We start from the raw sequence: 71,054 nt of genomic DNA, 5'->3' as shown, positions 1-71,054 counted from the left end.
AACAGATAATCATAGCCTATGATTCATCCGAGCACGGCTATGCATTTTACAGTTTCTAGCTCTCCGAGTGGCCTTGTACAACTTTTAAGCATCTCATCCCGATTTATGGGAGGACAATCCCAATCTTGTGATCTTGAGATTAGACTTCGTTTGATAGGTGATTACCTGAGCGTTGCCTTTATAGCCTCCTTTTACTTTGTGACGGTTGGTCAACGTCAAAACAACCAGTTCTCAAACAAGTAATCTCAAATCACTCAGGTATTGAGGATTTAGTGTCTAATAATTTTAATGAAATTTACTTATGACAGATTTTCATCTCTTACAGTAAAGTTTCATAGGTCTGTCCGATACTAGTCTTCCCAAAGTAAGTATCTATGCAAATGATTACGACATTGCCATGTCCACATAGTTCAAGAAACAGAACTATTAGTCATCTTGCATTCCAGTCGTCTAACGTTTTCTATGCGTCCAATTTTATAGAAGATTCCGACCAGGGACCATTTTCAACCTTTGACATTCAAGTTCACTTGATAGACATTTCTTAGTCACAGGACTGGTCCTGACAGTCTATCTTGAATATATCGTCAAATTGAAGGGACTCATCATTTAATAAACCACAAATTAAATGGAAAAATGAATTCTATTCATTTATTGTAAATGATTAACCAATAATGTTTTACAAAGAATTAAACTCTAAAACTTTAAAACATTAAATAAGGACATCAAAGCCATTCTCCAATATGCTTGATTCCCATAGCTGCAGTGTGCGAGTTGTGCTTCGCCTGCGGCAGAGGTTTAGTCAATGGATCTGATATGTTGTCATCAGTTCCAATCTTGCTTATCTCGACTTCTTTTCTTTCAACGAACTCTCCTAGAAGGTGAAATCTACGAAGTACATGCTTGACTCTTTGGTGGTGTCCAGGCTCCTTTGCCTGTGCAATAGTTCCGTTATTATCACAATAAAGGGCTATTGGTCCTTTAATGGAGGGGACTACACCAAGTTCACCTATGAACTTCCTTAGCCATATAGATTCCTTTGCTGCTTCATGTGCAGCAATGTATTCCGCTTCAGTTGTAGAATCCGCAATGGTGCTTTGCTTAGCACTTTTCCAGCTTACTGCACCCCCGTTGAGGCAGAAGACAAACCCAGACTGTGATCTGATATCATCTTTGTCGGTTTGGAAACTTGCGTCCGTATAGCCTTTAACAATTAATTCATCATCTCCACCATAGACCAGGAAGTCATCTTTGTGCCTTTTCAGGTACTTCAGAATATTCTTGGCAGCAGTCCAATGTGCCTCTCCTGGGTCTGACTGGTATCTGCTCGTAGCACTGAGTGCGTACGCAACATCCGAGCGTGTACATATCATAGCATACATTATTGAACCAATCAATGATGCATATGGAATCCCATTAATTCGTCTACGCTCATCAAGTGTTTTTGGGCACTGAGTCTTGCTTAGAGTCATTCCATGAGACATGGGTAGGTAGCCTCTCTTGGAGTCTGCCATCTTGAACCTATCAAGCACCTTATTGATGTAAGTGCTTTGACTAAGTCCAATCATCGTTTTAGATCTATCTCTGTAAATCTTGATGCCCAATATGTACTGTGCTTCTCCTAGATCCTTCATCGAAAAACATTTCCCAAGCCAAGTCTTGACAGAGTTCAACATAGGAATGTCATTTCCGATAAGTAATATGTCGTCGACATATAATACTAGGAAAGCAATTTTGCTCCCACTGACCTTCTTGTATACACAAGATTTGCGTTCTTGATGAAACCAAAGTCACTGACTGCTTCATCAAAACGTATATTCCAGCTCCTGGATGCTTGCTTCAATCCGTAGATTGATTTCTTTAGCTTGCATACCTTTTTAGCATTCTTTGGATCCTCAAAACCTTCAGGCTGTGTCATAAACACAGTTTCTGTTAAAACTCCGTTTAAGAAAGCGGTTTTGACATCCATCTGCCATATTTCGTAATCGTAATATGCAGCGATTGCTAACATTATCCGAATAGACTTCAGCATTGCAACTAGTGAAAAGGTTTCATCGTAATCCACACCGTGGACTTGCCTGTAACCTTTTGCAACCAATCTAGCTTTGAAAGCTTCAAGTTTCCCATCCTTGTCCTTTTTCAGTTTGAAAACCCATTTGCTTCCAATGGCTTGGTAGCCATCCGGCAAATCGAACAAATCCCATACTTGGTTTTCTGACATGGAGTCTAATTCAGATTGCATGGCTTCTTGCCATTGCTTGGAGCTAGGGCTCATCATATCTTGTTTGTAAGTCGCAGGTTCATTACTTTCAAGTAATAGAACGTCATAGCTCTCGTTCATCAAAATACCTAAGTACCTTTCCGGTTGAGATCTATATCTCTGCGATCTACGCGGGGTTACATCTCTAGATTGGCCATGATTCTCACCAGATACTTCTAAAGATCTCTAAGTTTCATCCTGAATGTCATCTTGAGCATTCTCTAGAGTTTGTTGTTCGACTCGAATTTCTTCGAGGTCTATTTTTCTCCCACTTGTCATTTTGGAAATGTGATTCTTTTCCAAAAAGATACCATCTCGAGCAACAAATACCTTGTTCTCAGATGTATTGTAGAAGTAATACCCCTTTGTTTCCTTTGGGTAGCCCACAAGGATACATTTGTATGATTTTGGATGAAGTTTGTCTGAAATTAATCGCTTGACGTATACTTCACATCCCCAAATCTTAAGAAAAGACACATTTGGAGGCTTTCCAAACCATAACTCATATGGAGTCTTTTCAACAGCTTTAGACGGAGCTCTATTTATAGTGAGTGCAGCTGTATTTAGTGCATGTCCCCAAAATTCTATTGGAAGTTCGGCCTGACCCATCATTGACCTAACCATGTCTAGCAAGGTTCTGTTCCTCCGTTCCGACACACCGTTCCATTGTGGTGTTCCAGGAGGAGTCAATTCTGATAGAATTCCACATTCTTTCAGATGGTCATCAAATTCATAGCTCAGATATTCACCGCCTCTATCAGACCGCGGTTCTTTAATCTTCTTGCCTAATTGATTCTCTACTTCACTATGAAATTCCTTGAATTTGTCAAAGGATTCAGACTTATGCTTCATTAGGTAGACATAACCATATCTACTGAAGTCATCAGTGAAAGTGATAAAGTAGCTGAAACCACCCCTAGCATTTGTACTCATTGGTCCACATACATCTGTATGGATTAACCCCAATAGTTTAGTTGCTCTTTCTCCAACTTTAGAGAAAGGTTGCTTTGTCATTTTGCCAAGTAAACATGATTCGCACTTACCATAATCCTCTAAGTCAAATGGTTCTAGAATTCCTTCCTTTTGAAGTCTTTCCATGCGTTTCAAGTTAATATGGCCTAATCGACAATGCCACAGATAGGTGAGATCTGAATCATCCTTTTTGGCCTTTTTGGTATTTATGTTATAAACTTGTTTGTCGTGATCTAATAAATAAAGTCCATTGACTAATCTACCAGATCCATAAAACATCTCCTTAAAATAAAACGAACAACTATTGTCTTTTATTAAAAAGGAAAATCCCTTAGCATCTAAGCAAGAAACAGAAATGATGTTTTTAGTAAGACTTGGAACATGGAAACACTCTTCCAGTTCCAAAACTAGCCCAGAGGGCAACGACAAATAATAAGTTCCTACAGCTAATGCAGCAATCCGTGCTCCATTTCCCACTCGTAGGTCGACTTCACCCTTGCTTAACTTTCTACTTCTTCTTAGTCCCTGTGGATTGGAACATAAGTGTGAGCCAAAACCTGTATCTAATACCCAAGAAGTTGAATTAGCAAGTATACAGTCTATAACGAAAATACTTGAAGATGGAACGACTGTTCCGTTCTTCTGATCTTCCTTTAGCTTCAAGTAATCTCTCTTCCAATGCCCCTTCTTCTTGCAGTAGAAGGATTCAGATTCAGAAGTGGGTTGACTGACCTTCCTCTTTTTAGATTTGGCACCAACTGGTTGCTTAGTTTGGCTGGCCTTGTTGCCACCTTTCTTAGCATTCCTCTTCTTTCCAGATTTCTTGAACTTGCCCCCACGCACCATAAGCACATCTTGCTTATCACTTTTGAGCGTCTTTTCAGCGGTCTTCAGCATACCGTGAAGCTCAGTGAGCGTTTTGTCCAGACTATTCATACTGTAGTTCAGCTTGAACTGATCATACCCGCTATGAAGAGAATGGAGGATGGTGTCTACAGCCATTTCCTGAGAGAATTGTTGATCCAACCGACTCATATTCTCAATGAGTCCAATCATTTTGAGAACATGTGGACTTACGGGCTCGCCTTTCTTAAGCTTGGTCTCAAGAATTTGCCTATGAGTCTCGAATCTTTCGACTCGAGCAAGATCTTGGAACATGTTCTTTAACTCACTGATGATCGTGAAAGCATCTGAGTTGATGAACGTTTTCTGCAGATCTGCACTCATGGTGGCGAGCATTAGACATTTCACATCCTTGTTGGCATCAATCCAACGATTGAGAGCTGCCTGAGTGACCCCTTCGCCTGCGGCTTCGGGCATCGCCTCTTCCAGGACATACTCCTTTTCTTCCTGCATAAGAACTATTTGCAAGTTCCTTTGCCAGTCAAGGAAGTTTTTCCCGCTCAACTTCTCCTTTTCGAGAATTGATCGAATGTTGAATGAATTGTTGTTTGCCATAATTAAAACTACAATTGAAAAGAATAAACAAATAAATAACCATTCACAGTTTCTCTTAATAAACTTAAATTCTAGCATACATGCATAATTCAATGTTTATTAAGCATTTTATTCAAGTTATGTGTTCCGGCAGGTGTGAATAAAATGATTCCAAGACCCTAAAATCCATTGAAGAATTAAGCACATTATGTATTTAGACTCAATTCTAAAATCTTTTAGGTAAGCAAAAGCCTTTTGCTAATAGTATAGAAACTACTCTTGGTTGATAGGTACGTCTAAGAACTTATTAGGTAAACCTATCGATTTTGCCACGACATAAAAGGACTCCTTACTTATATCGTTGAGTTTCACCAAAACTAACATGTACTCACAATTATTTGTGTACCTTACCCCTTAGGACCAATAAGTAACACCTCGCTGAGCGAAAACTATACATTACTAGATTGATGTAAATGATATCCAAGCAAGTGTTTATTTTAGCATGGCACCTTTTAACTCAATTTTTAAGTTTGGAACTTAAGGCTCTTACTATGTTGGTTAGATTTTAAGTGAACTAAAATTCTTAATCATGCAACATAATCAAGCCACAATCTCATGCATAATTAAGACATATTTAAAGCAATAAATAACTTAAAGCATGCATAAGATAAATGTGATCTAGTATGGCCCGACTTCATCTTGAAGCTTCAACTTCAAAGTCCGTCTCGAAAATGGTAACTTCGTCTTGAATTTCACCGTGGGATGCGCCATTTTCTTCAAATAGGATAAGCTATATAATTAAACTAATTACAACTATTTGATGATACGCAGACCATATTTAAATTGAAAAACAAATTTGGTGCATTAGACCAATTACATTCAAATTAATGGTACGTAGACCATATTTTCTAACCTATTTGGGCCATACTAGTCACTCCATAACCTGCAAAACAGTACATATACAATATATACCATTCACCCATTCATTATCATGAATGAACCACATAGCTGGTTAGTAAAACACGTTATGCATCACATAAATATTTGCACCAATTAATTAAGGGCACCTAATCACAAATTATTCAGTCCTTATTAATTCTAATCAAGTTGTTTAACCTTAAAGGATTTGTAGACCTAATCAAGAGTTTATGACTAAAAATGCTCCCACTTAAACCAATAAATTCATATTCTTTACTAATTTTAAACATAAATTTGTATTTCTAGTCTAACCGGAAACATACAAATTTAATTAAAATTTAAAGCTCATATAAATTTATAATCGAATCCATTAATTTAATTTATTTCAGTTGAATTAAACGAATTAAATTTAATTCAAGATTTAATTTTAGTAAAATAATTAGTATAAATAAAATTTATAATAATTATAATATTCAAAATTAAAATCCTAGAAAACAATTTAAATTTCGAATTTTAAAATTAATTAAAATCGTTTCTGAACCGAAAATTAAAAAATTAAATTCAAAACGCATCAATCGGGTCAAGACGAGGCCATGGGCTTGCGCCCATGCCCCATCGAGTCCTCGAGGCAGCATCGCCCCTCACGAGTGATCGCAGAGCAAGGCACGAGCAGCTGCCACGCGCAAACGCAGCAAGACGAGCCACGCTTGCGCGCAGCATCACTCGCTGCTTCGTAGTGCAGCAGTTGCTTGGCGAGGCTGGGCGAGGCAGCGCTCGTGCTGCGAGGCACCCCTCGCTGTCCGCGCGCGCGCGCCTGCCTTTACTCGCTCGCCTTGCTTCTTCGCCCCTCCGCCCATGCATCATCGCAGCACTCGACGCAAGGCAGGGCTGCTGCCTTGTGCTCGCGTGCTACTCGCCTTGCTCGCTGCATTCGTACCGCATGGGCGACGAGCTCCCTTGCTCGTCGTCGCATGCCCGCACTATACAACACCCCTTAAGGGTAACACGTAGCTTCCATTGCTTTGTGCGTGCAAGTTTTATGAGCGAATTGCATAAAATTTAAAGCTTTTATTTCCAAAATTAATGACAAATTAATAAATCATATTAATTTCATAATTTTAGGGTGAAAAATCGAAAATTTATTAATTTATTAATTAATTAATTTCCGATTAACATGGATTCAAATCTCACTACTACAAAAAGTGGCAAAGAGATCTCTCAAATAAGACCTCTTGTTTAAATAGCGGGTCTCTTTGATGGAGGAGACCTCCTATCCCAAACAACGGGTCTCTCATATCACGTGGCCCCATTTATAGAAAAAGAGGAGACCTGCTATGATAAAACACGGGTCTCTTATATCTCGTGGGCCCATTTAAAAGAAAAGAGAAGACCTTCTCACACAAAACACGGGTCTCTTTTTCACACCCCTCATCCTTACTCCGTATTTCAATCTCCCTCCCTCTACACGCAATCGAGCAATCCCTCTCAGCAAAACCTAAGGTTAATTTCTCTCTCCTCCACAACCTTCGATAAAAAAAAATTTAAAAAAAATATGGAGCTTCAACAAATAAACCCTAAAAACGGTAACGATTGAGAACATATTGGTGCAGATCTGCGATTGATAGAAGCAAATTATCGAGAAATTCCTCGCCATTCTCAAATTTCAACTTCAGATATCACAGGTATTTCTGTTTCTCCTCCTTTTTTGATGATTTCTTCTAGTTATGTCATAATTTTAAGGTTTTATGGTTAAAATTGGATGGTATTATATATTTGTTGAAGGCGTAGGTTTGTTAATTAGGGCAACAATTTGTTCATTTTTTCAGCATTTCTGTTAATTTGTGATTGTTGCAGATATTTTTAGTTCTAATGTTATATTTCTTGCTAATAGATTTAGGTTAATGTGTTTTCAATTGAACTGCGTGATTTATGTGTTGTTTGCTATGGTTTTTTTTTTGTCAATTTTTGTTCTTTAAAGGAATAAACAACAGAAAATATGTAATTTACTAATTTTCCAATTTGCTTAAATTAGATACGGTTCTTGGTTTTTCGGATAATTATTGTTTGTTTAACTTGTTGATTGCTTGGTTTCAAACTCCAATTAATGTTAAAGGTTCTCTATGTGGCTTTATTGAGCTTTAGCAGGTTTGGTTTGGAGAGTGTCTTCTTAGTTATTGTAGGAACTTAGAAATAACCTTGTGTTTGTTCTTCAGCCATTTATCCCATAGGAAATGTGAAGTTTGGAATTTGTAACTTGCAAGTAGTTTGGAATATGAAGCTTGGTCTATGGTAACAAATTCTGGGTTTTTTGGGCAAAGGGTGTATGCATGCGCCTTTTAGTCAGTTGCAGTAAATTTTTCTATTGTACCTTTTTTCTTGCATTCTTCCACTTACTCTAATTGTTTATGTTTGATTACAACATAGATGACAAAATGAGGAACATACTCTTTCTGGGTTTAACATAAATGATTATTTTGGACTTGGATATCCAAATTATGTATTTCCTCTCTCGAATCAGATTTTCAATTCGTTTTTGCAATTTTTTTATTTTAAAAAGTCACATCGATTGGTTATTGAACTTACTGTTCAATTGCAGGATTTCTAATTCTACATCACTATGGAAAATACAAGGAAAGTGGTTATGGCTTTCATCAAAAATGATTATTGTGTGTTATTTTGGAGACAGTTATTTTGATAGAGATTTAAGACATATATCTGAAAAATTAAATCAGGTAAACGTATTCATGCTGAATCGTTCTTCTTTTCTTTCTATTCACTAATTTTAAAGGATTAATTGGTTAAATTTATGATTAGGAATTAGGTTTTGGGATAAACGTTTATTGAAATATGTGACTCACGAAGACCCTAATTTGAGAAAGATATCTTTTCTTATTTTTGTGTCTTTGTGGGCTCTAGATTCTATCAGGCTTTAAGTTTTTTTCTTGGTGTGTATTTGTTAATGGAAATGGTGCAAATAATGTAGGATTAATTTGGGTTTAAGGTGTTGTTTGCACTCTGCAATCCCCTTTGCAATATGGGTCAATGCATTATTGTTTGTGTTCTTGATGTGATTGGAATATTGGATGTTGGTGTAGTAGACTAGCTAGTAGTACTCACATTAATTTGGTTTGGATGATTAATTCTAACTGCACTATTTTTTACGAGTGTTGTAAATAGTTATTTTGTTGTTCTTGAGATCCTTGATTAGAAATGTGATTACTCCCAAGTAAGATCTAAACCTTATATTTTGTACGAAGTATTACTTGATGATTCAGATATGTTGTCCATTTCTTTAAGAATTGATCAAGAAATTGTGTAGGTATTCAAATCATAGGTTAACTCTAGATTTGAAGGTACGTCATGGCTTCATGAGTAATGATATCATGTAGTTATTTACCAAAAAAATTGATATCATGTAGTTTGAAATTATACTAAAAGTAATACTATGGCCTTAGTGATGGCCTGGTTGTGGAAAATGGATGCTTCTAGAATGGTTTATTAAATTAGATTTATCTTTTTGCTTCATTATTGTTTTTCCGATGATTGTTGTTAATTTTTTCGTTCAATTAAATTCAATTATAATTGTAAATTGCATTGCCCCAATTCAATCGGAACCCTGATCAAACTAATTATTCTTTTTGGAATTTAATTGGATTTTGTTCAATTGAGCTTTTTAAGTGCCCTAACTAATGGAGAAGTACTTAGATCATTGTATATTTCGCTTACTTAGTTAGTTTATTGTTAAGCTTCCTGCAGTTGAAAATAATGGGAACTCTTTAGAAGACTGTATAGAAGGCAATTACAGAAGCTGCCAAGAGAAATGACATGGGTTCTGCAAAGGTATAATCAATGTCATTGTATTTCGCATGATCAAACAAGTTTGTTTTAAATTATAGTTTCTTTCTTTGTGAATTTTTTGGTTTGGTTTTTGTTCGACGGCAATTGAAATTTATAAATTTAGTACGATATCTTTGAATTTCTTCCTATCTTCTGTATAACATGTCCAGGCACTTGCGAAGGAAATTATAATGTCAAGAAAAACCGTCAACCGTCTTTATGAGAATAAAGCTCAACTAAATACAGTATCGATGCACCTCGGCGAAATTGTTGGTATGATGACGCCTCGTACATGTTTATAATTCTCTCTAGCATTCTCTTTGGCTATATAATTGAATTTATGTATCTCCCTTCCTTAACATCTCGGGTTCCGGTGAAAGTAAATGATTAGACTTTCCCAACTCGAACATATTATCTATTGTTCTAAAAGGTTGTTTGGGTGGTTAGATGTCCATTAATTACTGAGCAATGCATTTCTGCGGGGTTCTGTGTGTTTTATGTTGTTCTATTTGTGTTGTTTTCCTAGACTCTGACAGGTTTTGATTATATTGGGTTGAGAAACTTTTCCCATTACCTTCGTGAAGTTTAATCAATCAGTTTTATGGTCTTTAGCATTAATTGAAAATAGTACTCTTCCCATATTGACATTGTTATTGTACTTTATCTTTATTCTCTAACATATCGAGAAAATTATTTGGAGTTATCTCTTTCCTGATAATACAAATATTGTTAGATTTGCATAAGTTGATAAATCACTTACATAAGGAAGCTAACTCAACAATAACCCAATGAGCATAGCTAGCTAGACTTCTAACATGTTGTGTTGCATTTATGTCTACGCCTCGCGATTGTTCTTTGCTGGTTTTTGTATTTGAAATCCTGTAGTTTTTAATCTTGGATATAATTGTGAGTGTTTTCGTTGATGAGATGTTTTTCTTTCCCAATAATTAAAATAAGCCTTTCGTTTTTTGGCAGGCATATGGTGTTTACGCGTCTTCCTTACAGCAGACATTCAAAGGCATTATCTCACTTTCTCATAAGATTAGTAATCCAATTTGACCTAATCATTTATTGTGTAATTTTACTTTTCAAGTCAGGGGAAAATAGATCTCAAGTTACAAATGATGTGTGGGAGTATTCCCAATAATGGTTTCCCAAATATGTAAAGGAGAATTATGTTTCTTTCATCTTTTCTCTGATTTTGGTCATTTGATGAAGATGAAATAAAAAATAAATCATTTTTAAAACAAAATATAAACCGTGCGTTGCACGGGTTTAAAACTAGTTATGTATTATATCAGGTGTGGTTTTGTGGTTTTGTGCATTTGATGCCTGCTGGTGTAAACGCAGGTGTAATATATGTATATTAATTCTGAATTGGCGCAACTACTTGTATTCTGCTATTATCGATATTTTTTTTTTAAAAAAAAAGGTTGCAAAGAGACCCGTCAGGTGTAATAAAGGCTCTCTAGTTATAATAATAAAAAATTCAAAGAGACCCCATATCTAAGATATGAGGTCTTTACTTTGTAAAAAAAAATAACAAAGAGACCCCTTATCTTATATATGAGGTCTTAACTGCTTTAATAAACAAAAATAAAAATATTCAAAGAGACCTCCTATCTTACTTAATGGGTCTGAACATTTTAACAAACAAATCTCACATCTCTAATAAGAGGTCTCTTTCCCTTCTAAAATATTTTAACCAACGTTCACATAAGAGACCCTCTTTCTTACGTGGAAGGTCTCTAACTTTTAACAAACAGACCCCCTCTCGATGAGGAGGTCTCTTTATCAAAGAGACCTGTGAGATAGAGACCCCTTGAAAGGAGATCTCTTAAGCCATTTTGGAAGGGTCTCTTTGCCCTTTTTTGTAGTAGTGTCTAGGTCATAAAAATTTAAAATTTAACACAAATTAACAATTTTTATGGTGGTTTTTAATCATTGGTACCTAATTAAATTATTAATTAATTATGAAAATCAAATTAATTCTAAATTATTCGAATTTCAACAAATTAATCATAATTACAAATTAGGTTGTATAATTAACAAGGCTAGGCATTCAAACTTGTTAAACATATACTGTAGGTCAATCAAAAACTCAAGATTTATCAACAAGAATCGCAAATACTTAATTTAACATCTTAAATTTACAAACTTTTGCGTTCGAAAAACTAAAACCTCCGAAAAGTCATAGTAAGGCTTCGAATTTGGGAATTCTGGGTTCGGCCGAAATTTTTTATTTTTGTCAAAATTTTAGAATGCCTTTTACATGCAGAATTGACACAAAAATCACTCGATTTGGATGAGTAACGAAGAAACTGAAAAACTGCGTACATATAATTAAATAAACGCAATTTGCAATTAATTAACAATTACGAAAATTAATCACCCCTTTTTAATTCCTTGCAAATTTGTAATATTTAACCATGTTTATGCAATTTAGATTATGAAAATAATAAGAGGCTCGTGATACCACTGTTAGGTTATGATACATATGACAAAACATAAATCATGCGGAAAACCATAAAGCCAGGAAACATATTATTTACACATAATCATTTAGCATAGTTTAGATGCATACACTTTGTAGCGTGCCCTCCCTAGCTGCGCCCGAACCGAACAAGAACAAGTCTTTAGGACTCCAAGTGTCGTCCCTCCGTAGATAGTCCACAGCACGTCCGGATCCGCCTTAAGCTTGACCAACTAGAATCGCCCTTAAGGTTGCTTAGGAATTTCGGCTATTTAGGTGCAAGTGTATGGCTGATTTTTCTTCAAAATCTTACCTTTAGAATACTTCAATTGTGTCTATAAATTATGACCCTATGCTCCTATTTATAGAGGTATGGAAAAGGAATTATAATCCTACTAGGATTTGGATTTATTAATTAGAATCCAACTTGAACTCTAAATAATAAACTTTAATCTATTAGGATTAGGATTTAATCAATACACGAATTCCGATAGGATTAGGATTCGTTACGAACATGAGCATCGTATGGCCACGAGCATCGCACCACCCGCGCAGGCCTTGCGGCCAACACGAGCAGCCGCTGCTCGCAGCCCAGCAGTACACCTAGAGTGCCCGCGCCAAGGCCTTGTTGGGCCTGGCCTTGCGCTGGGCCTAGCGAGGCTGTGGCAGCTCCATGTTGGGCGCTCGGCTTGCTGGGCGCGGGCCTGGCTTCGTGCTGGGCTTTCGTTTAGCAAGCCTCGTCCGATGCTAATTCGTACGATGCGCTTCCTATTAAATTCCCGGTTCCGGAATTCATTTCCGATACGAACAATATTTAATATTTCCGAGTCCGGAACTAATTTCCGTTTCGAACAAATATTTAATATTTCCGTTTCCGGAATTATTTTCCGATTCCAATACTATTTCCAATTCTGACAATATTTCCGTTTCCGGCAATATTTCCGATTCCGGCAATATTTCCATTTCCGATAATATTTTCCGATACGTACCATGTTTCCGTTTCTGGCAACATCTACGACTTGGATAATATTTATATTTCCGATACGATCCATATTTCCGTTTCCGGCAATATCATCGTTTCCGGAGTATTCATTTCTTGCTTGTGACGATCTCAGCTCCCACTGAAACCAAGATCCGTCGATTCCGAATATCCATAGATAGAGTATTTAATGCCATTAAATACTAATTGATCCGTTTACGTACTATTTGTGTGACCCTACGGGTTCAGTCAAGAGTAAGCTGTGGATTAATATCATTAATTCCACTTGAACTGAAGCGGCCTCTAGCTAGGCATTCAGCTCACTTGATCTCACTGAATTATTAACTTGTTAATTAATACTGAACCGCATTTATTAGACTTAATATTATATGCATACTTGGACCAAGGGCCTTATTTCCTTCATTTTCGACCTCACAAAATATAATACCTTCTCTTTTACGTTCTATTTCATTTAGAATTCCCCTAGTGCTCCTAAAACAGCTAAACAACAATGTTTGTATCATATGGGAGTAGTCTTCCATCAAAACCTCCTTCAGAATTATCGGCCTATTCATCAAGCACAAACACTTCTGAAGCCGCATCAGGCGCATCACTATCAATATGTTCCTATCCAGTGACTAACAGTGACACAAATGGAACGTCCTCGGCCGACGAAGACTCAAAGTCGAGTGCTTCGTCAACATCGTCTTTCCGTGCCATGTATGGAGTGCGTGACCCAGATTTCTAGGTTCCCTATCCCCAATTGGGTTGAAGGTCACCACCTATGGGTCCACAATCAAACCCTATTCCACAAGGTGAGTTTGAAGGGTCCACTTCAATTCGGGTCAAGAGTGAGTCATGATGAGCGACATTTATGTCGCTCTTAGCTTAGGATTTTATGTTAGTTTTTATACTTTTTTATAGTTTTTAATAGCTTTTTGTGTGAATTTTATAAGTTTCGTTCCATCTTGTGCTTTATAGGTGATTATGATGAAAAGTGATGGAAAACAAGTAGAATCAAGCCAAAACAGGGCTTGTGCGATAGAGTGATGGTTTGTGCGCCCGAACAGAGGAGTGCAAATGAGTACAAGGAACATCCAGTTCTGTGTGATCGAACGTGCTCTGTTGTTCGGTCGCACATGATTGATTTTTGGAATCAGGTCTCTAATTTGGGATGCGATCGCAGAGCCCTCTATTCGACAGCACAGGTGTTGTGCGACCGAACGTGCTCTGTTGTTCGGTCGCACAAGTTTGATTTTGGAATCAGAATATCCCTAATTTGGGATGCGACCGCACAAGACTCTCTACTCGACCGCACAAGACTCTCTTCTCGATCGCACAAGAGTTGTGCGACCACACAAGGCTTTTCGTTCGAGCGAATCGTGCTGCAGAGGAATAATGAGCCAAAGAAACCCCATTCGACAAAACAGGGTTCTTCGTTCGGTCGCACATGACGAAGGAAATGTTCTTCGCTGCCTTCGCTCGCACAAGACCCAGTATTTGCTCGAATGACTCATTTACGTTCGGTCGCACAAAAGGTCTATGCGACCGAATGGTTGCGCGGGCTGCTCTTATTCGAATTTTGGCTTCTATTTGGGGAAACTTATAAATAAATTTTTCGATTATTTTGTTAAGTGTAGAATTTTAGTTGATAATTTTAGATTCTCAAAGTTAGTTTTTCAGCATTTCTAAAGAGAGAAACTCTCCTCCATTGAAGCATCAATTTGTAATTCTCTAAACTCTTCTTCTAATTTTGTGCAATTCAATTCAATTTCTTAATTCTTGCTTTTGTTTTGATTGTTGATTGTTCTATAATTCCTTCAATTCTTGAATTCTTCTTGATTTTACTTAGTTACTTTGATTCTTAATTCTCTTGTTGATTGTTCAATTGATTGTTCTAGTCTTTGATTCTCTCTTCTTAATCCTTGAATTTCATGCTTGCTAGTGTAGAATTAATGGATTTCTTGATTCCTAGAATGGCTAGTGAGTAGATTTAGGTTAGGAAAAGGGGAGAATCTAGGGGCCTAATTAGAGGAATGTGATGATTTAATTGATTAATGATTGATGTGATTAAATTGATTTAGTGCTAGGATTTTCCATGATCAATTGAGTAGTAGTTGCAAATGCTAGTTGATTGAGTTAGATTGGAATGTATGATTTAGGTTTGGCAAGACATTGTGAGCCTAGTTCATGCAAGTGAATGATAGCACCTATTATATGCTTGATAATCTAGCTTAGGACTATGCGAAAGCTTTCCATAGGCTAGGTTGCTTCGCGTGCTCTATCCGAGAGGTGGCGAGTACGTCATTAGTTTTCATTCCCCTATGTGCTATTTCATTGCATAATTCATGATTACTATATGGTAGTTCATTTCCCCCGATTTCCCTAGACTATCCCTAACTCCCTAACGTTTAGCTTCCTTGATTCAATCTAGTTTAATTCATAGTTTAGCATCTTAGTGATAATTGAAATCAAACCTCTTGTTTGAATTAGCTTGACATTTAAACTCAACAACCATCGTTTCTTTGGGACGATCCCTTTACTTGCCACTATAATTCATATAGTTGGTTGGTCTAGTGGTTTATAAATTTTGTTTGATTGTGGCGTTGATCTTTCAACGACGGAAAAACGTCCTATCAAGTCATCGGAAGATCCGGGTGTGCTACACCATATGAACTCTCAAGATACATTTTTCCGTATATACCATGGATATGCAACGCTTATTGGGTGCCATGCCAACCAAATAGCATTAGTCCGAGATGGTGGGACGGTTGTTCCTATGAACAAGACTTGCCAAGAACTCAGCCTTGTCAATGGGGATTTGCTGTCTGTGAAGGGACTGGTTAGTTGTGCCTTAGTTAGTTAAGAATGATTTGATGTTAATTTTTCTTTTTAGTTTTTCTGAATTATGAGTGATTTGCTACCTTGATATCGCCCGAAAAACCAATTTTGTTTTACATCTTTGATGTAGGTAGACGGGATGAACCTAAACACATATGTTAGATGATTCGTGGTCCGACCTGTTACTAATGATCCAGCTGATTTTCCGGTAGACATGAGGGCCGATGAGTCAATGTCGAACTTGTACGTAAAGTGGGCTCAAGTGATGGACGTCCACCTTTCTAAGTTGGTATTTGTTCCGGGTGTGGAATGAGAACAGCTGACTGCGGGATACTGGATTCCTGTCGAGGTTGCCGGTTGATATCTGCACAACAGAATGGATCAACTAGCCTCGGGGGTGGTTCGAGGATCCCCCCTCCGATGCCTAAGTAAGATTACTGAGAGATTAAGAGATGATTAAGAGATGATTAAGAGAGTAAGAAAGAAGTGTGTTTAAGTGTTTGTGTACCTCATAGCAATAAATGAGGTGCTCCTTATATAGACCAATCCAAGGGTACGATCTGGTAGGTCCCTTGTGGTTAGATAGCGACCTGTTGATAGTGACCCTTGGTTGGTTGTCTTCATGATAATGCCGGTAGGCTGTCTTGCAAAAATGCCGGTAGAGGATATTTACCTAAGATGACCAGGTTACCTGCAGGTTAAGTTTACATACGGGGAGTTCTGCCGGTACCAGGTGGTGCCGGTAGGACACCCCGTACAACTAGCCCCCTCAGAGTAAGCGCATATATGACCATTGTTGCGCTTGCTCTGAGTTTAATGGGAAAAAATAAGTATTATTTTGATACCTGGTGGTACAACTAGCCCCCTCAGAGTGAAGCGCAGGTGCTGACTGTGTTGCGAGTATTTATGAGAAAAGACCGCGAACAGTTTGACGACTGCCTTCGCTCAGAATGAAGAATTTTGTTGCTAGGTCCTTTTGGAAAAAATATTTTGACGACTGGCCCCCTTGGAAAAAGATTTTGACGACTAGCCCCCTTGAAAAAGGTTTGGACGACTAGCCCCCTTGTAAAAGGTTTGGACGACTAGCCCCCTTGTAAAAGGTTTGGACGACTAGCCCCCTTGAAATTGCCGTTTGGACGACTAGCCCCCTTGTAGAAGGTTCTGACGACTAGCCCCCTTGAAATTGTCGTTTGGACGACTAGCCCCCTTGTAGAAGGTTCTGACGACTAGCCCCCTTGAAATTGCCGTTTGGACGACTAGCCCCCTTGTAAAAGGTTCTGACGACTAGCCCCCTTGAAAAAGATTTGGACGACTAGCCCCCTTGAAATTGCCGTTTGGACGACTAGCCCCCTTGTAAAAGGTTCTGACGACTAGCCCCCTTGGGAATACTTCAGATGACTACCGCTTTTCGAATTTTTTTTCTACAAGTGGCGGGAGATTGCTAGCCACGTTCCTCCACGTGGCCTTCATCCTGTGCCTTATTTTTTTTGTGCTTATTTTGGGCCGTTGATTTCGATCGTAACTGTCTCTTCAACTGCTCGACTTAAGGGGCATGACCTTTCACATCCCCCCTCTTTGACCTATAAGACCCCAAAACTTCTTCGAGACTTTACTTTTTTAACCACTTTTACTTCGTTTGAATTTTCGATTTCTCTTTCTTCCCTTGCGGTTTTGCGTTGAACTCCGTTGCTGTTTTACCCAGTCTTTGCTGTTGTGGTGATTTGTACTTGCTAAGGTTCTTAGCCTCTTTTCCTTTCGTTGCTGAATTCTGGGTTTTCCTTCCCCTCTCTTATCCTTGTGGTTGATTTTTCTTTGTTTCTGTGTTTTTTGTAGGTTTTTTCTGTGTTTCTCTTTGACGTGGTTCATTGTATTTCAAACTTCAGAAAACTCGTAGGTATCCCCCCCCTCTTTTCTGCTCCTCTTTGATTACTTAGCTTTTGCTTTTCTTTGTTGTGTTTTACTTTTTACTACCCGCCGCCTCGAAAATGACCAAAACTTTGGGCGGGGACAATCCTTCTTCTCAACCTTCTGGGTTTTCTGGTTGGAGTGTTCCTCGAGAGAGTAATTGTAGTTGGGCCCGGGAGGAGCCGTACTTTCAATCTAATTTAAGACGAACCGCCATTCGTGAGGTGTATGACGAGGGTTTGAGTCAGGCTGAGAGAGAGCGTTGCTTTGCCCTACATCAACTGCGGTCTCGAATGATAAGGGAAACGCGATCTAATGAACGCCCTACTCCGGCTACCGAGGCCGCTTTAGATGTCTCCCCTATTTCAGTGCGGTATCACATTCGCTCTTATCGCGAATTTTTGGATTCCGCCGGTAGTGGCCATGGACAGTATGGAACTAATACTGGCAACCTCGGTGTTTCTTTTGGTCAGGCTGATAGGATGGCACCAGAACAACCGGCTAGCACTAGCGGTCGCCGCCCTGGTAAAGAGCCTGCTACTGACGACGTTGGTATTGCTATTGGGGAATATTCTGATGGTGATTCCATTTTTGAGGATTCCGCCGGTAAGGGTGTTGACGAACACAGAAGTGGTGGTGGCGATGAAGCCGGCGTGTCTGGTGGAGACGGTATGGAAATCAACGATGAGGGTGTGGAAGCCAACGATGAGGGTATTGGCTCAGATGATGATGACCCTGCCGATATTATAGTGGCCGAAGTACTTGCGGATGAGGCTAAGGAGCAGCCTTATTTTACCGACGACTCCGCGGACGTTCACAGGAAAGAAGAGCTTCCCCCTTTAGAGACTCTTCCTCGCACGACAAAGATTTTGACGACATGGCGCGATTTGATTATTAAGAAGAATCATGTAGTACATGGGGGGGTTTTTCTTGGCTTACCGGCTGAATATAAATTGGTAGTGCCGGCTGAAGGTGCTACAATTTTTGATTGCCCTCCCGGCCATATTGCTGTTTATGCGAAGCATTTTGATTTTGGGCTTCGCTTTCCTTTGCATCCTTTCGTTGAGAAGATATTTCGCGCCTGGAATGTTTGTTTGGCCCAGGTTACACCTACTACTATCAGAACCGTTATTTCTTTCGTCTGGCTGTGTCTGTTTAAGCAATGGCCGCTGACATTAAATTTATTCAGGCGATTGTTGTGGCTAAAGAAGGACGGTGAGACGGGGTGGATGTCGGCCTATAGTGCAACAAAAAGGAAGACTGTGCATCCTCCGCTGTCGAGTTGTAAAGACTGGCAGGATCGTTTTTATTTTGTTCAAGTTCCCGACACTTTTCTTCTTCGGCGGACTTTTACCAAACCTAGGCCTCGAATGGAGCAGTATAACCAGCGTGGTTTGGGCCGCCGGGAGAGAAAAGCATTTGATTATTTAGAGTGCGACATTCTTGATGTCGGCCTCAGCAAGAAGCAGGCTGTAAATAGAAATTGGCTTCCTAATGCCTATTATATTTTGGGTAGCCAACCGTTGTCTGCTGTCGGCTTATGCAATACTCATTGCTTTGGTAAACACATCATTAGTTGATTTGCCCGCCTGAAAATAATCAATTTTTTTTATTTTGTACAAGTGTCTTTCCGGTATTAATTCCTTTGTCGTCTTTTTCAGGTACGAAAACCTTGGATAGGGACCTTCTTGGTTTTGACGAGAATTGGAGACCTGTGTGCACGCAGCCTCCTCAACCTAAAGCTAAATACGACACAATAGCAACGTATTCGACCCGAGCTTCCTCTCGTCGCTCCACTACCACTGTTGTAAAGAATCGTGTGAGTGCCGCCTGCAAATCCAAATCCTCCTCTATCGTTGTTTCTCAAGCTCCGCCTTCATCCACAATGCAGTCCAATCCAACAGGCCGAGGTGGAACCCGCCGGAAAAGGTCGTCTCTTCATTCCAGTCGGTCTAATCCGACTAAGAGGGCAAGGGGCACTGGTGAGGATGATGCTTACGCCGATCACGAGGCAAATGAGCCGGTCTTGGAGTCTGCCGCCAAGAAAACTACTGAAACCGCCCTTCAGGCGCAGCCGTCTCCACCAGCTTCTATTGAGATTTTGGACGAGGGTCATGTCTGCGGTTTTATTGAGGACTTCCACCGGCAAGCTACTTCTGCTGCTGTTACCGGTGGTAATTCTAGTATGCCTCCCGTCAGTCGCAGCGAGAACAAGTCTGGGGATTCTAGGCTGAATTATCACCTACCCCTCCGCACCGGTGGTTGGATCGAGGATACTCCTTTCAAGATTCCACCGCAAATGAAGCCATGGTTCGAGACTCCTGGCGGCGAACCTACCGACCAGTTTTATCCCACCATTGACCTGTTGTGTGGGGAGTCGGTGGCTACTGATTCAGCTAAGGACGGTGGCGACTTAGGCTACCGTGCCTTTAAAGATTTGATTACGCCTGCTGACAGGCCACAAGGTCAGATTGATGCCCCTGCTGCTCAACACTTTAATGACCTCTACAAGGTATGTTATCTTGTGTATACATTTATTATACGCATATACTTTTTATTTGCAATATGTTTTTCCGGTTGAGGGCTATTTTGATTCCCTTCCTTGTTTTATTTTCAGGCCGTTCAGTCCAGCATGGATCTATACTACGTTTACAGCTGGAACCAGCTGCAGCTGACTCAGAATAACATTGATATGGCCGATTTGAGGAAGCGGGCTGAGGATGCTGAGTCTTTGCTGGAAGACAGCAAGAAGAAGTTAGATGCTGCGGCTTCTAATTTGGAGGCGGCTAATAAACGGCTCAGTGATATTGAGCCAAAGCTGCAGGCTGAGGCTAAGAGAGCAGACGGTTTGGATCAACAGCTGGCAAGTATTAATGCAAGCTTGCCGGGCGTAAAGAAATCTGCCGCCAAGAAAGCCGTTGATAAACTTCTTCAGTCTGACTGGTTTAACGACATTCTGACTTTGCGCCATAACGGCGGTTGGTGTGCTGCACATCGAGTCGTTTGCCATGTGAAGAAGCTGGACGAGGATGGCTGGCAAGAGTTTGAAGATGGCTATGAGGAGAAAAAGTTGTATAAGGTTGCAACCGGCTTTGAGCCTCAGGAGCTACCCGAGGCGGTGATTTGCAATGCTAATCAGAGGACCCTGCCTCCTTTGGATGTTCCGGAAGCAGCTTATTGGTCTGATGATGAGCCTGCCGTTTGACGGTTTCGGCAGTCATCACCTCCCTCCTCTTGCGGATCTTCTTCTTTTCCCAGCCGGCCTCATACTTGTTAGGATTTTTATTTTTATTTTGGCGGTTGGCTTTAGATTTTTTGGCAAATGCTGTTAGGGCACTTCAATGTTGATGTAATTTTAATTTATAACATCGTATTATTGTGGCGGTGTTGGTTTTATTCGGCATCCCTTTGTGCCTTGTTATCAGCTAATCACTTCGCAAGTTTTTTGGGTGATGGCTGTCGGTTTTTCGTGTACTCCCTTTTGTGGCCATGTATTTATGACAAGTAATTTTTCGATTTCATATTTCCTTCTTTTTGCGTATGATACTTCCAATTATGCCGGTATTACTATCTTGCCAGCTTGTTTGAATGTTATATTTCGAAATGAATGTTCCTTCTACTGATATATCACTTTGTTGAATGCTACGCTTCACAGTGGAGTGCCTCTTAACGGCAATTATTTTTTCCAAAGTTACTAATCACAACAACTTTATTATGGACTGCTACGCTTCACAGTAAAGTGCCCAAACGGCATTTATTTTCTTTACTGCTACTGATCACATCCATACACTTCGTTGAATGCTACGCTTCACAATGGAGTGCCCCTTAACGGCATTTATTTTCTCCAAAGCTACTAATCACAACAACTTTATTATGGACTGCTACGCTTCACAGTAAAGTGCCCAGACGGCATTTATTTTCTTTACTGCTACTGATCACATCCATACACTTCGTTGAATGCTACGCTTCACAATGGAGTGCCCCTTAACGGCATTTATTTTCTCCAAAGCTACTAATCACAACAACTTTATTATGGACTGCTACGCTTCACAGCAAAGTGCCCAGACGGCATTTATTTTCTTTACTGCTACTGATCACATCCATACACTTCGTTGAATGCTACGCTTCACAATGGAGTGCCCCTTAACGGCATTTATTTTCTCCAAAGCTACTAATCACAACAACTTTATTATGGACTGCTACGCTTCACAGTAAAGTGCCCAGACGGCATTTATTTTCTTTACTGCTACTGATCACATCCATACACTTCGTTGAATGCTACGCTTCACAATGGAGTGCCCCTTAACGGCATTTATTTTCTCCAAAGCTACTAATCACAACAACTTTATTATGGACTGCTACGCTTCGCAGTAAAGTGCCCAAACGGCATTTATTTTCTTTACTGTTACTGATCACATCCATACATTACCTTTGCGTGTTGATTTATGCAGCGTTTGTTTTTTGCTTTTTTCTTCCTTCATTTATGGACTGGTCGTATTTGAGGACCGCCCTAATTATACATAACAGCAAAATGCAGACTGCTATTGCAGTCAGTCTGCTCATACATAATCATTATAGTTTTTCAAACATAGTACTTTCTCAGAGTACTGGCGTTCCAGGAGTTTTTGAGTGCGGTACCATCCATTTGCATTAACCGGTATGATCCAGGAACTATTTCCTCCCATATCTGGTATGGTCCTTCCCAATTGGCTGTCAGCTTTCCTTGAGCATTTCCTTTTCCTGTTGCCGCCGTTCTCCGCAGTACCAGGTCTCCTACTCCTAGAGGCCGATGCTTCACTTTCTTGTTGTATGCTCTGCTCATTCTGCTTTTGTATGCTGCCGAACTTACTTCTGCTTTCATGCGGATTTCTGGCATGAAATCCAACTGATGTCGCAGCAGCTGATCGTTTCTCTCCTCATCGTAATACTGGATTCGCATGGTTGGCAGAGCCATTTCTGCCGGTATGACAGCCTCAGACCCGAAGCTCAATTTGAACGGACTTTCGCCGGTAGCCTCCTTGATAGCAGTTCTGTTGCACCACAGAATTTCCGGCATAAGATCTGCCCATTTGCCTTTACAGTCTTCTAGCTTCTTTTTCAGTGCAGCCAGGATTTGCTTATTCGCCGCCTCTGCTTGCCCATTGCTCTGTGGGTGACATACTGATGAGTGAGCTAACTTTACTCTATATAATCCCAGGAAGCATTGTATGGGTGCACAATCAAACTGTGATCCATGATAAAAAAACTATTGCCTGCGGCAGCCCGAATCTTGTTATTATATTTTTCCATATGAATTTTTTCACCTGGCTTGCCGTTATTTTTGCTACCGGCTCTGCTTCTATCCACTTGGTGAAGTAGTCCACTGCTACTATTAAGAACTTGCGCCCTCCAGCCGCCATTGGGAATGGTCCAACAATATCCATTCCCCATTGTGCGAATGGGATTGGGTTCAGAATGGGCATCAAATCATTGGCCGGCAAGTTTATCACAGCTGAAAACTTTTGACATTTCTCGCACTTTTTTACATAAGCTCGACAATCTTCTAACATTGTTGGCCAGTAATAGCCTTGCCTTTGACAGATGATGGCAAGGGGTTTTCCACCGGCATGGTTCCCACATGTTCCTTCGTGCATCTCTTCGATCAGCCTTGCTGACTCGAATGCTGTCAGGCACCTTAAGAATGGCAGGCTAAATGACTTTTTGTACAACCGTCCCCACAGGATGATGTACCAAACCGAGTCCCTTCTTGTCTTTTTGGCCTCTGCAAAATCTGCTGGTAGGGCTCCAGTCTGTATGTATGTTTGGATATTATCGTACCATTCTGAGGTGGTTGTGATGGCCATGACCCGTATTATCTCCGACTCCGTACTTCGCTTATTCATGACTTCCATCATGACTGTTCTTTTCAAGTCGGCGACATTTGAACTTGCTAACTTTGATAGGGCGTCTGCCAGTGTGTTCTCTGTTCGGGGTACCAGATTAATGCTGAATTTCTCTAGCTGAGCTGACACCGACCTCAACTTCTCCAGGTATTTGACCATCGAAGGTTCTTTGGCCTCATATTCTCCGCTGAATTGACTTGCTACCAGCTGGGAGTCTGTTGTCAGTATTACTCTTTTGGCATCTGCTGCGAGGCACATTTGGATGCCAGCAATTGCTGCCTCGTATTCTGCCTCGTTATTTGACGCGTTGAACGTAAACTTTATAGCATACTCAAAAATGTCTCCTGCTGGCGATTTCATGATTATTCCAGCCCCACTGCCTGTCTGTGCAGCTGAACCATCCACTGACACATCCCATACTTCAGCTTGTACTTCATCTTCTTGGTATGACGCTTCAACTATGAAGTCCGCCAATGCCTGGGCTTTGATTGCAGTTCTTGGCCGGAATTCCAAGTCAAACTCGGACAACTCTATTGCCCATTTTAGCAACTGGCCTGATGTATCTAGCTTGCTGATGGCTTTTTCGAGAGGAAAGTTTGTTAGCACTTCGATTGTATGCGCATCAAAGTATGGTCTTAACTTTCTAGCCGCGATGAGGACTGCATATGCCATTTTTTCCACCAACGTGTACCTTGTTTCTGGGCCGTTTAGCACATGGCTCACAAAATATACCGGCTACTGCCCTTTGTTCTCTGTTTCGGCTACCAGTACTGCTGCAACAGTTTTTGGCGACGCCGATATGTACAGTTGTAATTTGCCGCCCTCTTTTGCCCTTGCTATTGTTGGCAGGTTCTTTAAGTGACTTTTTAGAGCTTCAAAGGCCTCTTGCTCTGCCGGCCCCCATTTGAACTTCTTGTTTTGCCTCAGGGTTGTGAAGAAGGGCATTTGCTTATCTGCCGATTTGCTCACAAATCTGTTTAAGGCGGCCATTTTTCCTGTCAGCCGCTGTATGTCTTTTACGCTCTTGGGTTGCGGCAGACTGATGATTGCTTCTACTTTTTCAGGGTTAGCGTCTATGCCACGCTCGCTGACCAAGAAACCCAGGAATTTTCCCGACCTTACTCCGAAGACGCATTTTTTTGGGTTTAATTTCATCCTGTATTTTCTCAAAGTTTCAAAAGTTTCTCGGAGGTCGCTAACATGATCCTCCTCCTTCCGGCTTTTTACGATAGAGTCATCTACATAGACCTCCACGTTTCTGCCTTTTTGGTCGGCAAACACCTTGTCAACCAGCCTTTGATATGTTGCCCCTGCATTTTTCAACCCGAACGGCATCGCCTTATAACAGAAAACTCCTGCATCTGTGATAAAGGCCGCCTTCTTCCTGTCTGATTTATGCAAGCTGACCTGATGATACCCTGAGAAAGCATCTAGGAAACTGAGCATTGCATGACCGCTAGTGGAGTCTACCAGCCTATCAATCCGTGGCAGTGGGTAGAAATCTTTCGGACATGCTCTGTTAAGGTTGGTGAAATCTACGCACATTCTCCATGACCCACTTGACTTTTTTACCATTACCACGTTTGCCAGCCATTCGGGGTAGTCACATGGCTCAATGAAATCTGCCGCCAGAAGTTTATCCACCTCTTCTTGTATTGCTGTCATTTTTTCCGTGGAGAAATTACGTTTTTTCTGCCGTACAGGCCTAACATTTCTGTCGGCGTTTAATCGGTGAACCATTATCTCTGGATCGATACCAGGCATCTCATCCGCCGAGAATGCGAAGATGTCCGCGTGCTCTCTCAGCAAGCTTATGAGGTTAACCTTCATGTCACTCCCCATTTCCGTACCGATCACGACTGTTCTATCCATGTTTCCAGCCTCCAGCTCGATATTTTCTGTCAGACCATCTGGCATTGGTCTTGGTGCTGATACCGGCCTTTCATCAAAGTGTTCCATGTTTAGGTCGGTTCGACCCCTTTTTGTGCAGCTCTTCCTTTTTGACAGTTGTTCTTGTCTTGCCGGCATAGTAGTCAAGTGTATCTCTTGCCTTGCCGGCTCAGTAGTCAGGTTCACTTCTGGGACCATTCTTCCCGGTGTTCTCAAAGCACTCAAGTAACAGGACCTTGCCGCCAACTGACTTCCCCTTATCTTTGCCGGCCTTTCCAGGTTCGACATATATATCATTGTCAAGTGATAGGTGGAGACTACGGCCTGCACGTCATGTATGAATGGGCGACCGATGATCACATTGTAGGCCGCTGGCACTTTAATGATTAGGAAATCCACCATGAGATCTCGCATTTCGGATCCTTCTCCGATTTTCACCGGCAGCCTTATACTACCTTCTGGGTACACTGTAGATCCTGAGAAACCGATTACTGGGTAGTTTACCCTTTGAAGTTCGTCCTCTGGTATGTGCAATTGCTTGAAAGCTTCCCAGAAGATGATGTTTGCTGAGCTGCCGCCGTCTACCAGCACTCTGTTCACATCGGCATTTGCTATATCAATTGTAAGAACTAGTGGGTCATCATGCGGGAAAATGATGCCTCTGCAATCCGATTCCGAGAACGTCATCACTGGTATGCTGGGTGGGTTAGGCCATACTCTTGTGTTATGAAAGTTTACCATGTGCCTGTGTTCCTCCAAGCTTCTACTGGCGCCGCTTATTGTCCCTCCGTGGACTGGGCCGCCAGAAATTACATACACGGGTGGTTTTTTCCCGCCATCCCTCTGTTCTGCTCTGGCACTGGTTTCCGGCTGTTTTTGCTCGATTCTAGGCGGCTGATATGGTTGCTCGATTCTAGGGTATTGTTGTTGATTTTGCTGTTGTGGCCGGTATGAATTGGTAGGGTTTCCTCCCACCGAGTTGTTGTTACCATTTCCCTGCCTTGCCCTATACTGTGAGAAATACCCCTTTCTGACCATATCCTCAATGTTGTCTTTGAGGTCTCTGCAGTCCTTTGTTAGGTGGCCGTGCTCATTACGGAAGTCACAGAATTTCTTGACATTCCTTTCCCTACTCTGCATTGGTGGCGGCCTTCTCCAGCCATCCATCTTGTTGTTTATGTTATAAATTGCCGTCCGCGGTGTGTTCAGCGGAGTGTAGTTATCAAAGAGTCCTCTGGACTCCCTTTTGTCTTGCCGGCTTCTCTGCCCTTGTGGATTGGCATTTCTGTTATTCTGGTTTCTCTGGCCTGCCCCTTGCTGATTATTGCTCTGATGAAAATTGTTTCCTCCTTTTCCCGTCTGTGGGTTATAGCCTGGATTGTACCCGACATTTCCGCCGGTTGCCACTGCCACATTGGAGATCTTCATCATTTCATCCCCCCTGATGTACTCGTTGGCCTTGTGCAGGACGTCACCCAGATTGGTGTATGACTTCCGGCTGAGATATTTCTTGAATTCGCACTCTTGCATTCCCCTCATAAGAGCCAGAACGGCAACCTCCTGCTGCAAATTGGGAATAGTGATTGACTCGTTGTTAAAGCGGGTGAGATAATCCCTTAACGGCTCTCTATCTCTTTGAGCGAACGACATCAACTCTCCCGATGATTTCTTTCTCTTCTGTTTGCTCACAAATCGTGACAAAAACGACGCCTGCAGCTGTCGGAAACTGTATATGGAGTGTGCCTCTATGCCCTTATACCAGCTCGCTGCAACTCCTAGGAGTGTGGATGGGAATACTTTGCACCACATGGCATCAGAATCAGTGTACAGCATCATGTGCTGTTCGAATGTGGTGCAGTGATCCTCCGGATCTGTCGTCCCATCGTATCTCCCTGTCGGGATTTTTATCCTTTCCATCCTTTCTTCTAGGATTTCTCGGCACAGGGGAGAATCCTTTGGCTGGATTGTCTGCCGTCTAGCTATCTGTAGAACCGGCGCTCTTCGTTCGTATTCCGCGATGGGGACTTGCTCTGTTTCAGGCCATTCTGTTTCCGCCGGATCCGAGCGCTTTCTTTTTTCTGGGGTGTTTTCTTGATTCAGGGCGGTTAGGAGATCCCTAACAGGTAACTGGGGAACCGCCGACCTGGTCTTTCTTAGACTGCCGACTGACCCTGGCTGCTGCGAGGCTGGTAGCTCTGACAAAGCGGCCATCACCGCTGACAGTGTTTTCAATTGTTCTCCCGTGAATACTTCCGACAGGGGAGACAGGCGCTCCTGCAGCGTCTGTTCCAGCGGAGTTTTCGGTTGCTCTCTGGCAGGGCTTTCTATTTCTAACTCATCATCGTCCTCCACTGTAAATTCCCTTTGTGCCGGTATCGAGGTGTTTTTTGTTGTTGGGCTGATAACTGATTGTGCTTGTGACGGATGGACGGGGTTTAGAAGTGAGGGTTGGAACTTGGAGGTTGTCGCCGGTTGTGGGGTTGTTGCTTTTTCTTGACTTTTCTTTGATTTTTTACCGTCTTTCTGTGAGAAATTCATGCTGACTGTTCTTCCGTTTCAAGGGATAAGGTCCCCTCCTTCTAGCGCCAATTGTTCCGGGTGTGGAATGAGAACAGCTGACTGCGGGATACTGGATTCCTGTCGAGGTTGCCGGTTGATATCTGCACAACAGAATGGATCAACTAGCCTCGGGGGTGGTTCGAGGATCCCCCCTCCGATGCCTAAGTAAGATTACTGAGAGATTAAGAGATGATTAAGAGAGTAAGAAAGAAGTGTGTTTAAGTGTTTGTGTACCTCATAGCAATAAATGAGGTGCTCCTTATATAGACCAATCCAAGGGTACGATCTGGTAGGTCCCTTGTGGTTAGATAGCGACCTGTTGATAGTGACCCTTGGTTGGTTGTCTTCATGATAATGCCGGTAGGCTGTCTTGTAAAAATGCCGATAGAGGATATTTACCTAAGATGACCAGGTTACCTGCAGGTTAAGTTTACATACGGGGAGTTCTGCCGATACCAGGTGGTGCCGATAGGACACCCCGTACAGTATTTATACACGACATGGTGCTATTGACCCGTTATCATTCCATACAGTCAGCCGGAATAGGAAACAAGTCAGTCGTTTACGACATTATTTTGTAGTGGATATCAAATTCAAAATGTAGTATATCGACGGACCTTATTACATGTTTATTTAACTAATTTGGAATACATGGTGTTATGAATATATGATGTTTATTTAACTAATTTGGAATACATAGTGTTATGAATATATGATGTTATTTATAATAATAATTTATTAACGTCATACCTATCCAAATTAAGAAGACACACTAGATGATGGGTTCCATTAATAGCAATAAATTGATAACTTACATCATAAACTGATGGCACTATAGGCCCATAAATGAAAGCACAATATCGAGCGATCAATATGAAACCATGTCATCACTTGAGCAAAAGCGCATCATCTGTTATCTGAACCCTAAGACTCACACCCTCTTGAGTCTTTCCTTTTAGATCTTCATTTCTCAAACCTAAACATCTCTCCATTTATCAAATCCTAAGTAAAGTAAACAGTAACCTTTGTTCATTATGGACATGGTGTCACCTCTTTGGCCGGAATCACCGTCTAGTAGCCCTTCAATGCAGCCATATTTGTCTTCATCGCCTAGCCATAATCCATCGCCTTCCTCTTCAGCGTCATCTGGTAATCTTACTCGGGTCATTTTAACCAACATCAACATGGATGTGTTTCCTATACAAGTCCTTCCTCCATATGCGAAGGATGTACTTTGAAGGGAGATCACGAACTAAATTAGTGTCGAGCACGCGAATGCAATGCCTGCATAGAATACCGCTTGTTTCAAACATCTTACAAACACAGGATATCCCCAATGGCTGTGTGCAAAACTGTACTACGTAGTGTCTCAATCTTGAAGTCAACACCTCCTCACTATTACCTTTTAAAATTATCCACACCCTATTAGACCTGGTTATCGGGCGGGTCGGGTCAGGGTCGGGGCGGGTCAAAAGAGGGTCGGGTATTAAAAGGGTCATTTTTAACGGGTCGATAATGGGCGGGTCAAAAGCGGGTTGCGGGTCAATAGCGGGTCATTAGTGGGCGGGTCAATAAACGAGCAATGAAAAATGAAAAACAAAAGAGCCATGTGCAAGTACAAGTGAATACAAAGCTATACAAGTAATTTTTTGTATCATTACTATTTTAATTTTCAAAATAATTGTAGTATAAGTTTGACCCTATAATGACCATGTCCAATAAAGACCCTGTCCAATAAGAGCCCTGACCAATAAAAGCCCTATTAAGTTATATCCATTGGACTACCCTGTCCAATAACCAGACCTACACCCTATCAACCAACAGATATTCAAATAGAGTGGGGGACATCCTTCTCGACTCCTTGACTACACAATACAACAGCCTCTCACATTGTCTTTGGACATCCCTCAACTTCTTGTCTATGTACACACCTTTTGGAAAAGTCTCTCGATATGGAAACCAGTGACAGTTTTGCGGATATATTTAACAGAATTAATTAGCATCTGCGTTTTTCTCATCCCAACACCGTTTATTCATGGCCGCAAATTAAGTACTTTTCTGGGAACTCGTGCAACTTCGTGTGCCTATTAAAAAACCCATCAAAGAAGGAGTTTATTGACTCCACCCTCTGGGTGGTCTTCATACCAGCCCAAAAGATGTCGTTCAAATAAGCAGGGACCCACATCTTCCTATCTTTGTACAGATCTTAGAGCCACCTGTAGCAAGCATGATCTACAACCTCGAAGTCTTGTATCATACTGCGCCACTTATCATCAAACTCGTCAACAGTTAAACTCTCATAGACCACTGTTTTCATCACATCTTTCAACTATGTGTACCTACAATTATGTTGAGTTTTAGTCTTTAATCATACAACATAATAAACCAACATATGTTATTGTGAGACCAATTTTATGGATTGTATCCTTTATGCTGTTATTTAAATGTGTGACTACAATTCGTATAATATGAAGATTTATATTCCATATATTTATTATACAATTTCATGTATATATTAACTACAATACGTCTTATATATAGTACCATTATCTCAATTTATTTTGAATGACAATATATATCACAAACTACTAAGTATTTACTTTGGTCTATGCTATTTATTTTGAATATCAATATATACTAAAATTTATATAATATTTACTTGTGTCTACACTATGTTACTCTACTTTGGTCTACGCTATTTAATTTGAATATCAATATATACTAAAATTTATATAATATTTACTTGTGTCTACACTATGTTATTTTGTAAATTGAATTTTCATAAAAAAAGTACTACTTAATATTAAATATAGTCTTCAATATGTCGTTGGATAACTAGTATATAGTATTTAATAACTATATTTTTTAAAGTATTAACAACTGTCTTATTTTTTACTACAACACGTATTTTGAAATTATTTTTTACATACCCTTTACACTTACCACAAGGAATATGATGTAGTAAATGTAACTTGAATATATATTAGTTTGTGAATATGGAATTTACCTTGCGTGTGTGCCAAGCTTAGTAGGTATTTTGTTCATTATGTGCCATAGACACCAACGATGCCTTAAGCATAACATCTGACAAGGGACGCCTCATTGCCGGCGCTTGGTCAGTTAATATGACATTGGGACATCTATCACCCATGCATATGCGCCACTTCTTGAATAACCAGTAATAGCTATCACAATATTCATGGGAAATAGTGCACAGCCGAGTAAAAGTGATGGGCCGTGATGGTTAACCCCTACAAATTTAGCAAAGGGAAGCTCGTACTCGTTAGTGAGGTACGTGGGCATCGAAGCATACAACATCACCAAAGTCAGTGAATGATGCCCGACTCCTTGCATCAACCCACATTATGTCCTGTAGGTGGCCTGTGTTGTTTAGTCTGTGCGCATGGTAGAAGTTGCTATTTGCCTTTTGCATCCCCTCAAAATAGGTCATCATTGCTTTCGCGTCACCCCCTTCCATTTTCAGCCTTCGCTCCTCATCTATGACGTGTTGGATGTCTTTATCGGTTAGGATGAAATGTTCATTTCCACCAAATCTCTTAACAAGATTTATCCTAACTTGGGAAATTGGAGCACCTGATTCACAACTGTTGATAATTCCAATCTTCAAGTGCTTGGTCAAATGTCTCATCCGTTACTCTTTCACGCCCCTCCACTTGCTTGGTGTTGGCTGGTGGTTAACATGCTCTAATGCCACTTTCCTAAGTTCCCACTCGTTCTCATCGTTAACACTTGCGTATATCATGGCAGGACACTAACACTTCTTAGATTTCCTATTCAACCCAGCTGGTGGTTGGTTCCGGTATTGAGCTACCACCGACATCCATAAATTTAGCCCTCTTCTTTGCCTCCCTATTCTGTCTCATGTAGGGATCCCCGTAACACTCACACCTCCATGTTGTACACCTCTTTTCCTTGTTTTTATCTAAAGCTACTTGTGGCCTACAAACTCCAAAACCCTGCTGCATAGCATACCTCTTATAATAGCTCTCAACAGCCTCCAAGCTTCCAAATACAAGATCTACTATGCTAGGAGGGGGGGGGGGGGGGGGTTGCCACTTGATCGTCATCTAATGTGTTATCACTGGCCTTTTTCGCATTGCAAGGAGTGAAAAAGAATCCCATCCTCCTCATAAATGGTCCTACAGTTACGATTGCCATGTACGGGGGTAACATTAGATGATTGGATTGAGGACCCTCCATTTATCGTTGCACAACTGCGGGGAGTCGAACAAAATAAATTGTCATCTATGTTGCTATTGTGTGTGTTGCGGACAGGGGTCACACATGATATATCAGAATTATTTCCCACCACACTATGGGATAGAACACTCCACACAATATCGAGTGACGAACTTTGGGTAAGGACACTCCCACTTGGAGATTCTAATGTTGAACTTTTAGATACAGATATTCCCTTTGTATTCACCAAATCATCCGTCTTATTCACATCATCTATGAGTTGAATATTATGTCCATCACCCTTAAAATAATATATTTAATACAACGTTAGTCCGCGTATTATTGAGAACTATATGGAAATTAAATACTTCAATTAAGATCGAAAAACAGATTTAATTACGATTACAATATAAACTATAAATCCATTAATATAAGACTACAACATTTGAATAAACATGGAATTATTTCTATGATCATAACAAATTACCCATACTTAAAACGATTATTCCAATATCAAATTATTTCTATAATCCCTATTAATAATACTACAATTTTTTTATATATTACGGGATTTTATACATAATTTCTAAACAGGATAATGTTGTTCTGCGTATTATTTATATATGACAATATGGAAATTAAATAATTCAATAAACCTCATCCTACAGAATTATTACCATATCAAATTATTCCTATAATACCTTTAAATAAGACTACAATTTTGAATAAATAAGACTGCAATATTAGTCTGGTTTTATTTAAAACAAAATTGGAATTAAATACTTCAATTGAGATAGTTTCATCCAACACATAATATTACCATATATATTAATTTCATTATTTAATCCCTATAAATAATACTACAACAATTTAGTATAGCAAAACAATTGGAATAATAATAACTACTATATAATATATATAATGTTAGTTTGCATATTATTTATATGAACCTATGAAATTAAATACTTTAATCGAAATTACCCTATAAGTAAGACTACATTCTTTTAACAATCTTAATTAATACGAATAACTAATACACACGATACACACCTAAATTGTATTTAAATTGGCAAAAGGTTTTGCGCGCACAAGGTGTACAATAAATTTATTGTACACCAAGATAACTTTTACACATTTTTTCGTAACTTTAACCTAGTTTTAATTAACTTTTATATTAGTAAAAAAGAAAGTTGATAGAAATGATTAAATGATTAATTTTATACATTATAAGTGATTTTGAAGAAATAAGTTTTATTAAAATGAAAAAATTAATCACTTAAAAATAGATAACTTTTACATATATAAGCTTAACTTTTAAGCATTTTGAGTTAATTTTTACTTCGATGTACAATATTTATTGTACACCCATTGTAAATAAGAATTTGTGTTAAATTGGACTATAATTATGGATTACGTATACAAGAGTGTAATACAAAAAAAAGTTAGTATTAAATCTACTCAGTAAAGCGTTACTGCTTCTCGTCTTCACCTTTCCGACCAGCAGCATTATAATCGAACAAATTGTAGAGCAAAACGGGAAAATTGAAACATTCAAATTAAAGGAATAGGGTTTGAATAACAGTAAGAGAATCATAATTTACCTCCACGAACAACTTAGCACTCTTGCTCATCAATACCACGGAGAAGACAATTGAAGGAATAAGATTTGAAGAGAACAATGAATTGCGGCTTAAAATTGTTCCGGGTGTGGAATGAGAACAGCTGACTGTGGGATACTGGATTCCTGTCGAGATTGCCGGTTGATATCTGCACAACAGAATGGATTAACTAGCCTCGGGGGTGGTTCGAGGATCCCCCCTCCGATGCTTAAGTAAGATTACTGAGAGATTAAGAGATGATTAAGAAATGATTAGAGAGTAAGAAAGAAGTGTGTTTAAGTGTTTGTGTACCTCATAGCAATAAATGAGGTGCTCCTTATATAGACCAATCCAAGGGTATGATCTGGTAGGTCCCTTGTGGTTAGATAGCGACCTGTTGATAGTGACCCTTGGTTGGTTGTCTTCATGATAATGCCGGTAGGCTGTCTTGTAGAAATGCCGGTAGAGGATATTTACCTAAGATGACCAGGTTACCTGCAGGTTAAGTTTACATACGGGGAGTTCTGCCGGTACCAGGTGGTGCCGGTAGGACACCCCGTACAACTAGCCCCCTCAGAGTAAGCGCATATATGACCATTGTTGCGCTTGCTCTGAGTTTAATGGGAAAAAATAAGTATTATTTTGATACCTGGTGGTACAACTAGCCCCCTCAGAGTGAAGCGCAGGTGCTGACTGTGTTGCGAGTATTTATGAGAAAAGACCGCGAACAGTTTGACGACTGCCTTCGCTCTGAATGAATAAATTTGTTGCTAGGTCCTTTTGGAAAAAATATTTGGACGACTGGCCCCTTTGGAAAAAGATTTTGACGACTAGCCTCCTTGAAAAAGGGTTGGACGACTAGCCCCCTTGGAAAAAGATTTTGACGACTAGCCCCCTTGAAATTGCCGTTTGGACGACTAGCCCCCTTGTAAAAGGTTCTGACGACTAGCCCCCTTGAAAAAGATTTGGACGACTAGCCCCCTTGAAATTGCCGTTTGGACGACTAGCCCCCTTGAAAAAGATTTGGACGACTAGCCCCCTTGAAATTGCCGTTCTGACGACTAGCCCCCTTGAAATTGCCGTTTGGACGACTAGCCCCCTTGTAAAAGGTTCTGACGACTAGCCCCCTTGAAATTGCCGTTTGGACGACTAGCCCCCTTGAAATTGCCGTTTGGACGACTAGCCCCCTTGTAAAAGGTTCTGACGACTAGCCCCCTTGAAATTTCCGTTTGGACGACTAGCCCCCTTGAAATTGCCGTTTGGACGACTAGCCCCCTTGTAAAAGATTCTGACGACTAGCCCCCTTGGGGATACTTCAGATGACTACCGCTTTTCGAATTTTTCCCCTACAAGTGGCGGGAGATTGCTAGCCACGTTCCTCCACGTGGCCTTCATCCTGTGCCTTATTTGTTGTGCTTATTTTGGGCCGTTGATTTCGATCGTAACTGTCTCTTCAACTGCTCGACTTAAGGGGCATGACCTTTCACATCCCCCCTCTTTGACCTATAAGACCCCAAAACTTCTTCGAGACTTTACTTTTTTAACCACTTTTACTTCGTTTGAATTTTCGATTTCTCTTTCTTCCCTTGCGGTTTTGTGTTGAACTCTGTTGCTGTTTTACCCAGTCTTTGCTGTTGTGGTGATTTGTACTTGCTAAGGTTCTTAGCCTCTTTTCCTTTCGTTGCTGAATTCTGGGTTTTCCTTCCCCTTTCTTATCCTTGTGGTTGATTTTTCTTTGTTTCTGTGTTTTTTGTAGGTTTTTTCTGTGTTTCTCTTTGACGTGGTTCATTGTATTTCAAACTTCAGAAAATTCGTAGGTATCCCCCCCCCCTCTTTTCTGCTCCTCTTTGATTACTTAGCTTTTGCTTTTCTTTGTTGTGTTTTACTTTTTACTACCCGCCGCCTCGAAAATGACCAAAACTTTGGGCGGGGACAATCCTTCTTCTCAACCTTCTGGGTTTTCTGGTTGGAGTGTTCCTCGAGAGAGTAATTGTAGTTGGGCCCGGGAGGAGCCGTACTTTCAATCTAATTTAAGACGAACCGCCATTCGTGAGGTGTATGACGAGGGTTTGAGTCAGGCTGAGAGAGAGCGTTGCTTTGCCCTACATCAACTGCGGTCTCGAATGATAAGGGAAACGCGATCTAAAGAACGCCCTACTCCGGCTACCGAGGCCGCTTTAGATGTCTCCCCTATTTCAGTGCGGTATCACATTCGCTCTTATCGCGATTTTTTGGATTCCGCCGGTAGTGGCCATGGACAGTATGGAACTAATACTGGCAACCTCGGTGTTTCTTTTGGTCAGGCTGATAGGATGGCACCAGAACAACCAGCTAGCACTAGCGGTCGCCGCCCTGGTAAAGAGCCTGCTACTGACGACGTTGGTCTTGCTATTGGGGAATATTCTGATGGTGATTCCATTTTTGAGGATTCCGCCGGTAAGGGTGTTGACGAACACAGAAGTGGTGGTGGCGATGAAGCCGGCGTGTCTGGTGGAGACGGTATGGAAATCAACGATGAGGGTGTGGAAGCCAACGATGAGGGTATTGGCTCAGATGATGATGACCCTGCCGATATTATAGTGGTCGAAGTTCTCGCGGATGAGGGTAAGGAGCAGCCTTATTTTACCGACGACTCCACGGACGTTCACAGGAAAGAAGAGCTTCCCCCTTTAGAGACTCTTCCTCGCACGACAAAGATTTTGAAGACATGGCGCGATTTGATTATTAAGAAGAATCATGTAGTACATGGGGGGGTTTTTCTTGGCTTACCTGCTGAATATAAATTGGTAGTGCCGGCTGAAGGTGCTACAATTTTTGATTGCCCTCCCGGCCATATTGCTGTTTATGCGAAGCATTTTGATTTTGGGCTTCGCTTTCCTTTGCATCCTTTCGTTGAGAAGATATTTCGCGCCTGGAATGTTTGTTTGGCCCAGGTTACACCTACTACTATCAGAACCGTTATTTCTTTCGTCTGGCTGTGTCTGTTTAAGCAATGGCCGCTGACATTAAATTTATTCAAGCGATTGCTGTGGCTAAAGAAGGACGGTGAGACGGGGTGGATGTCGGCCTATAGTGCAACAAAAAGGAAGACTGTGCATCCGCCGCTGTCGAGTTGTAAAGACTGGCAGGATCGTTTTTATTTTGTTCAAGTCCCCGACACTTTTCTTCTTCGGCGGACTTTTACCAAACCTAGGCCTCGAATGGAGCAGTATAACCAGCGTGGTTTGGGCCGCCGGGAGAGAAAAGCATTTGATTATTTAGAGTGCGACATTCTTGATGTCGGCCTCAGCAAGAAGCAGGCTGTAAATAGAAATTGGCTTCCTAATGCCTATTATATTTTGGGTAGCCAACCGTTGTCTGCTGTCGGTTTATGCAATACTCATTGCTTTGGTAAACACATCATTAGTTGATTTGCCCGCCTGAAAATAATCAATTTTTTTATTTTGTACAAGTGTCTTTCCGGTATTAATTCCTTTGTCGTCTTTTTCAGGTACGAAAACCTTGGATAGGGACCTTCTTGGTTTTGACGAGAATTGGAGACCTGTGTGCACGCAGCCTCCTCAACCTAAAGCTAAATACGACACAATAGCAACGTATTCGACCCGAGCTTCCTCTCGTCGCTCTACTACCACTGTTGCAAAGAATCGTGTGAGTGCCGCCTGCAAATCCAAATCCTCCTCTGTCGTTGCTTCTCAAGCTCCGCCTTTATCCACAATGCAGTCCAATCCAACAGGCCGAGGTGGAACCCGCCGGAAAAGGTCGTCTCTTAATTCCAGTCGGTCTAATCCGACTAAGAGGGCAAGGGGCACTGGTGAGGATGATGCTTACGCCGATCACGAGGCAAATGAGCCGGTCTTGGAGTCTGCTGCCAAGAAAACTACTGAAACCGCCCTTCAGGCGCAGCCGTCTCCACCAGCGTCTATTGAGATTTTGGACGAGGGTCCTGTCGGCGGTTTTATTGAGGACTTCCACCGGCAAGCTACTTCTGCTGCTGTTACCGGTGGTAATTCTAGTATGCCTCCCGCCAGTCGCAGCGAGAACAAGTCTGGGGATTCTCATCTGAATTATCACCTACCCCTCCGCACCGGTGGTTGGATCGAGGATACTCCTTTCAAGATTCCACCGCAAATGAAGCCATGGTTCGAGACTCCTGGCGGCGAACCTACCGACCAGTTTTATCCCACCATTGACCTGTTGTGTGGGGAGTCGGTGGCTACTGATTCGGCTAAGGACGGTGGCGACTTAGGCTACCGTGCCTTTAAAGATTTGATTACGCCTGCTGACAGGCCACAAGGTCAGATTGATGCCCCTGCTGCTCAACACTTTAATGACCTCTACAAGGTATGTTATCTTGTGTATACATTTATTATACGCATATATTTTTTATTTGCAATATGTTTTTCCGGTTGAGGGCTATTTTGATTCCCTTCCTTGTTTTATTTTCAGGCCGTTCAGTCCAGCATGGACCTGTACTACGTTTACCGCTGGAACCAGCTGCAGCTGACTCAGAATAACATTGATATGGCCGATTTGAGGAAGCGGGCTGAGGATGCTGAGTCTTTGCTGGAAGACAGCAAGAAGAAGTTGGATGCTGCGGCTTCTGATTTGGAGGCGGCTAATAAACGGCTCAGTGATATTGAGCCAAAGCTGCAGGCTGAGGCTGAGAGAGCAGACGGTTTGGATCAACAGCTGGCAAGTATTAATGCAAGCTTGCCGGGCGTAAAGAAATCTGCCGCCAAGAAAGCCGTTGATAAACTTCTCCAGTCTGACTGGTTTAACGACATTCTGACTTTGCGCCATAACGGCGGTTGGTGTGCTGCACATCGGGTCGTTTGCCATGTGAAGAAGCTGGACGAGGATGGCTGGCAAGAGTTTGAAGATGGTTATGAGGAGAAAGAGCTGTATAAGGTTGCAACCGGCTTTGAGCCTCAGGAGCTACCCGAGGCGGTGATTTGCAATGCTAATCAGAGGACCCTGCCTCCTTTGGATGTTCCGGAAGCAGCTTATTGGTCTGATGATGAGCCTGCCGTTTGACGGTTTCGGCAGTCATCACCTTCCTCCTCTTGCGGATCTTCTTCTTTTCCCAGCCGGCCTCATACTTGTTAGGATTTTTATTTTTATTTTGGCGGTTGGCTTTAGATTTTTTGGCAAATGCTGTTAGGGCACTTCAACTTTGATGTAATTTTAATTTATAACATCGTATTATTGTGGCGGTGTTGGTTTTATTCGGCATCCCTTTGTGCCTTGTTATCAGCTAATCACTTCGCAAGTTTTTTGGGTGATGGCTGTCGGTTTTTCGTGTACTCCCTTTTGTGGCCATGTATTTATGACAAGTAATTTTTCGATTTCATATTTCCTTCTTTTTGCGTATGATACTTCCGATTATGCCGGTATTACTATCTTGCGCGTTTGTTTGAATGTTATATTTTGAAATGAATGTTCCTTCTACTGATATCACTTTGTTGAATGCTACGCTTCACAGTGGAGTGCCCCTTAACGGCATTTACTTTCTCCAAAGTTACTAATCACAACAACTTTATTATGGACTGCTACGCTTCACAGTAAAGTGCCCAGACGGCATTTATTTTCTTTACTGCTACTGATCACATCCATACACTTCGTTGAATGCTACGCTTCACAATGGAGTGCCCCTTAACGGCATTTATTTTCTCCAAAGTTACTGATCACAACAACTTTATTATGGACTGCTACGCTTCACAGTAAAGTGCCCAGACGGCATTTATTTTCTTTACTGCTACTGATCACATCCATACACTTCGTTGAATGCTACGCTTCACAATGGAGTGCCCCTTAACGGCATTTATTTTCTCCAAAGTTACTGATCACAACAACTTTATTATGGACTGCTACGCTTCACAGTAAAGTGCCCAGACGGCATTTATTTTCTTTACTGCTACTGATCACATCCATACACTTCGTTGAATGCTACGCTTCACAATGGAGTGCCCCTTAACGGCATTTATTTTCTCCAAAGTTACTGATCACAACAACTTTATTATGGACTGCTACGCTTCACAGTAAAGTGCCCAGACGGCATTTATTTTCTTTACTGCTACTGATCACATCCATACACTTCGTTGAATGCTACGCTTCACAATGGAGTGCCCCTTAACGGCATTTATTTTCTCCAAAGCTACTGATAACAACAACTTTATTATGGACTGCTACGCTTCACAGTAAAGTGCCCAGACGGCATTTATTTTCTTTACTGCTACTGATCACATCCATACACTTCGTTGAATGCTACGCTTCACAATGGAGTGCCCCTTAACGGCATTTATTTTCTCCAAAGCTACTGATCACAACAACTTTATTATGGACTGCTACGCTTCACAGTAAAGTGCCCAGACGACATTTATTTTCTTTACTGCTACTGATCACATCCATACATTACCTTGTGTGCTGATTTGTGCCGCGTTTGTTTTTTGCTTTTTTTTTTCTTCCTTCATTTATGGACTGGCCGTATTTGAGGACCGCCCTAACCATACATAACAGCAAAATGCAGACTGCTATTGCAATCAGTCTGCTCATACATAATCATTATAGTTTTTCAAACATAGTACTTTCTCAGAGTACTGGCGTTCCAGGAGTTTTTGAGCGCGGTACCATCCATTTGCATTAACCGGTATGATCCAGGAACTATTTCCTCCCATATCTGGTATGGTCCTTCCCAATTGGCTGTCAGCTTTCCTTGAGCATTTCCTTTTCCTGTTGCCGCCGTTCTCCGCAGTACCAGGTCTCCCACTCCTAGAGGCCGATGCTTCACTTTCTTGTTGTATGCTCTGCTCATTCTGCTTTTGTATGCTGCCGAACTTACTTCTGCTTTCATGCGGATTTCTGGCATGAAATCCAACTGGTGTCGCAGCAGCTGATCGTTTCTCTCCTCATCGTAGTGCTGGATTCGCATGGTTGGCAGAGCCATTTCTGCCGGTATGACAGCCTCAGACCCGAAGCTCAATTTGAACGGACTCTCGCCGGTAGCCTCCTTGATAGCAGTTCTGTTGCACCACAGAATTTCTGGCATAAGATCTGCCCATTTGCCTTTACAGTCTTCTAGTTTCTTTTTCAGAGCAGCCAGGATTTGCTTATTCGCCGCCTCTGCTTGCCCATTGCTCTGTGGGTGACATACTGATGAGTGAGCTAACTTTACTCTGTATAATCCCAGGAAGCATTGTATGGGTGCACAATCAAACTGTGATCCATGATCAAAAACTATTGCCTGCGGCAGCCCGAATCTCGTTATTATATTTTTCCATATGAATTTTTTCACCTGGTTTGCCGTTATTTTTGCTACCGGCTCTGCTTCTATCCACTTGGTGAAGTAGTCCACTGCTACTATCAAGAACTTGCGCCCTCCAGCCGCCATTGCGAATGGTCCAACAATATCCATTCCCCATTGTGCGAATGGGATTGGGTTCAGAATGGGCATCAAATCATTGGCCGGCAAGTTTATCACAGCTGAAAACTTTTGACATTTCTCGCACTTTTTTACATAAGCTCGACAATCTTCTAACATTGTTGGCCAGTAATAGCCTTGCCTTTGACAGATGATGGCAAGGGGTTTTCCACCGGCATGGTTTCCACATGTTCCTTCGTGCATCTCTTCGATCAGCCTTGCTGACTCGAATGCTGTCAGGCACCTTAAGAATGGCAGGCTAAATGACTTTTTGTACAACCGTCCCCACAGGATGATGTACCAAACCGAGTCCCTTCTTGTCTTTTTGGCCTCTGCAAAATCTGCTGGTAGGGCTCCAGTCTGTATGTATGTTTGGATATTATCGTACCATTCTGAGGTGGTTGTGATGGCCATGACCTGTATTATCTCCGACTCCGTACTTCGCTTATTCATGACTTCCATCATGACTGTTCTTTTCAAGTCAGCGACATTTGAACTTGCTAACTTTGATAGGGCGTCTTCCAGTGTGTTCTCTGCTCGGGGTACCAGATTAATGCTGAATTTCTCTAGCTGAGCCGACACCGACCTCAACTTCTCCAGGTATTTGACCATCGAAGGTTCTTTGGCCTCATATTCTCCGCTGAATTGACTTGCTACCAGCTGGGAGTCTGTTGTCAGTATTACTCTTTTGGCATCTGCTGCGAGGCACATTTGGATGCCGGCAATTGCTGCCTCGTATTCTGCCTCGTTATTTGACGCGTTAAACGTAAACTTTATAGCATACTCAAAAATGTCTCCTGCTGGCGATTTCATGATTATTCCAGCCCCACTGCCTGTCTGTGCAGCTGAGCCATCCACTGACACATCCCATACTTCAGCTTGTACTTCATCCTCTTGGTTTGACGCTTCAACTATGAAGTCCGCCAATGCCTGGGCTTTGATTGCAGTTCTTGGCCGGAATTCCAAGTCAAACTCGGACAACTCTATTGCCCATTTTAGCAACCGGCCTGATGTATCTAGCTTGCTGATGGCTTTTTCGAGAGGAAAGTTTGTTAGCACTTCGATTGTATGCGCATCAAAGTATGGTCTTAACTTTCTAGCCGCGATGAGGACTGCATATGCCATTTTTTCCACCAACGTGTACCTTGTTTCTGGGCCGTTTAGCACATGGCTCACAAAATATACCGGCTGCTGCCCTTTGTTTTCTGTTTCGGCTACCAGTACTGCTGCAACTGTCTTTGGCGACGCCGATATGTACAGTTGTAATTTGCCGCCCTCTTTTGCCCTTGCTATTGTTGGCAGGTTTTTTAAGTGACTTTTTAGAGCTTCAAAGGCCTCTTGCTCTGCCGGCCCCCATTTGAACTTCTTGTTTTGCCTCACGGTTGTGAAGAAGGGCATTTGCTTATCTGCCGACTTGCTCACAAATCTGTTTAAGGCGGCCATTTTTCCTGTCAGCCGCTGTATGTCTTTTACGCTCTTGGGTTGCGGCAGATTGATGATTGCTTCTACTTTTTCAGAGTTGGCGTCTATGCCACGCTCGCTGACCAAGAAACCCAGGAATTTTCCCGACCTTACTCCGAAGACGCATTTTTTTGGGTTTAATTTCATCCTGTATTTTCTCAAAGTTTCAAAAGTTTCTCGGAGGTCGCTAACATGATCCTCCTCCTTCCGGCTTTTTACGATAGAGTCATCTACATAGACCTCCACGTTTCTGCCTTTTTGGTCGGCAAACACCTTGTCAACCAGCCTTTGATATGTTGCCCCTGCATTTTTCAACCCGAACGGCATCGCCTTATAACAGAAAACTCCTGCATCTGTGATAAAGGCCGCCTTCTTCCTATCTGATTTATGCAGGCTGACCTGATGATACCCTGAGAAAGCATCTAGGAAACTGAGCATTGCGTGACCGCTAGTGGAGTCTACCAGCCTATCAATCCGTGGCAGGGGGTAGAAATCTTTCGGACATGCTCTGTTAAGGTTGGTGAAATCTACGCACATTCTCCATGACCCACTTGACTTTTTTACCATTACCACGTTTGCCAACCATTCGGGGTAGTCACATGGCTCAATGAAACCTGCCGCCAGAAGTTTATCCACCTCTTCTTGTATTGCTGTCATTTTTTCCGTGGAGAAATTACGTTTTTTCTGCCGTACAGGCCTAACATTTCTGTCGGCGTTTAATCGGTGAACCATTATCTCTGGATCGATACCAGGCATCTCATCCGCCGAGAATGCGAAGATGTCAGCGTGCTCTCTCAGCAAGCTTATGAGGTTGACCTTCATGTCACTCCCCATTTCCGTACCGATCACGACTGTTCTATCCATGTTTCCAGCCTCCAGCTCGATATTTTCTGTCAGACCATCTGGCATTGGTCTTGGTGCTGATACCGGCCTTTCATCAAAGTGTTCCATGTTTAGGTCGGTTCGACCCCTTTTTGTGCAGTTCTTTCTTTTTGACAGTTGTTCTTGCCTTGCCGGCTTAGTAGTCAAGTGTATCTCTTGCCTTGCCGGCTCAGTGGTCAAGTTCACTTCTGGGACCATTCTTCCCGGTGTTCTCAAAGCAGTCAAGTAACAGGACCTTGCCGCCAACTGACTTCCCCTTATCTTTGCCGGCCTTTCCAGGTTCGACATATATATCATTGTCAAGTGATAGGTGGAGACTACCGCCTGCACGTCATGTATGAATGGGCGACCGATGATCACATTGTAGGCCGCTGGCACTTTAATGATTAGGAAATCCACCATGAGATCTCGCATTTCGGATCCTTCTCCGATTTTCACCGGCAGCCTTATACTACCCTCTGGGTACACTGTAGATCCTGAGAAACCGATTACTGGGTAGTTTACCCTTTGAAGTTCGTCCTCTGGTATGTGCAATTGTTTGAAAGCTTCCCAGAAGATGATGTTTGCTGAGCTGCCGCCGTCTACCAGTACTCTGTTCACATCGGCATTTGCTATATCAATTGTAAGAACTAGTGGGTCATCATGCGGGAAAATGATGCCTCTGCAATCCGATTCCGAGAATGTCATCACTGGTATGCTGGGTGGGTTAGGCCACACTCTTGTGTTATGAAAGTTTACCATGTGCCTGTGTTCCTCCAAGCTTCTACTGGCGCCGCTTATTGTCCCTCCGTGGACTGGGCCGCCAGAAATTACATACACGGGTGGTTTTTTCCCGCCATCCCTCTGTTCTGCTCTGGCACTGGTTTCCGGCTGTTTTTGCTCGATTCTAGGCGGCTGATATGGTTGCTCGATTCTAGGGTATTGTTGTTGATTTTGCTGTTGTGGCCGGTATGAATTGGTAGGGTTTCCTCCCACCGAGTTGTTGTTACCATTTCCCTGCCTTGCCCTATACTGTGAGAAATACCCCTTTCTGACCATATCCTCAATGTTGTCTTTGAGGTCTCTGCAGTCCTCTGTTAGGTGGCCGTGCTCATTATGGAAGTCACAGAATTTCTTGACATTCCTTTCCCTACTCTGCATTGGTGGCGGCCTTCTCCAGCCATCCATCTTGTTGTTTATGTTATAAATTGCCGTCCGCGGTGTGTTCAGCGGAGTGTAGTTATCAAAGAGTCCTCTGGACTCCCTTCTGTCTTGCCGGCTTCTCTGCCCTTGTGGATTGGCATTTCTGTTATTCTGGTTTCTCTGCCCTGCCCCTTGCTGATTATTGCTCTGATGAAAATTGTTTCCTCCTTTTCCCGTCTGTGGGTTATAGCCTGGATTGTACCCGACATTTCCGCCGGTTGCCACTACCACATTGGAGATCTTCATCATTTCATCCCCCCTGATGTACTCGTTGGCTTTGTGCAGGACGTCACCCAGATTGGTGTATGACTTTCGGCTGAGATATTTCTTGAATTCGCACTCTTGCATTCCCCTCATAAGAGCCAGAACGGCAACCTCCTGCTGCAAATTGGGGATAGTGATTGACTCGTTGTTAAAGCGGGTGAGATAATCCCTTAACGGCTCTCTATCTCTTTGAGCGAACGACATCAACTCTCCCGATGATTTCTTTCTCTTCTGTTTGCTCACAAATCGTGACAAAAACGACGCCTGCAGCTGTCGGAAGCTGTATATGGAGTGTGCCTCTATGCCCTTATACCAGCTCGCTGCAACTCCTAGGAGTGTGGATGGGAACACTTTGCACCACATGGCATCAGAATCAGTGTACAGCATCATGTGCTGTTCGAATGTGGTGCAGTGATCCTCCGGATCTGTCGTCCCATCGTATCTCCCTGTCGGGATTTTTATCCTTTCCATCCTTTCTTCTAGAATTTCTCGGCACAGGGGAGAATCCTTTGGCTGGATTGTCTGCCGTCTAGCTATCTGTAGAACCGGCGCTCTTCGTTCGTATTCCGCAATGGGGACTTGCTCTGTTTCCGGCCATTCTGTTTCCGCCGGATCCGAGCGCTTTCTTTTTTCTGGGGTGTTTTCTTGATTCAGGGCGGTTAGGAGATCCCTAACAGGTAACTGGGGAACCGTCGGCCTGGTCTTTCTTAGACTGCTGACTGACCCTGGCTGCTGCGAGGCTGGTAGTTCTGACAAAGCGGCCATCACCGCTGACAGTATTTTCAGTTGCTCTCCCGTGAATACTTCCGACAGGGGAGACAGGCGTTCCTGCAGCGTCTGTTCCAGCGGAGTTTTCGGTTGCTCTCTGGCAGGGCTTTCTATTTCTAACTCCTCATCGTCCTCCACTGTAAATTCCCTTTGTGCCGGTATCGAGGTGTTTTTTGTTATTGGGCTGATAACTGATTGTGCTTGTGACGGATGGACGGGGTTTAGAAGTGAGGGTTGGAACTTGGAGGTTGTCGCCGGTTGTGGGGTTGTTGCTTTTTCTTGACTTTTCTTTGATTTTTTACCGTCTTTCTGTGAGAAATCCATGCTGACTGTTCTACCGTTTCAAGGGATAAGGCCCCCTCCTTCTAGCGCCAATTGTTCCGGGTGTGGAATGAGAACAGCTGACTGTGGGATACTGGATTCCTGTCGAGATTGCCGGTTGATATCTGCACAACAGAATGGATTAACTAGCCTCGGGGGTGGTTCGAGGATCCCCCTCCGATGCTTAAGTAAGATTACTGAGAGATTAAGAGATGATTAAGAAATGATTAGAGAGTAAGAAAAAAGTGTGTTTAAGTGTTTGTGTACCTCATAGCAATAAATGAGGTGCTCCTTATATAGACCAATCCAAGGGTATGATCTGGTAGGTCCCTTGTGGTTAGATAGCGACCTGTTGATAGTGACCCTTGGTTGGTTGTCTTCATGATAATGCCGGTAGGCTGTCTTGTAGAAATGCCGGTAGAGGATATTTACCTAAGATGACCAGGTTACCTGCAGGTTAAGTTTACATACGGGGAGTTCTGCCGGTACCAGGTGGTGCCGGTAGGACACCCCGTACAGAAATGATTTCGTGAAATTGTAAAAGGTAAAGCGTTGTGAATTGATTCTGTAATTTTTTTTTTGAATTTTAAATTAAACCAACGTCAGTTGTTCCGTTAAGAGCCGTGAATAAATGGCTTAACCATGGTTACATATTGTTGAATAGAGAAGTGCGATTTGAATTCTTGTTACAGACCTCTTTGAAATCATTGTGATTTGCTTCTAATGGTGTGGCTCGTTTATTTAAATCTAATAAGCATATTCATAAACATGACAAGTTCTAATAAAAAAAAAAGAAAAAAAAGAAAAGGATTGTTTTGCCATCAAACACAACTGTTGCATCGCTACATCGTTGTGAAGAAAATCAACATGTACTTCAAATACCACAAGAAATGACTTACCGTTCATTGGCTATCCTGCCTCTTTTTGCCATCAAACGAACATGAACAAGCTTTAACCGAGCCTGAACCCAAGTAACTTATTAATAGTCTCAGCTCATTAACATGAACCAGCTTTAACCTAGCACGAATCCAAGTAACTTATTAAAAGTCTCGGCTCATTTATACCCCAACCGAAAAAAATATGAAACCCTTAGCCAACTATTAAAAAATGTTCACGGCCGTTGTATAATTTACAAATTATTTCAATGGTGATATAATACTAATAAACAAGTCAAATTACAAGAAATAGATACTCCGTACATTTTTTTAAACTACTCTAGCCAGTAGCAACCAACTTATAGAGGAAGCCAAGGTGAGGCTTTCTTGATAAGCCAAAACCAAAGTTCCACATGGGAACCTAAAACCGTTGAAAATTTACTCTACTCCCTCCGTTCTTAAATATTAATTTCTATTTGACATTTTCACCCGTTTCAACTCAATATTTAAATGTAAATATCTTCAAATATGTACGTTAAAGAAATGTAAAAATTCGATGTTTACTTAAATATATTTTGAAATAAGTAATGAAAAGAAAATAAAAAATTCGTTTCAATTGTGAATAGTGACAATATTTAAAAAGTCTAGAAGAGGGAGTAATCAATTTACTCCGCATCAAAAACAATTTGTTTTTATTTTATTTTATTGTTCCTGCTTTTGGCATAAGTTGAATCACAAATTCTTATTTACAAGGGTTGTACAATAAATATTGTACATCGAAGTAAAAGTTAACTCAAAATGCTTAAAAGTTAAGCTTATCTATGTAAAAGTTATCTAATTTTTAGTGAATTTTTTTTTAATTTTAATAAAACTTATTTCTTCAAAATCACTAATAATGTATAAAATTAATCATTTAACCCTTTAAAATGTTTATCTATCAATTTTTTTTACTAATATAAAAGATAATCAAAACTAGATTAAAGTTACAAAAACTTGAGTAAAAGTTATCTTGGTGTACACCTTATATGCGCAAGACCTTTTGGTTAGGTTTTCCCACAATCCAAATACATTACCCTTCTCTCCTCCTCCCTCATTTATGTTCTTCCACTAACTACGCCACTACGGCAGTTAATCACGAAGGTTCTCTCAATTGTTCGATATTCTCCTTCAATCAATTGTAAGTTATTAATCCTTGTTGTTGCTTATTCTTAATAATAACGAGTGAATCGTATTCGTATCCTTTGGAAATAATTCCTGTTATGAAATAATCCTAAAACGTGAATTTTGTTTTTATCAAGTACTCCGTCTGATCCTTTGGGACAGATGTCATTGCCGCACTAACTACACAATGTTTGCCTTGGGTTACTGCCGGATTTCTTGTCGCCTGCGTGGATGTAATTACAAATTGATCGTAGTTTCTCTGTCTAAATCGTATGTTATCTGTCTCGTTGAAGGTATAATTTCCTCAATCAATTTTTTAATAAATAGTTATTTATATTCCCATTCTATTTTATATGGTTGAATTTAGTAGTTTGGATTGTGGGCTATAAGTTAGACTCTTTTATCTTAAATTTATATTTTTAAAATTATATTCCGGATCACCGGTCTGGACCGGAAAATTCCGGGTTTTAACCTGACCGGACTAGAAAATCGGAATTGTATTTGCACACCCTAAGTTTGATGATGGAATAAAATGATTAAAGGAAAACAATTAAACGCACCGGCGAAAAATTGTGAGTAAATATAGGGAATGGAGTTATGATGATGGGTATTATTTCTTGGTCCGCTTGTTATACAAAAATTTGGTCAGATTTACTATTTATTTATTAACTAAACTTGAGTGGCTGAAGAAAAATGTATATTACCTAAAGGTTTTGTTATGAAGCTTACACTTGATTCTGCAAGAAAATTGCAGAATGTGAGTTTTGGGGAGTTTGTTTTAGTCTTCATTAATGTACTGTTGTAATTTTTTATGCTTGTTGAATTGTCTATGAGTTATGACCTGACTATAATTATATTTGTGCCCTGCACCAACCCATCTTACCACACCCAATATCCAAGCATAGCCAAATGATGTAATCCGTACTGTAGTGGCCTTATAACTAGGGGTGTTCATTAAGCCAGGTACCTGGATTGTCGGGTACTTAAAAAGTCGGTTTGTGACCCGACTCGGATAAACCGGGCACCTGGAAATCGGGTTCCCAGGTTATCTCGGGTCAGGTCACAGGTTCCCGGCATAATCATTTTTAAAAAAAAACTTTGTTAATTTTAGATACTTTTGTTTTATAGGGTGTACAGTAATACTGTACATCAAGCCCAGTTTAGGTAACCAACTTTATCTCACACGTGTGAACATCAAATGAACTTTAATTTTTTTTTTCCCGAAGGAATACTGCCCTAAACTTCATTTGCTCCTTCATCTCAAACCTAACTTGTACTTGTACTTTTAATAACTTAACTTTAACTGCAAAAAGTCTAACTTTTACATTTTTTATCTTTTTTCGGTTAATGTGAGTCTTCCAATCGTTTTGTTTCACACCTTATAGTTTTTTGTATTAAAGTTGTAGTTTAATGTTATGGAAATTGTTCTAAAAGTTAATACGGTTTTCCCTCATCTCAAACCTAACTTTTACTTTTAATAACTTCTTTAACAGCAAAAAGTGTAACTTTTACATTCTTTTTTCTAGTTAATGTGAGTTTTTCAATCTGTTTTATTTCACACCTTCTAGTTTTATGTGTTAAAGTTGTAATTCTGTAGGTTAAAATTTTGGAAATTGTTCTAAAAGTTAAGACAATGTTCCCTCAACTTTAACTGCAAATAGTCTAACTTTACATTTTTACTTTTTTTTTCAGCTAATGTGAGTCTTCCAAACTGTTTTGTTTCATATCTTGTAGTTTTCTGTGTTAAAGTTGTAGTTCGGTTAAATTTATGGAAATTGTTCTAAAAGTTAAATTTCTATAGGTTATTTATTCTCGCTCCTCGGTGAGTTATATTACAAATTTGAGAATGCTTTTACTTTCTCTACATAACGTTTTTTTATTTTTGTTGTTGAAGGATTAATAGGATTACTCGTTATTTTTGTGATTTTTTGTGAGATTAATGATTGAAATTGGATAATTTTGGGATTTTGTATGACATTCATTGCTAAATTTTATTGTTTTTGTGTTGATTTTGATTTGTTATGCCTGTCTCAGAATAGTTGTTACACTCTCTTAGGCACACAGTTTAATGCGATAAGTAGTAGTGTGGTTATCAATTGTTATTTTATTGAGAAAGTAGATGTGATAGGAGTTAGTGGAGTATTTTTTTTAATTGAATGAGAGAGGGTGTGGGGACAAAAAAAAGATTAGTGGGATGAGAGAGACAATATAATAATTGTGGGGTCATTCCTAATTTAGAAGTGTAACAACTAATCTGAGACAAACGAAAAAGGAAAGTGTTCCGGTGAGAACACTTCTTTACATGAGAATACATTTTGTATATGAGAACAAATCCTGGCCCTTGAAACTGATACATCTCAACAGTTAATACGTTCTCTTCATACAACTCGATTCTCTTCCCACTTTGCCCTCTCATTTTCACGACATTCTTTTTCCTCCATCTCCATTGAAGCTTCTTCTTCAAGCTTCTTCCTCCATTAAATCTTCTTCTTCCTAGGTTCTTTCGAGGTTTTTTTGAGCTTCTTTCTCCATTAAAGGTCGTTCTGAACTTTGTCTTCTCTATTTCTCCTCCAATTGCTCATTCAGAAAACCCTAAATCAAGTGTTTAGAAAGATATTAAGTTCATAAATGTACCTATGGATCGGTAGGTTAAAGACGGGTAGCATTTTTCTGAAGATGAGCTTCAGCTTCTCTGCAAATTGGTATTTTTCTCTCTCCTGATGTTTGTGTGCGATTTTCACCTCTTTTGAATAAAATCAGTTTCCTTGCTTAATCTTTCCATTTTTACTTTAATAACCGACTAATTGTATAATGTTCTTCCGTGAATTTTGTTATTTTGAGAAATAATTCTGCATTGCAATTTGGATTTAAGGAGAAATGATTGATATAGGTTTCAGAGTTACATGTATTGAAGAATTGTTTATATTGGATTCTTGAGATTACCAACTTGTACTTGGATTAGTTTTGTTGCTAAACGGTTTGTTAGTTTTGGACAAACAGAGATTTAAATTCATTTAGTTAAGTCAAGATTATTGCTCTAGTCATGGATTTCAAAATAAGAACCCTAAGTTGAGTTACAACTTTGTTAATTGAAAATGAATGTAGACTGGTGGTATAACAGACACAGAATTTGGAGTTGGCCTGAATACTACTGTACTCATTTTTGATTTGTGAGTATTTGAGTTCATTGGCCTAGGTGAAATGGAAAGCATGAGAAACATAGAGCATGCTTTTAGCAAGGGGTGTTCCATGGACATAGCTACAAGTCTCTTAATAGAATCACCTAGATTCAATATGACCTTTTGCATCAACATGTTAGATGCCCTACTTTTTGTGGTTGGAAGGAAAGTAGGATTTAGGTACTAATGTTTTGAAGAATGTTAAGATGTTGGAAGTTATTGGAAGTTTTTTTCATTCATATTGCTGCTAGAATGTTGTAAAAGTACTACGCTGGTGGGTTATACTAACAAACAGATGTCCTACGGAAAGGCATGTAATATACCTTTTTAAATTGTCAAGTCCCTTGCTGGTTGGGTAAGAGATTTAGGCAGGGAGATGAAATTGGTAACACCGTTAAGGTTGTGCTGGACTGGTAAATACTCAAAGTAGCCCATGGTAGGAATAAGTGTGTAAGAAACTTCGTTTGGCTTGCAGAGTGGGTTAAGATTAACAACAAAGTATGTCTGCCTGGTAAGGAACTCAGAGACGGGGTGGGATGAGAGGATTGGGGATTTATCGCCGTTGGGTCTGAAATTATGCCAGGTCTTAACAGCTTCTTCAGTGATCCACAATGATTGTGTTGATTCTTGTCCATGATTTATTGTGGTGGATCTTTACTGAAAGTGATGATGTGATATAATGTTGAACGAAGATAGCAATGGGTTACTTGGTCTACCCTATTTTTTGAACTCTTTGAGATATTTGATTATCGAAACTGGTTCAACCCATTCGATGGAGACCAAGTAAATTTTAAAAAACATAATCTCATTGCTGGTTGAATACTCGTATCAAGTTTCAATATTTGCTTCCACTAATTTTATATGCAAGTTTAGTTAGTGGGTAAAAGAAATGGAGTTGTATTTGAGCTTGTATCGCTCATTGTCATTTTATTTTGCTTATGAATTCTTTTTACAACTTTAGTCTAAAAACACTTGAAATTGGACTTCAATACTCTTGGACTCTGGGAAGAATTGCAACAAAAACACTCGTAACCTAACAGAAAGAGGAAAGTATCATAGTCTTGCCTTAAATAATAGAGTAAAGAATCAGCTGCTTTTGTTTGGGTATTCTTAGACAACCTAATGCAACATAGGACTTTCTTCGACCTTTTTTCCAATTAATTTCTTTTGGGATACCTTTCCATATAAATTTACTTTTTACAATGGGAAAACTGTTTTGTAAGGGAATGAGTAACATTATTGCATTTGGTTCTGATGAGTAAGTCTTGAATGATACAGGGGTATAGTGAGGACTTTTATGAGCGACTTCTATATGGATTGGCGATTTTTTGTGAGATATAAGGATACTGTCAACGGAACTTGAGTGACTTGGACTTGTCCTATTATTTACTCCCGTCTCATATAAAACTTTGATGGTTCCAATCCATCATGTAGTCATGTTCTAGGCTTTTCCCTATCCGTTTCTCTACCATCTTGCAAATAAGGAGATAAAGATGATCTGTTGCGACTTTAGCTATCTGTTTTAGGTATTATATCTGTTGGAGATTATTTTTCATAAATGCTTGCTACATTTTGGTGATTATTTGCTCCTATGGTTAGCTGCCAGCTAATATCAATAATATACCAATAAAGTTTTATTATTAATATTACTGTGGAATTTTCGGAGAGCTGGTATAAGTAAACCTTGTGTATTTTATGTTTTTAACTATTGACTTCATGTGCCAATTCATTTGTAAGTTCCCCCAGCCTAAACTCCCTCCTCTCTCCCTCTAGATACCGTTGGCCTGTTCAGATGTCAAGAGATAATACGGAAACACATTTTTTATCAAGACAAGTAGGCAATGAACTTGTAATTAAGAGGCAGAACACAAATAAGGGTATCTCTGGTCACGGGGCGACATTTTCGAAGAATATCAAGAGTTCATTTTCACCTTTGCGGTTCTTGAAGTGTTTTGGTGTAGGCATTAGAATTGGAACCAATTACATTGTCAAATAAAGGAAAGTCTCTAGACTTGTCATTATAAGAGTAAGACACAGTCATTTTTGCCATTTGACCATTCTTTCAGAAAAAACTAGGACAAAGTGGAACATTGTAAACAAGATGCGATTAAGCAATGATAAGAAAAGAACAGTAAAACAAAGGCCGCTTTGCAGGTGATTAATAACGACAAAACAATAATTGACAAACAGACATACCGCTTGATGTAAGCTCTCAAAAGGCCGCTTTGCACAATGTGAAAGCCTGATGCTTTCTGAATTTGGAATAGGTTTTTAGCGACCAATGATTGTTTAGAAGTAATATCGCGCTCATTAAAATAGTTGAACATATCATCCCTAATTCCTAAAATAGTGAACTGAAAACTAAGGTTAGTTTTCTTGGCAGTAGTTTTTACTGCAGTAAATGTCTTCCCCAGTCCTGTTTTTGCTTTGTTTTGGTATCCATGTCACAAAATAAATTTTGTTTTGTCGGTCTAAATTAAGTCAATATCTGAATACTAAATAGGTTTCTTATTTTTTATTTCTTGATAGGGCAAAGTGTAGGTCTGATTTCAGATTGAAGCATATTATAGTGGAAATATTCTGTACGCCAATTTACAGCATGTAATTGTACAGTTTGGTGCTCATTTGATCTTGTTGCTGCCAATGTCAATGTCCTTTCATGGTCTTTTATAGAATCAGGAAATTTTTGTGCTGAACTAGTTTGTTAATATTGTGTAGTTTTGGGTACGTTTGATGTACATTTGCGTTACTTAAGATGTACCCTAATGCTAAACTTGGACAGGTAAAAATTATGAAATTGTGAAGAAATATTGGAAGAATGGCGAAAAACGAACCAAAAAAGAAGAGGAGGCTAAGCTAACTCGAGCCATCACAAGGTAAAAAACTTGATTTTATTTAATAACCAGATTCTTCAATATTCTTCTTTTTTTATTCAATAACTTCACCTTTATAATGTACTAAATCAAATATGACCAGTAGGCAGACACGATCTAGAGTTGAATCTCAAACTCAACTTGTTGTACAACGTGAACTACTGCAGAAGTATTGGTTATTGTTATTTGTTATTGTTATTGGTTATTGATTATTGGTTATTGTTCAACTTGTTGTTCCCCCATTGCAAACTTTCAACTTGTTCGATATTCCCATAGATAATATGTGTTGGACATGATACCATTCAAAATTTAACCAACTCGATTTCATGTTTGGTCCTTATGTGCTTTATTCCTGTTGCTTTAGAAAATGAGCTTCCTCTGTATATATCAAGTATACAAACAGTAATTGTTTATGTTTATAATTAACACAACCATAACAAAATGCATCTGCTGATTAGGATAATGTGAAAACTAAGGCATACATTAAAGGTCCGAGTTAGGGGAGCTTGAAAAGAATAAATCTCGTCTTCAGAAAAAAGTGGATGGATAGACATAGAGAAACTTAACTACACAGAGGAATAGGAAAGAGGGGATCCTATTATTTATACAACTGATGTGAACCGAAGGGCAACAGATTAGAGAAAAACATGCCTCTGATTCACACTAATGCAAAAAACCCTCATGTTGTTGCTTTGCTTCCTATTCATTTTCTTATTTGTGTAGTAATTTTTATGTCATATTTTGCAGCGATCATTCTTTGGAAGTTGCACAAGTAAGAGAAGAATAAGGAATGCAAGTTATTGTGAGGAGAGAGAGTGAGAAGGTCAAGACATTTTCCAGAATGTCCCCTGCCACTTTGTATAAGCTACTTGTGGGTAATAGGAACTTCAAGGGTTTGACTGAAAAACAAAAAGATGATGTTCATGCAATAGGATTTGGTAGATTATTAGATCTACTGATAGAAGAGTTGCCATGGGATCTCTGTCGGTGGCTAGTTAAATTTTTTGATCATTTTCATTCCTCTCTTCTTTTGGATACGGGTAAAATGAAAATAACATTAGATGATGTTTATGTTTCTTTGGGATTGCCAAGAGGTGCAAAAAAGGTTATTGAAGCAAAGGCTAGGGATCCTAGTGTTGAGTATACAAAAATTGTTAGCGATTGGTTTCATAATTTAGGAGTTAACAATACTGTGAAAGTGGGGGATATTGTGAAGAATATTAAGGTTCTGGTGGATGGAGGGGAAATATTTAAGAGGAGCTTTGTCGTTCTTGTAGTTTCAACATTGTTGAATGGAAATAAAAATGCTAAAGCAAACTACAAGATATTGAAATCTTTAGGGGATGTTAATGATGTTAAGGACATGAATTGGTGCCAATACACATTAGAAGCTCTATGTGATTGTAGTAGGGAATGGCACGCCGAAAATGGAGATGGTTTGTTTAAAGGGCCTCCTATAGTTCTACTGGTATGATTCCAATCCTTTTGTTTTTACAGTTTCTTATCTAAGGTATTCTATTTTACAAGTTAAAATCATGTTTCTTATCTGATGCTTTTTATTATGATTTTTGTTTTGAAATACAAATAGGGAAAACATAAGGAAAAAGGCATATGTTTCTTTTGTTTTTGTTTAGTTTTAGTTTTAGTTTTTGTTTAGTTTTTGTTTTTGTTTAGTTTTAGTTTTTGATGTCCTTTTTGTTTTGTTTTTGTTTAGTTTTTGTTTTTGATGTCCTTATTAGGAAGGAATGACACGTGTCATCTCCTGGTGAAGCCTTAGTATTTTCCTTTTTAAATTACTTTTTAAATATTTAAAAATAAATTATTAGTTTTTCCAAAAATTTCAAATAAACGATAATAATAGGAAAAGTTTTTTAAAAAAACGTGTGAAATATTATAATCAGAAAAGTAAATTTACCGCCATTTTTAACAAAATTTTCAAATAAATGATAATAATAGAAAAAGTCATAGAAAACAAAACGTGTGAAAAGGAATAAAAAAAAAAGTAAATTTTTGGCCATTTTTAACAACATTTTAAATTAAATGATAATAATAGAAAAAGTCAAAAAAATAAATGTACTAACTGGAAGCAACAGAAAAGTAAAATTTTGGAAAAGATGATAATTCACAAGATTACATCAATCAATACAAAATCCTGTGGAAAAGATAACATTAGACTAATTTTCCGGATAGAATACTCGGCTACAAAAATAAAGTTCCTAAATAAACGGAGCATCTAAAATTTAGGAGATAATAACGGTTTAACAGCTGATGAAATCCCTTAAAAATAGATCACAAAAGAAAAGAATAAAAATAATCTACGGTTTACAATTTTACATAATGTACAACTGATTATAAAAATAATCTAAAAACAATGTATTTTCCTGCAGTAGGTAACAAATGAATAAAAAAATTCAAAAAAAATAAAATAATAGCCAAGTTCTGTACAAATTTCTATTCAAATCCACAAATTATTCGTGAATTGATATTTTCCACCTTTCTAAGTCCCTCCAAAATAGGAAAGCATAGAACAAGATTACAAAAATATCTCAGAAATTACGTACAAAACTTATAAAATACGAAATTTAAGGGAATTATAAAATTATAAAATACTCCCTGCTTATCCAGTAATCCCAAGAATCCAGAATAATCACAACAAATTAGGGTAACCTAGAATTCAACCCCATAAGCAACATTATATATACTCCCTTCTCAACCACACAATAATATCAAACATCTATCTATTCAAATATACGTAAAGTCTTAGGAAAAAAATGGCGAAGAATTTTACACCCACACACACTATTAATCCATCTATAGAAAACATAACGATACAAGCAAGGGTTGTCCGACTATGGACCGTTCCTGCCTTCAATAATCCGAGTGAAACACATGCTATTGAAATGATTTTACTAGATGCAGAGGTAATTTCATCATTCATATTGTGTTATATTCGATATTAATATTCAAGTTTTTGTATGCTGCCAACTACTTTTTTATTTTATTTTTATTGTATACTAGGGAGGCAGGATTCAAGCTTCTATTAAAAAGTCTTTTATCGGCGGAATGTTTTCACCGAAGGACAAGCATACAATATTTCGTATTTTGGTCTTGGAAAGAATGCTGGAGACTATAAACCCACGATGCATTCATACAAAATTAACTTTAGAATGTTTACTCAAACTCAAGCCGTAGAAGTGGTTGCATCGACCATTCCTATGGATGGTTTTGATTTTAAGTCTTATGAAGTACTAAAAGATCTAGACAACAGTGTGTTAATCGGTATAAAAATCTACTTAGTTTTTGGTATATTATATATATATTTTATATTATTTACTTTTAATATCAAATTTTTGTAAAAACATATTGTATTGGATATCTTTCTGGAATATTATCAATTGATCAATTTATTAGAGATGGTAACCCCCAAAAAATGCGCAATATTCAACTAGAGGATTTGCAGTAAGTATATTTTTAATGTTTTTTAAGGAAAATACAATTATTATTTTTGTACTAACTTTGTTGTGTTGTCAATATCAGTAAAAATTTCTTGAATTGTACTTTGTGGAATCAATATGCTGATCAATACTCCCTCCGTCCCGGAATACTCGATCCGGTTTGACCGGCACAGAGTTTAAGAAACTTGAATTGACTTATTTAATTTAATAGGTAGTAGTTGATAGTGGGGTATTATTTTAATGTAGTTAGTGGGAGGTGGGTTAAGAGGTGGGGTTGTGGGAGAGTAGGGGTTGAATTTTTAATTACTTTTTGTATGGAGTAGGGGGTAGGTGGGTTAATAGGGGTGGAGTGAGAAATAATATAATATTGTTAGAATATTTCCATTTTTAGAAACAGGTCAAGTATTAAGGGACGGCCCGATAAGGAAAACAGGTCAAGTATTTCGGGACGGAGGGAGTAGACAACATACTTTTCTAATCATTCAAATTGTCAAGTTTTTATTGCCATCCAGTATGCAAAAATCAAGACTTTTCATGGTATATATATTATTTGAGTTGAATTAAATCCTTATGTCATTTTATGCATTGATGGGGTTTTGCATTCTTATACGTTTTATCTTTCTTACGCATTTAAAGGTGTTGTTGGAATATCGAGTTCCCTATTTGTGACTAAACTCCATATAAATACTGATATTGCAGAGATAAATGATTTTAAAGAGCAGTATGTGTATTTTTTTGTTGTCCTTACTACTATTTTTTTCTTATCTAAATAAACTTTTATAATAAGTATACTTGCAAAAAAAAAAATTATGTAGATTTGGGAGTGAAGGAAAGACTTCTTCAGAAATGGTGGCACAAATAAGTAGTCACATCTCTCAGAAAAATGAAAACGAGTTCCTAAAAAAATCGGAGAGGAAATATGTTGATGAGATTCTTGAAATGCAGGAGGTGAGCACATTAATTCTTTTATTCGATCCTTATATAGATAGAAAAAAAAAAAATCACTCTCAAGATACTAATTTTGGATTTTTATGGCATAGGTTTGCAACTGTGTGACATTAGCCACTATCGACTCTATTGAGCTTGAGAATAGTTGGTTCTACCTTGCATGTAAGAAAGACTACAAGAAAGTTCAAGATCAAAAAATTGATGAGCTAACGAAGTTTTGGTGCGAAAAGTGCAATAATTATGTAGATCCTGTTCCAAGGTTCAAACTTCAAGTAAGGGTGATGGATGAATCAGGAAGTGCTTCATTTGTTATTTTTGATCGCGAGGTGGTACAAATCTTAGGAAAGTTTGCATTGCATATAAGAGAATGCCGAATAAAGATTGTTCCTATATATGTTACTATATACGGATATTTCATGAAATGCCCTTAAGTTTTTCCATAATTCACCAAACGCCCATCAAGTTTCAATAATTCATAAAATACCCCTCACAATTCGTACAAATACCCAACATACCCTTACTAATAACGGACCGTTAGTCTGCCGTTAGCCAAGTTTTCTATTCACCCAAATGCCCCTATTCTGAAACTTATTTCACCAAATGCCCCTATTGTGAAACTTATTTCACCAAATGCCCCAAACTTAAGTATAGCTATTTTGATGTTTCAGCGACTAGTTTTTGTGTTTGAAAGGTAGCTATTGGTCACGGTTGACTATAAAAGCCCCTTTGCTGAATGGTTCTTGTAAGTTAGATGTTATTTTGATTTGCTTTGCTAATTTCATAAGATTTTTGTCATTAGTTTTCTTTCAAAATCATCATCCAAACCCAATGAGTCCACATATACTAGAGTACCTACTAATTTTTGTTATTGTGGTAGGAAATTTGTCATTCGAAGCTTTGATACAACACTCAATCCACAAAGGTTGTACTACAAGTGTGATCCTTGAAACAATCTGAGATGGTGAAAGGGAGTAGTTGAGCAAAAAAACAAGGGGCAACAACACGAAGGACAATGCGGGGGAAGCTTAGGCGAAGGAGAAAGTATTGAAAACAGGCGAAACAGTAAGATGCAAGAAGAATTGAAGCAAATGAAGAAGAAGCTAAAACAACAACAAAAAGTAGTCAAAGTTGTAATACAAATGGGGATATTGATGTTTGTAATTTTACTGTTTGTAATCATGAAGTAAACACAAGTAATGAGAAACAAATTCACATTTCATAAATAATTGATGTTGCATAATCTGCACAAAATACCAAACTAGGAAGCATTTCTGTTTTTAGCTTCACTTACAAAACATCTTTGCACCAACTACATTTAATGTTATTTTCTACTCAATGAATATGTGCAAGATCAAAACAGATGTGCAAAAAACTACCCAAAAAGCATTAACAGCTATCCAGAAGAGCTTGTGGAACACCACTTCAACCTCCATTCCTACCACAATAACAAAATTTGTTAGGTACCCTAATATATGTGGACTCATTTGGTGTGGAAGATGATTTTGAAAGAAAACTCATGACACAAATCTTATGAAATTAGCAAAGTAAAGTAAAATAACATCTAAAATACAAGAACCATTCAGCAAAGGGGTTTTTATAGCCAACCATGACCAAGAACCACTTTTCAAACACAAAAACTAGCTGTCGGAACATCAGAATAGCTATATTTAAATTTGGGGCATTTGGTAAAATAAGTTTCCTACTAGGGGCATTTGGTGAAATAAGTTTCAGAATAGGGGCATTTGGGTGAATTGGAAACTTGGCTAACGGCGGACTAACGGTCCGTTATTAGTAAGGGTATGTTGGGTATTTGTACGAATTGTGAGGGGTATTTTATGAATTATTGAAACTTGATGGGCGTTTGGTGAATTATGGCAAAACTCGAGGGCATTTCATGAAATTTCCGTACTATATACTAAAAGTGTATTACATATTATTGTAGATCTTTTGATCAATTTTTAAACTTGATCCAGGATGGAAATAAAGATGACAGTGCTTAAAGATTTAAAAGAACTACTGGACTGTAAATTTTTATTAAAAGTTAAAGTTACAGATTATAACCTTAAGGAAAGCTGCCCATTATTCACAGTAACAAAGATGTCTGATGATGTAGACCTTATAAAGACATTTCAAGATGTAGAGGATCCTAATGAGGTACTTTTATAATCAAATAAAACTCTAATACTTTAACAATATACAATTGCTTACCCTCTCTGTTTATAATAGGTTATGGAGCATGAAGAACAACTAGATGTGACTTCAAAATCTGTCAACCATTGCAAGGATACTAACACAGAGAAGGTATAAAAATAAATATCTAAAAGTATATTAAACACACGTATACATTTGTTGTTTGAGAGACATGTATCTAATTAGGTCTATTATATGCAGAATATACTCAACAATGACAATGAGAATATGGATGACAATTGTGAGGAACTTTGTATCACTCCAAACCATAAAAGAAGCTTTGAAGAGTTGGGGTGCACAAGCTCAGAAGGGCATATTATATCATCTGATTTTTCTACTAATAAAACTCAGCGAAAGATTGTCGTCAAAAAAGAGAAGGACTAAAGTGACTTGAAAAAGAATTAAGAGTATTTATTTTCATTTGTAGTGTTAATATTCTGGTGTTTTTTTTTAGTTTAAAGCTTTTCTGTTTGATGATTTTGGATTTTGAAGTGTTATTTTCTTTTCATGTCGTTTTTATTGGTTAATGTTTGATGATTTTGGATTTTGAAGTGTTCTTTTCTTTTCATGTTGTTTTTATTGGTTAATAAAAGCCTTTGAATTTTTTCAATTTTCATGCTTTGTTCCTTATTTTTTAATACTTGATTATAGTTAATAGCATGATAAGTTTGAACCAAAACAGAAACCGTTATGGGCGTTAAAACTTACACAACAAAATTGACCAAAGATCATGATAAGACTTGAAAATAGATAGGAGACGTATACAACAACGTACCAGGTTCAACTACTGTTTAAAAAAAAATATATAAAGTAGAATAAAAAAACTGTGATGCATGAGTCTTTTATAGCACTGAGAAGCTGCTCCCTCAATTCAATAGCTTCTCTCTTTTGGATGCGAACACTGAATCTTATACTAATCATAGAGGGTAAGCTAGGCTGAAATTATTGAAATTGGTATTGCAGTAACATTCGGCTAAGGGTAACAAGAATGTACCAGGTTCAGCTAATGTGAATGGAAAATAAAAAGTATAATACAAACCTGAACAGGTCCTTTCATAGCACTAAGGAGCTGGCCGTGCAGAGAAAAATCAGCAACTGCATTCGTTAGCTTCTCCTTCCAGATGCGAACATTGTCAAACCTAGAAAAGAAAAAGAAAAACTGAATTTTAAACTGATCAGAAAGAGTAATCTAGAATCAGTACCTTGGATTAAGAATAGGAAAATTGAATCATTAGGAATACAATTAAGCTACTGTTGTAAATTTTAATCCATTTTTCACACAACGCACTGATTTCCACACACTGCTATTGCACATTTCCACACAACGCACTGATTTCCACAAACACCCATTTTTATTACCCTCATCTGAAACACTATCAACAACTACCCCGCAACAAAATCTATGCCAGTGCGGTGTTTGGCAAGGCAAGTCATATGAATGGTGTAACGCCGAGGGCAGGGTGGTGTAGCCCAGAATATGGGCATGTGAAGGTGAGTGTAGATGCTGCAGTGTTTGCTGGAGGAAGGGTGGGGCTGGGGGCTGTGTTGAGGTCGAGTGAAGGGGCGATGTTAGCTGTGGGGTGAGACGACATAAGACAACCTGGGATGCAAGACTTGGGGAAGCGATGGCTGCTCGCTTTGGCCTGTGGGTAGCTAACAGACATGCCTATTTAAAGTTGAGTTGCAGTGCAGTGGCGAAGGCAATATGCAAGGGGAAGCTAGAACTCGTTTAGACTTGATTCTGGATGATACAATTAATATTGGATTGAACTTTACTTCTTTTAAATGCAGTCATGTTCATAGAGCCAGGAATGCCGTGGCTCATTAGGCAACAAGATTAATTCCCTCTAACGGGGTGGAGCAGATTTTTGTAGATTCGTTCCCGCAAGGTATCACAACCATAGCGTGCCTTGATTTGATTCAGTAATAAAACTGCCCCGTTCTAACCTCAAATAAAAAAAAACCACCCTGCAGCAATAACCACAGAACAAGTATTACTAATTTACTATAAGGGATTCATAATGAGTGATATAAATATATAGTATGATCCAAGTGAAAGCTCGACATGATGGCTCCCACAGGTAGAGTATCAGTATCATTAAACAAAGGCTGAATGCAGTTTACCTTGATGCACATTGCATTATTCAAATACCTACTTTATTGCCTATTTACCTACACATAAACAAAGGCTTAATGCAGATTACATGAATGACGAATCTATAAGGGCATTGCCCCTTAAAGGAATGGAAAGTTCGGAGAAGAGAAAACTTCAAAAGAGTTAAAAAATACGAGCCTATGGTCAAAAAACATTCAGAACGAGCCAAATTATAATACTAACAATTAATTGAGGTGACAACGCTAATTCAACTTGGATAGAAGTTAGAACTAACAGAAGCAACACAAATATTTGGTACACTTATGCTTTGTCGTTATTTTCGAATCCCATAAAAGTGACAGATTATCCAATCCCATAAAAGTGAAATATTTTTAAATCCCATAAAAGTGACAGATTTTTGAATCCCTTAAAAATGACAGATTTCTAAATTCCATAAAAGTGATGGATATATAAAAGATAAAATCATAAAAGATATTGTAATCTAGGGAAAAAAAGAGTTTGACACTTTATTGATGATTAAGGAAAATATAGTGTAATGACAGATTTTTAAAACCCTAAAAGTGACAGATAATTATGGGATAAAACTAAAAAAGAATCATTAATAGTTTGCCGCCAATATCAGATTCTTAATTTATACATTTGTCACTGTAAACCCTAACAGTTTCTAAAGTAGAAAAATAATGAATCCACGTTTGCTAGATAATTATCATTAATAGGACCTGTCATTTTTAAGCTACATTCTTAACCAGAAAAGTTTGATCAGAGGCAGAAAAGAATGGATCAAATGCTTAAGAAAAATGGCAGGATGAACAGAATAACCATTTTAAGGGAAAAGCGACAACGACTATCAATAGAAGCAAGAAGAACATCAAGCCAGTCAAGAATACCACTAAGAGATATATCAAATGGCAAGTACTCTTATTAATTCTTTAACATTTACGGCTGAGCATTATAGAGGGTGTTTGCATTGAAAAAAAAGGAACATATTTTTTTAGATAAGAGTATTCTTAATGTTTTGTTAATATACCTCAACTTTGTAGTCTCCGATGATCATGGCCAATCATCTTCAAGTCAGAATCAGTTTCGTACTCCTGGAGAACTAGAAACATCATCTGTGTATCATAGCACCGAAGACTCTCATTGCATCAATGGGTTTGCTGCATCTAATCATTCACCTGAATCAATCAAACAAATGGCGACCAGTGGCATGAATATAACACCTGATAGATTCACAAGCGAAAACAATACTAACCATGCAAGTACTTCTTCAAGTATCTATTATATTTTACAGGCTATTACACCGTAAAAATTCAAATTAAAAATTCAGTCAGATTCCAAACTACTTATACATTAACACAAGTATCATTCTCATTATAGCATTTGGGCATCATATGGATATCGATAGCGAAGATAACTCAAATGTTGATTATGAAGGTATTGGCCGACCATTTATCTTTTGTTTAATGTATTATTCTGTAGCTTATTACTATATAAATTTCAATACAGAACACGAGATCGTCGATGAACTGATTGAGGACGACCTAAATATTGACATTGAAGGTTTGAAACATCTCATCATTTCCACGCCCACCCTCTCTGTTAGTAAAGCTCATTGTAAATTAATTATGCTACATTTTTTTGGGCATTCAAGGTGGGAACGATATATATGCGGATGTTACTGGTTTTGATTGTACTTATTCCGTAACTATTTATATTTTAATAACTAACAATCACCTATATGATATTTATGTTCCAAACGTATTGATTAAACATGTAGGCTATTGGGACATTGGAGATCCAACATACACATGTGAATATTGTGATGCATTCATGTGGTTTGAAGAGAGAGCTAGAAAAGATCGAAAAACAAACCCAAAATTTAACAAATGTTGCATGCAAGGAAAGGTTCAACTTCCTAAGCTCCAAGATCCACCTAAAGTACTTCAGGATCTATACACAAATCAAGATTCAGAGAGCAAGAATTTCCAGGAAAATACACGACCATATAATATGATGTTTGCTTTTACTTCAATGGGTGGGAAGATTGATTCATCCGTCAACAAGGGACGTGGTCCATTTACCTTTAGATTATATGGACAAAATTACCATAGAATAGGGAGTTTATTGCCAACAACAGGATCATCATCGAAATTTTCACAACTATATATATATGATACTGAAAACGAAGTATCTAACAGAATGCATGCTTACAGGTGTGTTGTGATTACCTTAAAATTATGTTAAAATTGCATATTATTCTTGAATCGTTGTTGACCCCATTGGCGTGACCTAAAGTGTATTCCTAACTGATATTTTTTCCCAATGTATTCATGCAGCTCAAACAGTGAAAGAAACGCAAGGAACGCATTAGATGATTCAATTGTTGAAAGTTTGCGAGAGATGTTGGATGCATAAAATCCTCTAGCGCAGGCATTTAGGGTGGCTAGGGATCGATTTGAATCCAATAATGAGGAGTCTGTTAAGCTTAAACTCATTGGAAATAGGGAAAGTGATGGCAGCACTTACAATCTACCAACTGCATCCGAAGTGGCTGCTCTTATTGTTGTAGATATTGGGAGTTCAACAGGAGAAAGAGATATTATAGTTGAGACAAAAACTTGCCAATTGAAACGTATAAACGAGTTACATCCATCTTATCTTCCACTACAATATCCGTTATTATTCCCTTATGGAGAGGATAGATCGACTTGGTATTCAATTAAGGGACACATCTTCCAACAGAAAAAGAAAGAAATTGACCATGAGGGAACTTTTTGCATTAAGAATATGCGAGAGAAAAGATGATTCTGTCACTATTTTGTGGCCCGAAATTTTTTTTTCTGCCGAACCCAGAATTCTCAAAGTCGAAGCCTAACTATGACTTTTCGAAGGTTTTAGTTTTTCGAATGCAAAATTTCGTAAATTTAAGATGTTAAATTAAATATTTGCGATTCTTGTTGATAAATCTTGAATTTTTGATTGACCTACTGTATATGTTTAACAAGTTTGAATGCCTAGCCTTGTTAATTATGCAATCTAATTTGTAATTATGATTAATTTGTTGAAAATTAGAATAATTTAGAATTAATTTGATTTTCATAATTAATTATAATTTAATTAGATACCTATGATTAAAAACCACCATAAAAATTGTAAATTTATGATAAATTTTAAATTTTTTATGACCTAGACTTGAATCCATGTTAATCGGAAATCAATTGAATAATAAATTTTTGATTTTTCGCCCTAAAATTATGAAATTAATATTAATTTATTAATTTGTCATTAATTTTAAATATAAATTTTTTAAATTTTATGCGATTCGTTCATATAACTTGCACGCACAAAGCAATGGACACTACGTGTTACCCTTAAGGGGTGTTGTATAGTGCGGGCATGTGACGACGAGCAAGGGAGCTCGTCGCCCATGCGGCACGAATGCAATGAGCAAGGCCATGGTGCACGAGCACAAGGAAGCAGCCCTGCCTTGTGTCGTGGGCTATGAACAATGGACGAATGGGCATGGGAGAAGGCAAGGCACGGCAGTCGCGTGTGGGCAGCAAGCGAGCTGCGCCACAACGCGCACTGCCTCGCGCGCAGCGAGCGCAAGCTCGCGTGCCACGAGTGCTACGCCCAGCGTCGCGCGAAGCGAGCGCTGGCTCGCGCAAAGCGAGCGCTGGCAAGCGCGCGCAGCGAGCGCTGGCTCGCATGCAGCGAGCGCTGGCGAGCGAACGCAGCGAGCGATGGCTCGCGTGCATCGAGCGCTGGCGCGCGCGCAGCAAGCACCAGCTAGCATAAGGCCTTGCGAAGGATAGCAGCAGCAGCTATGCGACGCAGCGCATGGGCAGCGCGCACATGGCCAGCGATGGCTGTGTGCGTGTGGCCCATGGGCGTGCGATGCGTGAGGTTGTTGCGTTGCGATTAGATCGTTTTGAAATTTTAATTTGAAATTTCCAGTTTACGTAATTTTAATTAATTTTAAAATTAATAATTTAAATTATTTTCTTGGATTTTAATTTTGAATATTGTAATTATGATAAATTTTATTTATTCTAATTATTTTACTAAAATTAAAATCATGAATTAATTTAAATACGACTGAAATTAAATTAAACTTTATGGATTCAATTATAAATTTATATGAGCTTTAAATTTTAATTAAATTTGTATGTTTCCGGTTAGACTAGAAATACATTTTTATGTTTAAAATTAGTAAAGCATATGAATTTATTGGTTTAAGTGGGACCCCTTTTTAGTCATAAAATCTTGATTAGGTCTACAAATCCTTAAGGTTAAAACAACTTGATTAGAATTAATAAGGACTGAATAATTTGTAGATTATTGGTGCCCTTGATTAATTGCTGCAAATGTTTATGTGATGCATAATGTGTTTTACTAACCAGCTATGTGGGCCATTCATGATAATGAATGGGTGAATGGTATATATTGTATATGTACTGTTTTGCAGGTTATGAAGTGACTAGTATGGCCCAAATAGGATAGAAAATATGGTCTGCGTACCATTAATTTGAATGTAATTGGTCTAAAGTACGAAAGTTGTTTTTCAATTCAAATATGGTCTGCGTACCATCAAATAGTTGTAATTAGTTTTAATTATAGCTTATCCTATTTGAAGAAAATGGTGCCTCCCACGGAGATTTTCAAGACGGACTTTGAAGTTAAAGCTTCTAGATGAAGTCGGGCCATACTAGATCACACTTATCTTATGCATGTTTTAAGTTATTTATTGCTTTTAAATATGTCTTAAAATGCATGAGATCAAAACTTGATTATGTTGCATGATTAAGGATTTAGTTCACTTAAAATCTAACCAACATAGTAAGAGCCTTAAGTTCCAAACTTAAAAATTGAGTTAAAAGGTGCCATGCCAAAATATACACTTGCTTGGATATCCTTTACATCAATCTAGTAATAGTTTTCGCTCAGCGAGGTGTTACTTATTGGTCCTAAAGGGGCAAGGTACACAAATAATTGTGAGTACATGTTAGTTTTGGTGAAACTCAACGATATAAGCAAGGAGTCCTTTTATGTCGTGGCAAAATCGATAGGTTTACCTAATAAGTTCTTAGACGTACCTATCAACCAAGAGTAGTTTCTAGACTATTAGCAAAGGGATTTTTCTTACCTAAGATGTTTTAGGATTAAGTCGACAAACTGTGCTTAGTTCTTCAATGATTTTAGGATCTTGGAATCATTTTATTCACACCTGCGGGAACAATAAATTCGAATAAAATGCTAATAACTTGTTGAAATTGCATGATTGCTTTGATTTTCAAGTTATTATTCATGATAAATGTTTAGACTTTGCATGCTTCAATGTATGTTTTAATTATTGTTTATAATTAAATATCTTGCACTGCAATAAATCCTTTTAGAAAGGTAACAGTAAATTTCCTCGATTGGTAGTGAATCCAAGAACGATTCACGGAAATGAGAGAAAGTGAGAAATTTAAAATGTACGTTTCTTTTAGCGACTTTTATGGTTGTTTTCGAATATCAAAATCGAATGGCAAACCAATTGGTGCTTGTGAATTCAAAATACAATGTAGTTTTGAGATCATAAAGCATTCAGTTTAATACACTCAGCTTTACCAATGGTTAACAACCTAATATCTTTGTCCATTTAATTCTCGAATGAGTCTAGTCCCTAGACATTCGAATAGATCGATGCTTAGAGAACTTTAGAAGCTTCTGGTAAGATCATCTAGTTGAAACAAAATATTCAACATAAATTAAAATGGTAAAGAACCTTGTTGGTGACATTGGACATGTCTAACAAAGTATAAAAGTCAACACTAAAGAATTCAATTCTTAAGACTATAAGAAAGGGTACAAGAAATAGGAAAACAAGGAACAAATGAAAGGAATTTACGATTCCGTTTCTACCTATAAATTTATGTTTAAAGAGAAGTGACCTAGCAATCAAACTTCCTTGGTATCATATACCGCTTGAGGTTCTTACTTCGGTAATAACTCAAACAATGGAAGCTAGGATACACTAATGACCTACAAGTGGGAAATGAAGCATGGCAAATGCTACATTAGTTGTAGGGTCATCTAGTTTGTTTTAAGTCCTTTCAAAGGCTGGAACTAAATGGCTATTTTGTTCCATAATCAGCATACCTAAATTTCTGCTTCAAACACAGAAAGACTCACATTCAGAAGAACAAAAACAATGCTTGTTTGTTTGTTTATTTGAATGAAATGGTCATTTACGGAATGAGTCAATATGCTTGATTAAAACAAACAACTCCTTAAAGAACTTTACTAGGGTCAAATCAACCCCTTGATTTGAGTTCCACTAATCTTTGGCATTGTTGCTTAGACCATATCAACAAGTTAACATTCAAAAGCTCTATTTTAATGGACTTTTGAAAGTTGGTTGATTTCTAGATCAACTTAAGACGACTAGTCTTACTTGTTGAAAGTAACAAAAGATATGAACTATTGTTAGAACGCCTAGACAATAGAGTTCAAAGCTAAAGAAAGGTTTTATGACTTTATTATTTCACATGGATTTGAGTGAATATAGGTTTATTGACTCAAATGTGATATAAGTTGAATCTGTTTGGGTAGCTCCAAGATTCAGAAGTATAAAATCCACTTGGTAAGAAATCATAAAGATCTAGGTTAGATCATGTTGATGATTACTTAAATCAAGAATGATCATCAATGATTGTGTAGTAAAATTCACAATCTAGCTCCATAAGATATGGCATATCTAAGTTGGAATGATCGAAGTCGATTAGTACTTGATTCGATCAATGATGGATCATAAAGACTTTTCCTTTAATTTCTAAAACAAAATGCTCAACTACCACCAAACTAAACTAAATTCGTCAAAGCTATAGAAAAGAAATTTCAGAATATCTTTTCGATAATATATATCTAGAGAGTTGCTAAACTCAGTGGGAGCTTAGTGTTTGTTATTCAACAAACTAAGGCCCAGGTATAGATATTTGTTTCATTGTGATTTATTCAAATGAGACACAAGGGTATTGTTTCTACCACGAATTTTTGAGAACATAATGTTTGTTTTCTCGAAATGATGTCCTTTTGGAGATTCGTTTCCAAAATGACAAGTGGGAGAAAATAGACCTCGAAAGTCTTCGAGGCGAACAACAAACATAAACGGACATTTCGGAGGCTTTTCGAAGTGCTTCAGAAAAACCGAACTTATTCTTTAAGGACTTTAGAAGTGGCTTTAAAGAATAGACATCTCTTAGAAGACTTTACAAGTGCTTCAAGGAGAACAGAATATTCAAAGGACTTTCAAGTGGCTATTGATATTCTATTGTTTGATGTTCTATACCCAAGTAGGCATAGAATTCAAGTCACTGAAACTATGCAATTCTTCTATTAGATAGTAAAGAAACCTACAACTTGCAGTCAAACTAAAAGAAGTGACTTGTAAGAAAGCTATGACGAAACCCAGATTCCCTAAAATGGTTAGAGGCCATATATAGACTATATGTTTAATTTGTTAAAGGCCATAAAACATACTCAATGTTTTGATGACAAAATTGAAATTTTGTTGATTTGCAAGAATAGTTTCACACCTATTGGTTGCAAGTTTGTTTTAAGGATAAAAACCATCAAACATGGAATTGTGTTCACACACAAACCTAGATTAGTTGCTAAAGGTTAAAAGCAAATTCATGGCATGGATTGTGTTGAAACCTCATGCAAAATCGTAATGCTTAAGTCTATAATTCAAGCAATGATTGCATATTGGTACATATGGCAATTGGATGACAAAACGTATTCCTCAGTCAAATGTTGGAATATAATATGTACATGGTATGTCATAGAATTTGTGGATCCAAATAAATGCTTGAAAAGGAAAGCTAGCTTATAAAATCTAAGTACAGATTTAAGCAAGCAATTGGGAATTGGAACTGTATTTTAAGTGAAGCTAATAAGCATTTTAGTTTCATAAAATATACATGATTCTTATAGATATATAAGAAGTTTAGTGGGAGTACTTAAAACTTAATTGGTCCTATGTGTATTACACACATATCTCTCTATTGTGAAACAACATTCAAATGCTAATGACTTAGATTTGAAATTATTCATCAATGATGGACCATGGCGAAACTTAGTACATACTGGTTATTAAGATATATTTACAAAGATCTTATGATATTGTTTTGGATTAAGTAATGGCATTTACTAAATCAAACACGAAAG

At 38.9% G+C, this 71,054-nt stretch overlaps 7 protein-coding genes across 14 annotated transcripts; 3 read left to right on the top strand and 4 right to left on the bottom strand.

Annotated features, from left to right (window-relative positions):
• Positions 1 to 19,475: 19,475 nt before the first annotated feature.
• Positions 19,476 to 21,140, top strand: LOC130470560 (uncharacterized). Its single transcript, XM_056840881.1, has 2 exons — positions 19,476 to 20,131; positions 20,237 to 21,140. The coding sequence occupies exons 1-2, from the start codon at positions 19,505 to 19,507 to the stop codon at positions 20,822 to 20,824; spliced, it is 1,215 nt and encodes a 404-aa protein (XP_056696859.1). The 5' UTR covers positions 19,476 to 19,504; the 3' UTR covers positions 20,825 to 21,140.
• A 1,061-nt stretch (positions 21,141 to 22,201) lies between these two features.
• On the bottom strand, positions 22,202 to 24,173 carry LOC130470150 (uncharacterized). Its single transcript, XM_056839763.1, has 2 exons — positions 22,923 to 24,173; positions 22,202 to 22,765 (listed from the first exon to the last, which is right to left on the bottom strand). Exons 1-2 carry the CDS (start codon positions 24,171 to 24,173, stop codon positions 22,202 to 22,204), a joined length of 1,815 nt encoding a protein of 604 aa, XP_056695741.1.
• A 63-nt stretch (positions 24,174 to 24,236) lies between these two features.
• LOC130470149 (uncharacterized) lies at positions 24,237 to 27,929 on the bottom strand. The gene has a single exon (XM_056839761.1). The coding sequence runs from the start codon at positions 27,927 to 27,929 to the stop codon at positions 24,237 to 24,239; it is 3,693 nt and encodes a 1,230-aa protein (XP_056695739.1).
• Positions 27,930 to 29,119: 1,190 nt separating this feature from the next.
• On the bottom strand, positions 29,120 to 31,599 carry LOC130470148 (uncharacterized). Its single transcript, XM_056839760.1, has 4 exons — positions 31,264 to 31,599; positions 30,190 to 30,279; positions 30,005 to 30,087; positions 29,120 to 29,234 (listed from the first exon to the last, which is right to left on the bottom strand). Exons 1-4 carry the CDS (start codon positions 31,597 to 31,599, stop codon positions 29,120 to 29,122), a joined length of 624 nt encoding a protein of 207 aa, XP_056695738.1.
• Positions 31,600 to 37,813: 6,214 nt separating this feature from the next.
• On the top strand, positions 37,814 to 39,115 carry LOC130470562 (uncharacterized). The gene is made up of 2 exons (XM_056840884.1): positions 37,814 to 38,089; positions 38,195 to 39,115. The coding sequence occupies exons 1-2, from the start codon at positions 37,877 to 37,879 to the stop codon at positions 38,780 to 38,782; spliced, it is 801 nt and encodes a 266-aa protein (XP_056696862.1). The 5' UTR covers positions 37,814 to 37,876; the 3' UTR covers positions 38,783 to 39,115.
• A 1,204-nt stretch (positions 39,116 to 40,319) lies between these two features.
• LOC110790330 (uncharacterized) lies at positions 40,320 to 46,046 on the bottom strand. Its single transcript, XM_021995112.2, has one exon. The coding sequence runs from the start codon at positions 46,044 to 46,046 to the stop codon at positions 40,320 to 40,322; it is 5,727 nt and encodes a 1,908-aa protein (XP_021850804.2).
• A 1,977-nt stretch (positions 46,047 to 48,023) lies between these two features.
• Positions 48,024 to 59,760, top strand: LOC110795532 (uncharacterized). 8 transcript variants are annotated; one of them, XR_008931206.1, is made up of 6 exons: positions 50,290 to 50,781; positions 54,041 to 54,134; positions 54,879 to 55,599; positions 58,402 to 58,534; positions 58,627 to 59,276; positions 59,412 to 59,760. XR_008931206.1 is itself a non-coding variant. In XM_022000547.2 (5 exons), the coding sequence occupies exons 4-5, from the start codon at positions 54,922 to 54,924 to the stop codon at positions 57,321 to 57,323; spliced, it is 852 nt and encodes a 283-aa protein (XP_021856239.1). In that variant the 5' UTR covers positions 48,024 to 48,095; positions 48,217 to 48,372; positions 54,041 to 54,134; positions 54,879 to 54,921; the 3' UTR covers positions 57,324 to 57,543. The 8 variants fall into 8 exon arrangements, 5 of the variants coding, with proteins under 5 accessions (XP_021856239.1, XP_021856240.1, XP_056696860.1 ...); XR_002535317.2 differs by having other exon boundaries at positions 50,350 to 50,781; positions 58,627 to 58,806; XM_022000547.2 differs by lacking the exons at positions 50,290 to 50,781; positions 58,402 to 58,534; positions 58,627 to 59,276; positions 59,412 to 59,760 and adding exons at positions 48,024 to 48,095; positions 48,217 to 48,372; positions 57,150 to 57,543.
• The last annotated feature ends 11,294 nt before the right edge of the window (positions 59,761 to 71,054 follow it).

Source organism: Spinacia oleracea, chromosome 3, assembly GCF_020520425.1.
Source record: "Spinacia oleracea cultivar Varoflay chromosome 3, BTI_SOV_V1, whole genome shotgun sequence".
In the NCBI taxonomy this organism is placed as follows: domain Eukaryota; kingdom Viridiplantae; phylum Streptophyta; class Magnoliopsida; order Caryophyllales; family Amaranthaceae; genus Spinacia; species Spinacia oleracea.
This window is presented reverse-complemented; position numbering and strand designations above follow the sequence as displayed.

Coding starts and splice junctions, on each gene's coding strand:
- LOC110790330 (XM_021995112.2), bottom strand. CDS start 46,046: ATGGATTTCTCACAGAAAGACGGTAAAAAATCAAAGAAAAGTCAAGAA.
- LOC130470148 (XM_056839760.1), bottom strand. CDS start 31,599: ATGAGACATTTGACCAAGCACTTGAAGATTGGAATTATCAACAGTTGT. Junction 30,280..31,263: donor TCACTGACTTTGGTGATGTT/GTATGCTTCGAT, acceptor AGGTACACATAG/TTGAAAGATGTGATGAAAAC. Junction 29,235..30,004: donor TTGCACGAGTTCCCAGAAAA/GTACTTAATTTG, acceptor TATTCTATGCAG/GCATTGCATTCGCGTGCTCG.
- LOC110795532 (XM_022000547.2), top strand. CDS start 54,922: ATGCAAGTTATTGTGAGGAGAGAGAGTGAGAAGGTCAAGACATTTTCC. Junction 55,600..57,149: donor GGCCTCCTATAGTTCTACTG/GTATGATTCCAA, acceptor ATTGTATACTAG/GGAGGCAGGATTCAAGCTTC.
- LOC130470149 (XM_056839761.1), bottom strand. CDS start 27,929: ATGAATTTCTCACAGAAAGACGGTAAAAAATCAAAGAAAAGTCAAGAA.
- LOC130470150 (XM_056839763.1), bottom strand. CDS start 24,173: ATGGCATATGCAGTCCTCATCGCGGCTAGAAAGTTAAGACCATACTTT. Junction 22,766..22,922: donor CAAAAATAACGGCAAGCCAG/GTGAAAAAATTC, acceptor TGTCACCCACAG/AGCAATGGGCAAGCAGAGGC.
- LOC130470560 (XM_056840881.1), top strand. CDS start 19,505: ATGCAGTCCAATCCAACAGGCCGAGGTGGAACCCGCCGGAAAAGGTCG. Junction 20,132..20,236: donor ACTTTAATGACCTCTACAAG/GTATGTTATCTT, acceptor TTTTATTTTCAG/GCCGTTCAGTCCAGCATGGA.
- LOC130470562 (XM_056840884.1), top strand. CDS start 37,877: ATGAAGCCATGGTTCGAGACTCCTGGCGGCGAACCTACCGACCAGTTT. Junction 38,090..38,194: donor ACTTTAATGACCTCTACAAG/GTATGTTATCTT, acceptor TTTTATTTTCAG/GCCGTTCAGTCCAGCATGGA.